The 59,128-nt window shown below is 47.1% G+C and overlaps 3 protein-coding genes across 5 annotated transcripts; 1 reads left to right on the forward strand and 2 right to left on the reverse strand.

Moving 5' to 3' along the window:
• Nucleotides 1–23,410: 23,410 nt before the first annotated feature.
• LOC136497443 (bifunctional adenosine 5'-phosphosulfate phosphorylase/adenylylsulfatase HINT4-like) lies at nt 23,411–26,277 on the reverse strand. Of its 2 annotated transcripts, none has more exons than XM_066493239.1 (6): nt 25,942–26,277; nt 25,795–25,841; nt 24,171–24,247; nt 23,981–24,047; nt 23,788–23,865; nt 23,411–23,713 (listed from the first exon to the last, which is right to left on the reverse strand). In XM_066493239.1, exons 1-6 carry the CDS (start codon nt 26,074–26,076, stop codon nt 23,611–23,613), a joined length of 507 nt encoding a protein of 168 aa, XP_066349336.1. In that variant the 5' UTR covers nt 26,077–26,277; the 3' UTR covers nt 23,411–23,610. The 2 variants fall into 2 exon arrangements, with proteins under 2 accessions (XP_066349336.1, XP_066349335.1); XM_066493238.1 differs by having other exon boundaries at nt 25,921–26,277.
• A 26,258-nt stretch (nt 26,278–52,535) lies between these two features.
• On the forward strand, nt 52,536–57,210 carry LOC136496739 (beta-fructofuranosidase 1-like). Of its 2 annotated transcripts, XM_066492496.1 has the most exons (7): nt 52,536–53,300; nt 53,449–53,457; nt 53,652–54,538; nt 55,804–55,965; nt 56,086–56,321; nt 56,452–56,539; nt 56,663–57,210. In XM_066492496.1, the coding sequence occupies exons 1-7, from the start codon at nt 52,853–52,855 to the stop codon at nt 56,864–56,866; spliced, it is 2,034 nt and encodes a 677-aa protein (XP_066348593.1). In that variant the 5' UTR covers nt 52,536–52,852; the 3' UTR covers nt 56,867–57,210. The 2 variants fall into 2 exon arrangements, with proteins under 2 accessions (XP_066348593.1, XP_066348594.1); XM_066492497.1 differs by lacking the exon at nt 53,449–53,457 and having other exon boundaries at nt 52,537–53,300.
• A 318-nt stretch (nt 57,211–57,528) lies between these two features.
• On the reverse strand, nt 57,529–58,168 carry LOC136495969 (protein LURP-one-related 15-like). The gene is made up of 2 exons (XM_066491734.1): nt 57,908–58,168; nt 57,529–57,822 (listed from the first exon to the last, which is right to left on the reverse strand). The coding sequence occupies exons 1-2, from the start codon at nt 58,166–58,168 to the stop codon at nt 57,529–57,531; spliced, it is 555 nt and encodes a 184-aa protein (XP_066347831.1).
• Between the last annotated feature and the right edge of the window lie 960 nt (nt 58,169–59,128).

Raw genomic sequence — 59,128 nt, forward strand, 5'->3', positions numbered from 1 at the left:
GGATTTTTCTGAAACACGTGGCTTCTATCTGAGTGGGCTTGTACGGATATGTCAGGTGCAGATTGCACCCAATTTTTTTTCCTAAACGGGGAGGATCAACCCACTGCGAGGAGCCATTGAACATGACGAGTAAGCCATTGTTTAGTTCGCGGAATTTGGAATTACTGTAGCACCTTCGTTTTTATTTGGCAAATAGTGTCCAAACGTTGACTAATTAGGCTTAAAACGTTCGTCTCGTAATTTTCCACCAAACTGTGCAATTAGTTTTTCTTTTCGTCTACATTTAATGCTCCATGTACGTGCCGTAAACATTCGATGTGACAGGTACTGTAGCAACTTTTTGTACTTTGGGGTCCAACTAAACAAGACGTAAAGAAAATGGCAAAGGCAAACAGACGTGACACTTCAAAGATTGTCAGACATTGCGTGCATGAAAACAACGAACGAATGCAACCGAAGTGCAGAACACACAATATTGGCCATCGTATTTGGATCGTATCATGATTTGGCTCTTGAATGGGACATGAAGCCTGCTATAGAAATGGCATTTTCCATGATAATTGATAAGAAACCCGAACCTGCACTGCACTCTTACAACTGTGGGAGTTGAAAAATCTTGGGTATTTCGCTGGAGTACTATGTGCTACTGCCTACTGGACACTTTGAAGTGCGACAGATGCAAAAATTGAAAAAACAGCACGCTTTTTGAAAGCATGCATTTTGCTTTGGAATAAAGCGAAGGCAAGAGGCACTCCATCATTTTGTATTTGTTTGCTTGCAATCATATAGGGATCAACCATTGTTCCATCACTTCACCATACAAAAGTATCATCATAACCTGGTTTCCTGCTTGCCTGCTGGTGGTGGAAGGTGGTGGAAGCGGGTACAGGCTGCCACATTATTTTCAGGGAAAGAACACCTCAGAATTGGCACATGGCATATTTTTTATTTTTTCTAACGAAATGGTTTGTAGTAGTCTAGTAGACAGTATATTAAGCAGTAATCATATGGCATCATGCCGCAATAATACACAATTCTGGCAGCCGGGCAACACAAGCCGTAGCAGGTACCAGGTAGCCTGTAGCCATAGACACTGTGGAACATCAGCAGTGGGACGATAGCAATTATGCGGGGCTTCTTTGGCAGGGCTCCGGCTTCTGCCCCTGTTCACCTGTCGGCCGTCCATAGGTCGACAGAGAGCTATTGTTCATCGGAGCTTTTTTTTTTCTCTCCTCCCTTCCTTTCTCATAGACACCGTCGGAGCCGGAGAAGCTCGTTTTTCGGGCTCCGCGGCTCCAGCCCCCTGGCACCTATCGGCTCGTGGGCGGCCGACAAGTGCGGGAGCCGGAGCCGCCGGAGCCCTGTCAAAGAGGCCCGCAATAAAAAAAAGAGCGTACCCAGTGCAAGGAGCTCTCGCTCTGTGTGTGGTATAAGGAATGGTGTCCGTTGTGCAATGTGAGAAGACCGCAACTCGAACCCAGAACTTTCCGGTCATTGATGGTAAGACTCTACCGCTTGCACCAGACTCACCTTTCCAATTATGCAATAAAAAGATATCTTAAATTGGGGCAAACAACTATTAGTGTTCGCCAAATATCGCTGCAGGAGTACAGATTTCCGTGCCTATCACCGTGGCCACAACGTATTTCCAATAATGCATTCAGATGGGAGGCCGAAGTGCACAGGCTGCATTTCTTTACAAGACCCGAGATTAATTGGAACAGTGATGGCTAACTGCCTAACGGGAAATCATATCATAATAGTGATGGCTAACTGAGAGCGGGCCCGGCCCTGTCAATTTATAGACCTGGAGCGAAGCTACAACGATGGGCCCTTTAATACACCTCTAATAATATAGTGACGTTTCTAATAAATGTCATGCATACTAATCATTCTTATGAAACTAGTTATACATCTTATCTTATCTTACCTTAAAATTTTCTTCTAACATTTACTGCTGTGAAGTCATTGATGATGGCCTCAATATCAATTTCATCCACAGCAACTATTGCCCACTCATCTAGATTTCTTATAGTGCTTGTATTTCTCTTAAAAATTATCAATAGATCCTCTCTGTGATTCTATCAAGCCCTCTATCATTCTCTTCTTTTTTCTTTTCTCATTTTATGCATGCTTTTTGGGCAACATGAGTTCACTGAAAATTTAGAAAAAGTAGTAAGTAATTAAAAAAATATGTCATACTAAATTCAACATGATTGCTGCACCATATGGGATTCATAAATCCCAAATCTAAAGAAGTAAAGAATAAAGATTGAGGATAAGAGCAAATATTGATTAGGGGGGCTTGGCCGCTTAGGGCCAGTTTCTTAATTCTTACCTCCGTATACGAAGACCAGGAAGCTAGGAACAGACGGAAGTGGATGTCGTCGGCCAGCGGCCCCTCGCACTCGAGATCACCAAGACGCATGGGATCGCTCGCTGCTCGCAGCCTCGCACGGGAGTCGGCGAGTCGCTCACTCGCGCAGGAAGGCGGAGTCGTGGCCGCGCGGCGGAAGGGCACGGGAACGCGGAAGGCGAGCAGAATCGACGCGGAGTCAGCTCGTATGCCTGGTTCAGCTGTTCCTATGGGCCATAGACAGAATACTACTTCTACTTGCATATTTGGGGCTAGGCCCCCTGGCCTCGAGGGCCCAGTGCGGTGGCCTAGCTCGAACCCCCCAGGGCCGGGCCTGACTGGGAGCAATCAAATGATAATAGCGGGACCTGCCTAACTGTGATGACGCAACAACATGCCATGAACCAAATCCAAGTGTAGGTTGCGTTCCTTTTTATATGATATAGAGGCTGTCAGAAACTCCGCCTACGGTGGGGCGTCTATGATGTCCCAGCATAGTAGGTTCCAAGTACTAGTAAAGGATGAGGGTTGTGTTAGGCGCGGTGAGCCAATGTAAAAACTTATCCATTTTTATGGAGATGAAACCCGAAAGAATCCCGTTGGAGCGTAACCTTCCTAGTGACGCACCATGTCGGAACCCGGGTATGGTGTTAAATTAGCAAGGGCTAGGTCATCACCCCCGTGACGTGTCGTGTCACGATCTAGGCACATTGTCAAGTGAGCAAGGGTCTTTACACCTACCTCGATGGGTGTGAAGGGTAAGAAAGCTAGTCGAGCCAACTATGATCCGTTTAAGTAGCTGAAATGTAGGGCCCCTTATGGTAAGTTAAGAGAGTTAGTGGACATGTAAATATCTTATGCGTCCAAGAGACTAAATGAAAGGGGTAGAAGATGAAGGAGGTGGATAATACCGGCTTCAAGGTCTGGTACACAGGGACAACTTTAAATAAAAATAGAGTAGAAGTTTTGATTAATAAGGACATCAAGGATGGTGTGGTGGAGGTGAGAAGGCAAGGGGATAGGATCATCTTAGTTAAACTTATCATTAGTGATATGGTCTTAAACATAATTAGTGCGTATGCCCCCAAGTAGGCCATGATGAGTGTGCTAAGCGGCTTTTCTGGGAAGACTTAGATCGCTTGGTTAGAGCTGTCCCTAGTAGCGAGAAGCTCTTTATAGGAGGTAATCTTAATGGCCATGTTGGTACATCAAGTGTACGTTTATGGGCGGTTATTGGGGGTTTTGGATATGGTAGTAGGAACCAGGAGGGAGAGGAAGTCTTAGACTTCGCCATAGCTTAGTGACCTTTAGTAGCGGCTAGTACTCTAGTCAAATCGACTTTGTTCTTACAAGGAGGGATACACGAACATGTGTGGACTGTAAGGTGATACCTGGAGAATGTGTGGTCGCTCAACACAAGCTGGTGGTGGCTGACTTCTGCTTTCTGGTGCAAGCTCGTGGGAACAAACAAGCTAGGGTTGCTAGAACAAAGTGGTGCAAATTAGAAGGGGATGCATCAAAGGTCTTTAAGGAAAAGGTCATTGAAGAGGGCCCTTGGAAGGATGAAGGCAATGCAAACAACATGTGGAAGAAGATGGTAACATGCATTCAAAAGGTTGCTTCAGAGGTGCTTGGAGTGACCAAAGAGAGCAGATGTGATTCGAAAGATGCTTGGTGGTGGAATGAAGATGTGCAAAAGGTTATTAAGGAAAAGGAGTGCTATAAGCACTTGTATCATGACAGGTGTGCAGACAACATAGAGAAGTACAAGGTGGCAAAGAAGATTACAAAACGAGCGGTGAGTGAGGCTAAGGGGTGGGCCTATAAGGACCTTTATCAATGTTTGAGTACGAAGAAAGGAGAGAAGGACATTTATAGGATGGCTAGGGCTCGCGATAGGAAGAGAAGGGACTTCAACCAAGTCAAGTGCATAAAAGATGAGAAGGAGCAGCTCTTGGTGAAGGATGATGAGATCAGACATAGATGGCAAGAGTATTTTGATAAATTATTTAATGGTGAGAACAAGAACACCACTGTTCAGCTGGACGACTCGTTTGATGACACTACAGGGACTTTGTGTGGAGGATTCAAAAATCGGAGGTTAGAGATGCCTTAAAAAGGATGAAAGGGGCAAAGCGATGGGCCCTGATAGTATGCCAATCAAGGTGTGAAGATGTATCAGGGATATAGCTATAGTATGGCTAACCAAGATGTTTAACAATATAACTTTCGATCGAACAAGATGCCTGAAGAGTGGAGAATAAGCATATTGGTACCAATCTATAAGAGCAAGGGAGATATCCAAAGTTGTACTAATTATCGGAGAATTAAGTTGATGAGCCACACTATGAAGTTATGGGAGAGAGTCATCGAGTAGCGCCTGCGAGGAATGATGTAGATATCAACAAACCAATTTGGTTTCATGTCCGGAAGGTCAACCACAGAAGCAATCTTCTTAATAAGACAAGTTATGGAGTGGTTTAGAGAGCAGAAGAAGGACCTCTACATGGTTTTTATTGACTTGAAGAAGGCTTATGACAAGATACCAAGAAATATTATGTGGTAGGCTTTGGATAAACTTAAAGTCCCTTCAAAGTATGTGACCCCCTTCAAGGACATATACAACAATGTAGTGACTAGTGTTCGAACAAACAATGGTAATACATATTACTTTTCGTTTAAAATTGGACTTCATCAAGGGTCATCCTTAAGCCCGTATCTCCTTGCCTTGGTGATGAGTGTCGGTGTTTCAAATAAACACCAACTAGTAAATTTATATTTGTTGCACGTTAGGCCCAGATAGTGTACTAAAGAACACAAGGTTTATACTGGTTCGGGCAGAATGTCCCTACGTCCAGTTTGCTACTGCTCGTATTATTAGCACTGAAAAAGGTTCATAGTAGGGGGTACAAATGGTCGAGAGAGGGATGGGTCCCAAGTCTCTAATGGAAAGGTCAAAAGGATGCCAAGAGCTCGGTTGCTGCTCAGCTGTGTGTTGTGTGATGTGTTGTGTGTGAAATCGATCCGTCCCCTTAGCGGGGTGTCCTGCCCTCCCTTTTATAGTCAAGGGAGAGCAGGGATTATAGATGGGAGAAATAGGAAAAAACTAGAGGTAGAGAAGGTCCTTTGAAAATGCTGGGTCTTCTTTTTCCCTTGAGCCTGCCCTGCTGACATGGCAAACGGTGCCACGGATAGCACATTCGTCGATCCTAATAGGGCCATGCTCTGGCTTCGTTCAACAAGTGGTCACATCTCATCCTACTCTGGTGGATAGTGCGGTGTGCTAGGGTGCCAAGCTGTGACCCAATGGGGAGTAGACGGGGAAGTGACCATACATTCGTTACTATAGATGTTGTGAGTTCCCTCATGGATTGTAGTGGTTGTCGTATGCTTGTGTTAGGGTCTACGTCCGAGGGCTGATGGCGGCGCCCACAACACTGTAAGGCAAAAGTCGGTGGCTACAACACTGTTTGGGCTCTGTCATGCCTGGCAATGCTTAAAGCGTCCGTCCCGTCATATCCTAATGGTACTTTCCCGCAGGTGTGTAGGCTATGGTCCTTGGTACTACGGTTGACCTGACTGTCTTGTCTTACCCTATGCTTGTCATTTATGAATGAGCAGGGTGTAGATGCCCGGGACATCGGGCGAAGCGAAGCCTGCCCTCTAACATCGGGCAAGGCAGAGTCTACCCTTGGACGTCAAGCGAGGTAGAGCCTGCCCTGGGACATCGGGCGAAGTAGAGCCTGCCCTCGGATGTTAGGCGAGGCAGAGCCTACCCTCAGACGTTGGGTGAGGCAGAGCCAGCCCTAGGACGTCGGGCGAAGCAGAGCCTGCCCTTGGACATTGGGCGAGGCGGAGCCTGCCCTAGGACATCGGGAATAGCGAATCCTACCCTCAAACATCGGGTAAGGCGGAGCCAGCCCTAGGACACCAGGCAAAGCAGAGCCTGCCCTTGGACATTGGGCGAGGCGGAGCCAGCCCTCAGACGTCGAGCGAGGTGAAGCCAGCCCCCAAACATCGAGCGAGGCAGAGCCAGCCCACAGTCATCAGGTGAGGCAGAACTGGTCCCTAGACGTCGGGTGAGGCGGAGCTAGCTTGCAGTCATCGGGCAAGGCAGAACCGGTCCTCAGACATTGGGCGAGGCGGAGCCTACCCTTGGACATCGAGCGAGGGAGAGCCAGCCCCCAGCCGTCGGGCGAGGTAGAGCTAGTCCTTGGACACTAGGCGAGGCGTAGCCTGCCCTCGGTCATCGGGCGAGGCGGAGGCCTACCCTCGGTGGTCGAGCGAGGCGGAGCCAACCCTTAGGGGTCGAGTGACATGTAGCTAATCTTTGGTCGCATAGGAAAGAAGTGTAGATGCGCTCTCGTCTATTCGGAAGCTTCAGAGTTTGATGGTTATTAGTTCCACCTCTTTGGGTACCCCAGTATTCGGTCTCCGATAGTAGCCCTGAGCCCTCGGGTGATTTAGATAGAATCACCTGGGGGTGTTTTGACTTGTTAGAGGGTGTGTGCGAGCGCACCCAACGGGTGTAGCCCTCAAGCCCCTGGGTGATTCAGATAGAATCACTTGGGGGTATTTTGATTCGCTAGAGGTTGCGCGCGAGCGCACCTGTCGGGTGTAGCCCCCGAGCCCCCGGGTGATTCGGATAGAATCGTCCAGAGAGTAATTCAGACCCTTCGCCGGTATGGCTATGAGATTTGGTGTTTTGACAACTGGATAGTTTAAAGGGAACCTTGGTATCCCATTCACGGGGATTTATCTAGTGTCAGCCCGGTCGTGTGGATTGAGACTCCCTTGAGGCTCGTGCGGCTGAGTTTTGGCCGCTTACGGGCCCATCCCTTGTTGGGACGACCGTCAAAACTATTGGGCTAGCCCTCAAACTCGTGGGCCCTGGCGGGCTAGAGAAATGCTTTTTGACCCGTATCACCTCTGTGGGAAAAGAGTCCTATTCCACCTAGGAAGGTGAAACGTCCGGTGTGACTTTGGTGGGAAAGGATAGGGATCACGGACGCATATCCTATGACGTGACGTGGTGGTGTATCATGGCAGACATGGAGATCTTGGTGGACGGTTGCCCTTCTCGTATCTATCGCCCCTATAAAACCAAGGGGTTTGCCCCCCGGGTTCCATACTTTATCTCCTCGCCTTTGCATCTCTAACCTCCACCGCCAATCGCCTGAGCCTCCCGCACCCACATCGCAGCTACCATCAAGCTTGCATCCAACCACCTCACCTAGTTGTTCAATGGAGCCATGGTGTAGATCTGATATCACCCTTCAGCGCCTGGAGGGCCTCGTTCACCATGGACTCCGTTGCCCATGGACCACCGTCGAAGAGTGGCGGCTGCCCGGCAATGAGGACACGCCGTCACTGCTCAAAGGGTATGTTGTATCCTTCGCTCACTTCCACGAGTAGGGATTCGCCATACCTGCCCACAAGTTTCTTCAGGGATTGTTGCACTACTATAAGGTGGAGCTACAACATCTTACCCCCAACAGAGTCCAACACATTGCGGCATTCGTTGCCCTGTGGGAGGGATTCCTAGGGATTAGTCCCCACTTCGACCTGTGGCGGTATTTCTTTACTATCACCCTCTTGAAGAAGCAGGAGAAGAGGCAAGAGCTAAGTGTGCCGGTGGGATGTGCCGGCATTCATCTCCACAACAACTAGGTAAACGAATATCCGTCGATGCATCTGTCGACCTCCAACAAGGGGTGGCATTCACTTTGGTTTTACGTCAAGGATGACACAGTCGCCCCCTTGCCAGCGTTCTCCAGGCACATTGTCGAAGATGTCCTAGAGCCATGGAAGTGGGGTGTGCTGGATAAAGACAAGAAGAAAATCTAGGACTATCTCATCGCCATCCGAATTCTAAAGGAGAGGGGCGTGAAGGGGTCAGGGATCATCGACGCCTATCACACATGAAGGGTGGGGCCGCTGATGATTCGTGCACTTCCCCTATATCTGATGGCACCTGGAGCGTCGCTCGAGGGGACGACAGTTGCTGACGGAGTGCTTCCCCCCTCTGAAGTGGCCTAGTGCATCAAGGAGGCGATGGAGCCCTTGAAGGACGGCACTGGCGTCATTCTTGATTTTGTGTATCTAGTGCCGGGACATCCCCTAATGCGGCTGGAACCAGGGTACATTGACTTCATAAGTTCTATTTCCCTATGCCACTTTTTATTTGAACTTTTGACCCCTTGGTGCTGACATTGGGATAGCGGGACCAGCCGAAGAGACTCCTCTTTACGGATAGCTCGGCTCCGCTGCCGAAGGACCCGCTCGTGGCGGCGGCAAATCACACCACGGCCGAGTGGTAGAATAAGACAAAGGGGTTCTATAGGAAAAAGAAGAAGAAGCAGAAACAACAAGCATGGGAGTGAGGAGAGGAGACAGATAGTGATGACAACGACGAGGAGGAGGAGGAATATGATGAGGTAGTCATCAACATTGAGTGGGGTGAACTACAAAGTGAGGACACGCTGATAGGCACCCACTCATCAATGTAGGGACCCTTCCTATTCTACACAAGGGAAGGTGAGGCCGTGAGGCCGGAGGAGGTGGTGGGTCGGACCATCAGCCCGTCCTTAGCACCATCAGGGGTGGGTGGATCTGCCGCCATGCTCGAGGTGCTAGCAGGAATGGGCAGACCCGTCGCCGCGCTTGTGGTTCCGAGAGAGGGGAGTGGCTCTGCCGCTGTGCCCCTAGATACAAGGGAGGTGCACCCCTTGGCCCGAGAGCAGGGGATAGGCGCAAAATGGTTCCGCCCCGATGAGGTGGAGTAGGGAACTAGGGGTTCATCCCCCAAACGTCTCCACCGCCCAACAACGCCGATGTAAGTTGCTGATTCCTCTATTTTTCTCTGTTTTTCATGGTGAATCATGCCTTTTGTTTCTTCTGCAGTGTCGGGAGATGGGTCAGATGGGGCACTTCCATAGCACTTATGCCCAAGAAGACCGTCGCCCTTTAGGCAAGGAGGGGGCCGCCGCCTGACATTGCTCCCATTTCGGGTGAGAGCGGAGCCAGCGTCATAGCCTCATTGGCTGGCCTAGCACTGCCCGCAGTGGTGCCCATGCCCTTGGTGGGTCAAGCTATCGGCGAAGTTGAGGAGGTGCCCTCGGAGGTCGCTGCTCAACCATCGATGAAAGTGATGCCGCCGCCGACATCGGGCCGAGCAGAGCTGTCGGCCGTACCTGTTGCCTTGACCATGGTAGGCATGGCACAGTTAGATGAGGTCCCACTGATGGAGGTGGAGGTTATGGTGGCTATGATGGATGGGTCATAGCTAGGAGCGGTGGTGGCAGCGTCCGAGGCAGCGTCATGTCCCGTGCTACCGGTGGCCCCAGAGACGACGTCCGTCGTGGGCAGGACTAAGGGGGTCATGGCCTAGGGACCCTTAAGCACCATGGCGGTTGCCAAGGAGACCAATAGGGAGTTATCCCTGGTCCTGCCATCAGAGGACCACCACCCGCCCATGCGGGATGAGCCCCCATTCCGGTGGGTGAGTCCATGGGACCAGTCATCGGAACTCTTCACGCTCGACGATGCCGTCGAGGGCATGGAGCGAGAGAAGCTCAGTGAGGGGTTCATGGCCACACTGGAAGCTCTGAACTAGGCCAGTGGCATCCTTCGAGACATAATTGTTCCCATCGGCCGGGTACTCACTTGGTCCTGCCTCTCGATCTATTTTTGTTTTCTGACCACCGTCCTTTTTTAGTCTCTTATAACTCGTAGCCAGGAGAAATCTTGGTTCCTTTGTGAACACAAGGAGGGTTGGGACCACCTCATTGATGAGGCGATGCTGCATAGGGACATGACCGCCTAGCTCTGACAGGGGGTGGCCGAGTTGACTCCCCTTGCCGCAGAGGTGGATGATCTTCGATGGTGGGAGGCCGAGGCCCACGGGGATGCGAAGCTCGCCGAGAAGTCTTTTAACGAGCTATCAGAGAGGGCACGATGGAATTCGGAGGAGGCCGCCAGAGTGCGGAAGGAATGGGATGAGTTGCTCTAGCGGGATGCTGAGACCCGTTAGGGGATCATCGACCTCCTGGACGAGGCAGAGAAGGAGCGGGATCTCAGGCTGGTAGCCGAGGAGAGGTCCACGGCCCTAGAGCAGAGGGCAAAACTAGACGTTGAGACGGTCACTCGGCTATGCAAGGAGTAGGACGAGCTACGCCATACCATGGAGAGGCTTTGCTCAGAGCACAGCACGACCTATGGGGAGCGCGACTGGGCCATCTGAGAGCATGACGATGCGCAATAGAGGAGTCGTTCCTTCCTAGCCAAGCTAGAGACTATGAAAGCCTAGAAGCTATAGGTCGAGGGTGCCGCTGTTAGACTGGCCACAGATCTCACCGAGGCGAGGACTCTTCTTCAGGCGGAGAGCAATGAGCTTGATATCCTGAAGGTTGCCCTTGGCATGGTCTGTGATGACCTGTAGGTGGTGCAGGCAGAGGGGACCAGCTCGCTCATGGCCTGTGCCGCAGATATCACGGCGTGGGTATGCCAGCTATAGAAGGAAGCTCTTCACTCTAGGATCACCCAAGCCTTCGTCGTCACCCGCTCGCATTACGATGACAACATCGATTTTGAGGCGATGAGCCTTGGCTTCATGCCTGGTTATTAACCCTTTGAGCTGGATGCCGTAGAAGCGACGGTGACTCCTTTTGTGGAAACCTTGGTGAGCAGAATTGAAGATATGGTTCTCCCCGAGAGGGGTAGTTAGTCGAATGAGTCCAATGGACATTTATCTATAATCTGTGGACAAGTGTCGGTTCTTTTGAAAATAGATTCACAACTTTGTTTCATTAAACAAATTCACAATTTCGTTTCATTTGATTGAACTTGCTTTCTTCCCCTTTTGTATTTAAAAAGGTGCTTATGCAATCTGACCCTTCTGTTCGTTAAGACTGTAGGGCTCTAGGTCTATAAGAGGGAAATTTCGATTATGCTAGTGAGCAAAGCTACCATAGCCATCGGGGCATGGGTTTTTTTGTAGTCCTACCATGCATGCTCGATTATTTGTTCCCACAAACTTTGGCGCTGACCTTAACGCGAGGAAGAGGTCTGACGCAGCGACTGTTTTGAAAAAAAGAAGTATTTATACCTTTTATCAGCCCCTGAGTGAGATCCGACCTCTTGCGATCGCTGGGGTCGGATGTTACTAGAGACCGAAGCGAGGGTAGTGAACTTACTCTGGTATTCACACGTACCCCTTACTTAGGATTTTAGCTATCGTTCTATGACCGTGCATTTGGTCTCATTGCAAGTCCGGCCTTCCCCAAGCCCCCACGTGGCGGGGATTCGGACAAGGGCCGGCTCATTTTTTTTATTGTTGCCGCATCCGTGGTTTTTGCAACTGGAGGGGTTGAGGCAACATCACTTGCCTTGATGGCTCGAGTGACGTGCTTGATGAGCTCGCTTACAGGGATGTTTGAATGGAATTTGGTCCCATCGTTTATGAAAGGGTCGGCATAGCCCTCGGGTGGCATTTTGTTGCTCCTTAACCCGTGTTCCAACATATTCCCTCTCAATGGGGATTCTATGGGCTTGGCTAGAGGCTGGATTGAACTAGAAGGTTGAGATGACCCTATCCGCCTCTATGCGGGTTGGGCGAAGGTCGCTGTGGCTCATCTGCGTTTTCTCCCCTAGCTCTTGTTCGACATGAGGCGGCCTCGAACCCTTTGTGGGCCAGCCTTCAAACCTCAATCTCTCAATCTAGGATCAAGCGGCTTAAGCCCCCGAGCCCCTTGGGGTCTGATAGGGGTCATTCGTGTTTCATGCATCACCCTATCCTCAGTTTCTACAACCGAAGGGGCTGAGCCAACGACACTTGCCTCAATGGCTTGAGTGTCATGCTCAATGAGCTCGCTAATGGGCACGTTCGTGTGGAATCCAGGTCCATCATTCGCTGACGGGGTCGACAGAGCCCTCATGTGGCATTCCACTACTTCTTAACCCACCTCCCGATAGATGCCTGAGCCGTTCGATAGGGTCAGGTGGCCCATTGGCCTCTCCTCGAAGGAGATTCTGTGGGTTTGGCTTGAGGTTAGAATCGAACGAGAAAGGTCGAGATGTCCCTGTCTGCTTCTGAGCGGGGTTGGGCAAGGCCACTAGGGCTCATCTCGGTTTTTCTCCCCTAGCTCTATTTGATGCAAGGCGACCTCGAGCCCTTCGTGGGCCGGCCTTTGAACCTCGGTCAGTTGCCGCTCATATCGAATGATTCGACTACCACTTCGTGACATGACGCAAAGCGTTTGTGATGCGGCAATCGCATATGCAATGCTTGAATATATGTACGATGTAATGGAAACAAAAGCGAGGGTCGGTGATGTTACCTTGGTGGCATGAGTGACCAGAAGTTCTTATCGGACATGTCTGTGTGAGGTTTTTGGTCAGACGTTTGCAACGGGGCCGGCGTAACCTATACGAACATCGCAATTTTTCATTTATGTCTCTCGGCAGCGATCTGAGCCGCTCGATTGACTTAGGCAGCCTAACAGCTTCTCCTTGAAGGAGATTCCACAGGCAGACCCCTCCGAACCCTTCTCGAGAAGGCAGATGCTAAAGCTTAGGGTGCGGGGAACTGTGAATTCGATTTCGCTAGCGAACAAAAACGTCGTAGCCGCTAGGGCATAGGGTCTAGCAGTTCATCTAGTTTTACTCAAAGTTTTACAGCCGCACACCGCGCCTCTAGTTTTTAAATGTAAGGAGGGATTAGGCAAAGAGAATGTCTATACAAGTAGACACTGTCGACAGCCTCCGAGCAATGTTCGTGCCCCTACCGTTGCAGGGGTCGGAGGCTCAGTAGTAAAATCGACACGCAAAGTAAGTAAACAAAGATGCTTATCTTTTGGCGGCCGTTCATTCGTCTTTCACCTAGGCCGTCCGATCGACCTAGGAGGCCCATTAGGCTCCCCTTGATGGAGGTTCTATTGTTGGGTCATTCTAGGTCCGGCCTGGGGAAGCGGAGAGTCGCCTGTATGCGAGTGCGCCTTGTTTCTCATGCCCGGCGTGCGGTAGTGGTGGGCCATGCCCATGCCATGTCCTATTTGGCTAGGCGTTGTTTCGTTGAGCAGAGCGCGTCCTGTCGGTCCAGATAGGTCCCCTCAAATTCCCGTCAACATCGATGTCCCATCTGCATCGAATAGGGGAAGGGAGAGGGTTTTTCGTCCCAACCTTTTGCCTTTCTTCAGCTACTGCATCTCCTCCTTCAATAGGGGGAGGGAGGGTCCCCATTCCTTCGCCTATTCTTGAGCTGCTATCTCTCCTCCTTTCTCCTTCTCGCTGAGTGCATTTGCATGTCACGGTGGTTCCTAAGTGAGAGAGGGTAATACGAGGGAGAGGATAACTCACAAATCCATTCATGAATCTGGAACGCAATGTCGAGCTAGAGGTCATCCAATGTAGATGAGATGGTGCTGTCCACCTTCACTGAGAAGGGGCCGCTTCTACCGAATGAGGAGGCGCACTGGAGGGTGTTGAGCGTCGTTGGCTTAGTCGTCGTTCGCGAGGCCTTCGTCGGGATGGAGCCGTACAGGGACCTCTTTTAGTGAATCTTCTCTAGGTGAGCCTTGTCAGTGGGGAAGCCACCTAGGACCGCATCGATGGGGGGCTTCACCCTTGTAGCCGTTCAGATCGGCCAGTTCATGAAATTTCATGAGATTTCAGAGACATCCATCAATCATGGCGGCCATTCTTCGGCGGGCAGCACCCCCCGTCTAGGTGTTGTTGTTAGGGTTGCGGCTGATCATAATGGCATAGTCCCTAGATGCCCTAGCGAAGACACCACGGTCATCGATGTGGTGCTCGATGTTGCAGACGATGGTGCCCTCAAGGATCCTGCGGAGCGGTTGGACGTTGCCGATGGAGAGCATGGCACGACAACTGTAGTAGTATTTAGAGTAGAACTGGTCAGAAAATGTAATTGTTTAAGTCGTGGGGGAGCCCCCGTGGGAACAATTTTTTGTATTGATGAATACATCAGTCCCTTTTCGTGATGAAATCACTTTATAAGCGATGAATTTGTGCAAAAATGAACAAGTTCTTAAATTTCGTTACGATAAACAGCTTTTCAGCTCTTCTCCCTCCTTTTGTAAAAGAGGTTTAGTGCCTTCCGACCCTTCCCATAGTTAAGGTCAAAAAAAGCTCGGAGTGCGGGCGAGCCAATTCTGATCACACCGGTGAGCAAGAAGACCGTAGCCGCTGGGGCATGGGTTTCCCATAGTTCTACCAGTTTGTTCCTAAAATCCTAGCCCTTAGGACTTATCATGAGAAAAGAGGGAAAACACAGAGGATGTTTGTAAGATAAACGTACTTATACTAGCCCCCGAGTGAGGTCCGACCCCTCGCACTTACAGGGGTTGGATGTCATGAAAGATCATGGATTTTGCTGACAAAACTAATAAGAGAAAGTATGCATTTATGTAGGGGTAAAAATGACGTAGCTACTCAATGTTCTAGGTGTTGGTGAAGACCTCATCGTCGATGGTTTTCAACTTGTAGGCGCCTAGCCAGAGTACTTTTGCGATGACGTACGGCCCCTCCTAGGGCGAGGAGAGCTTGTGGCAGTCCTTGTTGCTCTACACGAGGTGGAGAACCAGGTCCCCGACGTTGAAGGCTTAGTCCTGTATCGGTCGGCTGTGGTACCATCGCAACGCCAGCTGGTACTTGGCCGAGCGAAGGAGAGCAACGTCATGGGCTTCATCTAACTGATCCATGGTGTCTTTGTGGGATGCCTCGGCTCCCTAATCATCATATCCTCTGATCCTTAGTGCTCCATAGTCGAGGTCGGTTGGGAGGACAGCCTCGGAACCATAGACCATGAAGAAAGGCGTGTAGCTACTAGCTCGGCTGGGAGTTGTCCTTAGGCTCTAGAGCATCGTGGGAAGCTCGACGACCCAGCGTGCGTCAAATTTGTTCAACTAGTTCAAGTTCCTAGGCTTGAGGTCCTGTAGGAGCATGCCGTTTGCTCATTCGACCTGTCTGTTCGTCTGGGGTGCGCGACGGCGGCCCAATCGACCCTGATGTGGTTTTCATCATAGAATTGCAGGAACTTCTTGTCGGTGAACTGTGTACCATTGTCCGTAATGATGGAGTTCAGTACTCCAAAGCGATAGATGATGTCGAGTAAGAACAACACGGCTTGCTTGGATTTGATCACAGAGATCAGTCGAGCTTCGATCCATTTTGTGAACTTGTCTATGGTGACAAGCAAGTCAGTGTATCCTCTAGGTGTCTTCTTTAGAGGTCCAACTAGATCGAGCCCCTAGACCACGAAGGGCCACATGATAGGGATCGTCTAGAGTGCCTGGGCCAGGAGGTGAGTTTGCCAAGCATAGTACTGACACCCTTCGCTGGTGCGTATGATCTGCTCGGCGTCGGCTACTATAGTGGGCCAGTAGAAGCCCTATCGAAATGCATTCCAAACCAAGGTTCTAGGCGCGGCATGGTAACCACAGACCCCACTGTGGATATCGCTCAACAAATGCTTCCCCTGTTCGATGGGGATGCAGAGCTATAGGATCCCGGTGTGGCTTCATTTGTAGAGTTCACCCTCTACAAGAACGAAGGACTTGGCACAACATGCGAGCCGTCAAGCTTCTGTCTTATCCGTCGGTAGCATGTAATAGAGGAGGTAGTCGAGGTAGAGTATTCTCCAGTCAACCAGAGGGTCGGGCTCTATCGCTGGATCCTCTTCAAGCTCTATAACCTCGGGGCCGGACGAAGCCATTGGTTGGTTAGCCCCCGAGGCTAGATTGGGTGGACTGTCGTCGGCCCGTTCTGACCCCTCGTAGCGCACTACACACCGAGGGCTTGTGTTGGTCACTGGTGAAGACACCTGTTAGTATTGGCTCTCAGCCAGATGCCGCCTCACAAGCACATCGGCCGCCTTGTTGAGGTGTCTTGGGATGTGATTGAGTTTGAGGCCATCAAATTTGTCCACTAGCCGTCGAACTTCTTGGCAGTACGCAGCCATCTTGGCATCATGACAGCTCGACTCCTTCATGACTTGGTTGACAACCAGCTGGGAGTCACCTCGGATGTCGAGGCATCGGATGCCCAACTCGATGGCAATGTGCAGGCCATTGATGAGCGCTTCATACTCAGCCACATTATTGGATGAGGGGAAATGGAGATGAACCATGTACCTCATGCATATCCCGAGGGGTGATACGAAGACTAGTCCTACGCTAGCACCCTTCTTCATCAATGATCCGTCGAAGTACATCATCTAGTACTCTTGATCGATGACCGCCGGTGGTGTTTGGACCTCGATCTATTCCACGATGAAGTCAGCCAATACCTAGGACTTGATCACCGTTCGGGAGGCATACGTAATGCCCTAATCCATCAACTCGAGCACCCACTTCACGGTTCTTCCCATGGCATCCTAGCTTTGGACGACCTCATCGAGGGGGAATGATGTCACGACCGTCATCGGGTGTGACTCGAAGTAGTGGGATAGCTTCCTCTTGGTGATGAGGACGGCATATAGGAGCTTCTAGATTTGGGAGTAGTGGATCTTAGAGTCAGATAGTACCTCGGTGATGAAGTACATAGGGCGCAACACCTTGAGGGCGTGTCCCTCTTCTTCCCGCTCCACTACTAGGGTGGCGCTGACCACTTACGTGGTGGCCGCTATATATAGCAGAAGGGATTCTCCATTCATTGGAGGCACCAAGATCGAGGCCTTTGTTAGAAGCAATTTGACCATGTCAAGTGTCTCTTGGGCCTCGGATGTCCACTCGAAGCGGTCGGCTTTCTTCAGGAGGTGATAAAGGGGGATACCTCATTCGTCAAGGCACGAGATGAATCGGCTGAGTGCGGCGAGGCACCCTGTGACTCGCTGAACCCCCTTCATGTTCTGAATCAGGCACATCCTTGTGATGGCTGAGATTTTCTCTGAGTTGGCTTCGATGCCACGCTCAAAGACGATGAAGTCGAGCAGCATGCCCCTTAGGACCCTGAAAACACACTTTTTGGGATTGAGTTTGATGGCATTCGCTCGGAGTTTTGCAAAGGTCTGCTCAAGATCGGCAACGAGGTGGTCAACTCATTTGGACTTAACTACGATGTCGTCAATGTAGGCCTCAATGGTCCGCCTGTTGAGGTCTCCAAAGCATTTGAGCATACAGCGTTGGTACATAGCCCCAACGTTCTTTAAACCAAATGACATTGAAACGTAGCAGAACAATCCGAAGGGGGTGATGAAAGATGTCATGAGCTGGTCAGACTCTTTCATCATGATTTGATGGTACCCGAAGTACGTATCAAGGAAGGAGAGGGTTTCGCACCCCAGGGTAGAGTCGACTATTTGGTCTATGCATGGCAAAGGAAACGGCTCCTTTGGGCACGCCTTGTGGAGACCCATATAGTCTACACACATCTTCCATTTCCCACTCTTCTTTCTTACAAGAATAGGATTGGCCAACCACTCGGGGTGGTATACTTCCTTGATGAATCTAGCAGCCGATAGTTTTGCTATCTCTTCACCGATGGCCCTACGTTTCTCCTCGTTGAAGCGATGTAGGCATTGCTTCACTGGCTTGGAGCCTGGGTGGACCTTCAAGGTATGCTCGGTGACCTCCCTCGGAATGTCTGGCATATCTGAGGGTTTCCATGCAAAGATGTCTTTATTGTCGTGGAGGAAGTCGATGAGCATGCTTTCCTATTTAGAGAAAAGCGTGGTACCAATGCGTACCATTTTGCCCTCGACGCTCCTGGGGTCTACGAGGATTTCTTTAGAGCCCTCTGCCGACTCGAACGACCCAATCGACTTCTTGGTGTCGGGTGCTTCTTCGGTGACCTCCTCCTTGAGGGTGGTGAGCTCCTCGAAGGCGACGATTGCTGCAGCATGACGGCAGCACTCGACCTCGCTCTCATAGGTGTGCTAGAAGGAGGTGCCGATGGTGATGACCCCATGGGGGCCCGACATCTTTAGCTTGAGGTATGTATAGTTGGGGACGGACATGAACTTCACGTAGCATGGACGTCCCAGGATGGTGTGGAAGGTTTCGAGGACCCCAACCACCTCGAAGGTGAGGGTTTTAGTCCTGTAATTGAACTGATCTCCGAAGGTAACAGGCAGATCAATCTATCCGAGTGGCATGGCCTGCTTCCCGAGCATGATGCCGTGGAAAGGTGCTCGGGTTGGGCGGAGGCGTGTTCGATCGACACCCATCTCATCGAGCGTCTTGGCATACATGATGTTGAGGCCGCTGCCCCCATCCATCAGTACTTTGGTGAGTCATTTCGAGCCGACGATCGGGTAGACCACGAGCGGATATCTCCTCGGGTGTGGTATGCTATCCGGATGGTCGGTTCGATCGAAGGTCATGGTGGACTCCGACCACCAGAGGTGTGGCCAGTTCGGCCGTGTAGACCTCACGGCGTGTGACCTTCTAATGACGTTTGGAGTCATAGGCTACTAATCCTCCGAAGATCATAAGGCCACTGTCATAGCATCTACCACGACGAGGATGATAGCTATGGCGAGCTCCTTCTCTTGGGTCGCTGTAGGTGCATCTACGGGCATCAAGGGTGTTGCATATGTCACGGTTGTGGCCAAGGTCGCTGATGGTGTCTGGTGGACTGATGCGTCCCTAGCGGGGCATGCCAAGGTTGTGCACTGACTGGCATCGAGCTCGCATCATCGAGACAGCGAGCTCCCAGCTTGCTATGCCGCCACACACTCGAGTAGCGTGTGAATCTCGTGGTGGGCCTAATGATCCTTGGGCGTTGCGGCCTCTGGAAGGCCATGGAGCAAGGGCGTCGTGGCGGTGATGTTCTAGCTCCCCTGAGTGAAGCGAGGACGGGCTTCATCGTCGGCGATGATCCTCTAGTTTACATCGCAAGCCATGGCACGTGCGCGCCGACCGTCTCCGCGGCGTTCGATCTCTCGATCGAGCTCTGCGCACTCCTACACAAGCTAGATTCTAGCTTCCTTGATCTCTCGCTTTTGGGCTTTCAGCTGCTCCACCCCCGTGCGAGATGGGGCCGCTGTCTCCCCTTCGGTTTCATCACCAAGGTTCCCCATCGGGGTAGCCTCTCCCACAGGGATGCTTTTGACGTGTCCCTTGGGGGTACCCATCATGAAGCATTCCTGGGAGGGGTGATGGCTCCTGCAGGAGTCAGAGCTAGAGGATGACCCCGGCTCCTCTATGAGGAGGTTGCGGAGAGATTCCATGACGTGTTCGATTACCCCCATGAACTCGTTGTTCGCGGGTGGCAGAACCATGCATCGTGCCACAAGGTGGTTGACGGTTGCTGCAGCATTGCGGAGACCAAACAGAAGCGCTATCAGGGTGCTTCGTATGTGGTGTTCTAGAGAGAGGGACCCTCCTCCAAAAAACCACGTCGTGTCGTTGGCATCGAAAAGGGTATGGCGGTGCTGGTCCTCCCTGGACTACTGGGGTCCAAGGGAGACACCGAGCTGCCGCTCAAGCCTCTCATGGTCGAGGTCGATGGAGGGGAGAGATTGGATGGCCATGTGAGCCAATGCCAACTCTCCTCCCACTGTGATGATGAAGTCTAGGCTCCCGAAATGCACGTGTGCACTTGGGACCCAGCTGATGTCGTGGCTAGCCATCCATGGCCTGAAGTTTATCATCGGAACGCGCAAAGGTCCCCTACCTGGCGCGCCAACTGTCTGTGTTTCGAATAAACACCAACTAGTAAATTTATATTTGTTGCGCGTTAGGCCCGGATAGTGTACTAAAGGACACAAGGTTTATACTGGTTCGGGTTGAATATCCCTACGTCTAGTTTGCTGCTGCTCGTGTTATTAGCACCGAAAAAGTTTCGTAGTAGGGGGTATAAACGATCGAGAGAGAGACGGGTCCTAAGTCTCTGATGGAAAGATCTAAAGGATGCCAAGAGCTCAGTTGTTGCTCGGCTGTGTGTTGTATGATGTGTTGTGTGTGAAATCAATCCGTCCCCTTAGCGGGGTGTCCTACCCTCCCTTTTATAGTCAAGGGGGAGCAGGGATTACAGATGGGAGAAAGAGAAAAAAAACCAGAGGTGGTGAAGGTCCTTTGAAGGTGCTGGGACTTCTTTTTCCCTTGACCTACCCTACTAACATGGCAGACGGTGCTAGGGATAGCACATTCATCGATCCTGATAGGGCCGTGCTCTGGCTTCGTTCAGCAAGTGGTCATGTCTCATCCTACTTCTACGGATGGTGCGGTGTGCCAGGGTGCTGAGCCATGACCCAACAGGGAGCAGACGGGGAAGTGACCATACGTCCTTACTATAGATGATGTGAGTTCCCTCCTGGATTATAGTGGTTGTCATATGCTTATGTCAGGGTCCACGTCCAAGGGCTGATGGCGGTGCCCATGACACTATAAGGCAAAAGTCGGCGCCTACAACACTGTTTGGGCTCTGTCATGCCTAGAAGGACTTAAAGTGTCTATCCTGTCATATCCTGATGGTACTTTCCCACAAATGTGCAGGGTATGGTCCTCAGTACTATGGTTGACCTGAGTGTCTTGTCTTACCCTGTGCTTGTCATTTATGAAGGAGTAGGGTGTAGACGCCCGAGACGTCGGGCGAAGCGGAGCCTGCCCTTGGACGTTGGGCGAGGTGGAGTTTGCCCTCGGACGTCAGGCGAGGCGGAGCCTGCCCCGAGACGTCGGGCGAGGCGGAGCCTGCCCTCGGACATTAGGTAAGGTAGAGCCAGCCCCCAGACGTCGGGTGAGGCGGAGCCAGCCCCCAAATGTCAGGCGAGGCGGAGCCAGCCCTCAGCCATCGGGCGAGGCGAAGCCAGCCCTCAGCTGTCGGGCGAGGCGAAACTGGTCCTCGGACGTTGGGCGAGGCAGAGCCAGCCCTGATGAGGACATGACACCCATGCATATGACCATATGTTGGCGCATGGTATGGAGGGGTAGGAGGCCAGCAAGGGTGTCCAAGTCAAGATAGAGGTCCGAGGCTAATTCGGTTCGAATCCCCAAGGTGGAGGCCCAAAGCAACTCAAGTTCGAGTCTGCCTCGGCCTCCAGGACCAGTCTGCTTTAAACTGGTCACCCAGGACGCATCCGGATTCTGTTTTTGACGCTCCACATATGGTTGAAAAACTAATTTGATAAGGAAGCCAATACAAGTGGTCTCATATCAAAAGACTTTCAGAATGAACATGAATCATCGAAACAAGTCAGCGTCCAGAATCTAACAGGTGCTGCGACACCGTCTTTTGGTCCGTTGGACCATGTATCGTGTTTGGGCCCATTAGGGGGCGTGTCCAGAGGGGGTGACGCCCAAGACTCTATAAATAGCAGTCGTCGCTCTCCTTAGGGTTTGAGTTTTGTTTAGTTCTTGATTTCCTTGTGAAACAGACATTGTTTTGCTGCAAATTGTGCCGCCAAGACTGCTTGCTGTGAACCAGGGCCCCAGTTCTTGATCTTATTCACATGTGGCGATTAGTCTTTTCGAATAAAGACTTAAACTCCGTCTTGTTATCATAAGCCTCATATTTATTTGTAATTTCAGATTGCATTCATCCCGTTCTTGCTTGTGTTCTCGATTCGCTTGCAGGAAAGCCTTCTCGGTGAGGTCAATCGCGTTCGCATGGTTGATAAGCAACGGAGCAGTTGTGTAACGGTTGTGGGGGTTCGAATCAGTCTTGGCTCGAAGCCTAGATCGTGAACGTCGAGTCTTCACCAATCGATGCTATCATACCTTTCAGAAGATCGGGCCTAGTCTACATCAAGCCCCCAGCCATCGGGCGTGGCGGAGCCAATCCTTGGACGTCGGGCGACGCAGAGCCTACCCTCGGTCATCGAGCGAGGCGGAGGCCTGCCCTTGGGGGTCGAGAGAGGGGAGCCAACCCTTAGGGGTTGGGCGAGACGCAGCTAATCTTCGGTCGCATGGGAAAGAAGTGTAGATGCGCTCTCGTCTGTTCGGAAGCATCAGCGTTTGATGGTTATTAGTTCCACCTCTTTGGGTACCCTAGTATTTAGGCTCCGACAATGAGGTTACCAAGAACATACAAGGGGATAAACCTTAGTGTATGTTGTTCGCTGATGATGTAGTGTTAGTGGACGAAAGCCAGGTGGGAGTAAATAGGAAACTAGAGTTATGGCGGTAGACCCTTGAGTCTAAAGGTTTTAGATTGAGCAGAACTAAAACCGAATACATGAGATACGACTTTGGTGGAGCTACACAGGAGGAGGGAGATGTGATTTTGAAAGGTCAAGTAGTGCCTAAAAAGAATACCTTTCGGTATCTGGGATCGATGCTATAGAGGGATGGAGATATTGATGCGGACGTTAGAATCATAGCAGGGTGGATCAAGTGGCGACAAGCTTCTGGCATTCTCTGTGACAAGAGGGCACTACAAAAGCTAAAAGACAAGTTTTATAGAACAACGATTAGACCGGCTATGTTGTATGTAGCAGAATGTTGGCCTACAAAAATTCGACATGTTTAATAACTGAGTGTTGTAGAAATGCGTATGTTGCGATGAATTTGTGGTCACACAAGAATATACAAGTTCGAAATGATGATATACGTGATCACCTAGGGGTAGCATCAATTGAAGAAAAGCTTATCCAACATCAATTGAGGTGGTTTGATCATGTCCAAAGAACACTTCCTAACTTAACAACAAAGTTCTACCACACATTTATATGTTGCTCATTAGCATCTACTCCCTCCGTCCCAAAAAGAATGTCGTTTTTTACTTTCAGACATCTTGTTTGACCATCCGGCTTATTCAAATATTTTGTATAAATATCATCTATTTTGTTATGACTTATTTTATCATTAGAGATACTTTAATAATGATTTATTTATTTTATAATTTACATAAATTTTTTAAATAAGATGAATGATCAAACACGATGTCCTGAAAATAAAAAACGTCACTCTTTTTAGGATGGAGGGAGTAGATTCCATTTGACTGAGTTACAGTTCTTAAAACACAAAGGATAGTGTATGATTTCTTAACTAAAGTAATCAAGTAGTTCCTCGTGCATGTAGGGGGCGATGGACGCTTATTTAAATTTGAATACATAGCCATGGAATGAAAGCTCAGTGTAACTTCTAGAGTGGTTAGTTTCGTTTAGTTCAACATTATCAGATCTAGTCTTTGAGAAGTCCAAACAGTTACTACAATACACAACGGCCGCCAACTGATGATTACAAGCGAGGGAAGAGAGTAAATACTCACATAATGTACAAATAGTGATTGCCCATAAATAAGAGTACAAAATAATGCAAATAAGCAGGGTAGCAGGTATCAGTAAAATATCAATGCTAACTGTATACTTCTGCTTCTGGTTTTATTCTTTCCAATAGCTTTTCAGCCTCGATAAACCCCCCTAAAGGTCCCAGAGGGCTATATTTCACTTGCCTCCAACTGTCATATGAAGTGGCGCAAATGATTTTAGATGGCAATTAAAGCTCTGATTCAAAGTATCAGTCTTACTTTACCTGGGCATAAATGGCAGTGCCAGGCAATGAAGATGAAGGTGATCGACACTATTAAATGGGGGCTGATGGAACCCAAACCTACAATGCAGGCTACATATGTAAGAGAAATGACGGTAAGAATGTTGAACAAGTATCTTCGCCCTGTTCGCTTGGCTGATATACTCTCCCTGTTCCATATGGGCTTTTGAAATACCTGTGTTCCTCCGAATTGGGAGCATCTTGATTGAGCAAGTCTTTCCCCACCTTCACCATATGGCTGACTGAAAGACAACAATAGAAGAAATGCAACAGCTCACTCTTCAACTCTGGCTTGCACTACGATGCATAGTGAAATGCAACATCAAGCCAGGTCCATATGATGAAAGAAGCCAGAGAGTACCCACCTAACTGGTGATCATCTTTGGTTTTGTGGAGGCTATTTACAGTTGGTATATGATCAATGGGTATGACAAGATAGTGCCTACAAATATCGCACAGCATAATACATCACAAAACAAATATTCAGGCAAATAAATTGGGCATTTACAACAGTAGAAGTACAAGCTCTCAGAAAAATAATATAACAACGAAGGCTTATAGTCCCAAGCAAGTTGGGGTAGGCTGGAGATGAAGCTGAACAAGAAAAAAAAAGGATGAACAAAGCAGAATGAGGTACTAAAAGTAGTAATAATTAATCAATAATTTCTTCTGGCTGTGAATAGGAGAACCGAGCTCATGTTTAGCCCTATGAGTAAATCATGTGAAATTTCGCTCTAGCATGTCTAACGCTTATCAAAGACAAAGCTAGCAAGAACCACAAGAAGACTTCAATGTATCATGCTGTTTGCATCACCATCATGGCATCGTGTACTTCTCACAAATTATTATGTTTCAATTGTAAACCATGTCATTGCTACATGAAACTAGAACACTCAATTATAAAGATATACAGTATGTTGTCCTAGATACGTACTACATGAAACTAGAACACCCAATGATCCAATCATAAGATATATAGTATGTTGTCCCAGATACATAGTAAAATTTATGATACTTTCTTGTGCAAATGTTCCTTTCCTGACAACTTATTGCAAGGAAGTGTGAATGTGTGATGCTTCTGCTCATATGAATGCAGAAGTTCATATAGATGAACATGAGCCTGCGTATAGCACCTCAACACTACTACTAGTAGCCCTCCAATGTCCAAAGGAGCACTTATGAGTTAGTGTTTGACAGATTATCGTAACTCAAAGTGGCTACAGAATAAGTTATTTTGTAGCTAGCTACAGGCCTGTAGCTAGCTACAAAATAACTTATTCTGTAGCCACTTTGAGTTACGATAATTACTATGTTAATTTACGAGATTATAGTAACTCCTTACTAAGTGGTTTACTATAACGTTATGGTAAATATCCCCATGTGTTATAGTAATCCAACTATCGTAAATATGTATTGATATTATTGTAAATTAGTATATAAAATTATTGTAAATAGATGTGGCTACAGAATAACTTATTTTATACAGGGTAGTAGTTCTATATATATATATAGTAACAATATAAGTAACAATTAAGGTGAGACTGGTATAGATGGTCAGAAAAAAATGCCAGCTGATGTGTCTGTGAAAGTGAACGAAAACAATGGAGACATAATGTATAACAAAGGTAAAGTTCTGAGGTTAACCATGAATAGCTTCACTGCTTCAGGATCACATAGATACTTAGACGTTAGAAGAAATGACAAGCGTGGAAGGGCTTAAGGCAATGAATTAAGTGAACGATTACAGACACACGGAGAACGTAGCAGCCTAGCACACAGAAAAATAAGGTCCAATCGAATACTTCCACCATTCCCTACAACAACAACAACAACAACACACAAAAAAAAACGCATTGCTTGCAATGCTCGCCAGGTGTTCGACGAAATGAACCTACGCCTTACTTCATCCGACTGACTCGTAACACGACATCTAGACCTATCCAAGCAACAGAGAGCTATACAAACGAACAACGACTCCTCAGCAAGTACCTGAACGCCGACGGGTTGATGTCGCGGAACGCCACGACCTTGTCATCCTGCGCACAGGGAGGGGAAAAAAACAAAAGGGGATTTACATTTTCTGCAGCGAAAGAAGCACTAGATCGGAGGTGGTACATGGGGACAGCGGTACGGAACGGAGTAGAGGAGAGCGGTGCTGGAGGTGGGGGCGCGGCGGGCGATGTCGCAGAACACGCACCCGTCGACCATCGGCGCCCGCTCCGACATCCTCCTGGCCAAGCGGCTGCCCCCGAAGCAGAAGGTCTTCCTCATGGCGCAGCCCCCCGCGGGTTGGTTCGGGATTAGGAGCAGGTGGGAGTGGGACTCCGCCCGACGCGGGGTGGACTTGACCGGTTCAACAGCAACGCTCCCGGACGCGGCGGCCGGCTCGGGGTCCGGGATGCCGCCTCCTTGTCGGTCGTCGGAGTCGAAGGCTAGTTTAGGGCTTTAGGCTTCGCCACGTGTGTGATTCCGTGGCCCAGGAACTGCAGCCGGTTCGGCAGTTAGATATGGGCGTCCGTAGGCCCACTTAATGGTATTGGGTTGGGCTCAATGAACAGCCTCTTGAGGCCCTCTGAGGCTCTGACAACAGTAAGTATGCGTTGATTTTCCTTCTCATTTTGTGGTACTAGTATAATATAATGTATTGGTCAGCCGCATAAACATAAACTGTATATAACTGTTGAATGTTGATGAATATATACGGAGTAAATGTTAAGGATGGAGTGAGGAGTCTTCCTAGCATTACGTAGGATGTACTAGCAAATTTAATTTTTCACTTGTATCTAAGGAGGATTGAACAGGACTGTACCACTTGACACACGCAACGAAACTTAACAAGGCACGGTTCCATAGCGCGGGAGTTTCAGCAACCGTGAGCCACCACGAGTTGTCAAGAACTTGACGAGACCGGCAGGTCTGAACGTCCGGCGTGGAACGTGAGGAGGTCTGTACTGCACGGCTCCTTGTCGGTCCATACTTACGGCTCAGCCACACACATGCATGGAGGAGATATATATATATATATATATATATATATATATATATATATATATATATATATATATATATATATATATATATATATATAACTACTATCCTGTAGCTGGCTACAGAATAATTTATTCTGTAGCCACTTTGAGTTATGATAATTACTATGTTAATTTACGAGATTATAGTAACTCCTTACTAAGTGATTTAATATAATGTTATGGTAAATATCCTCATGTGTTATAGTAACCCAACTATCGTAAATATGTATTGACATTATGGTAAATTAGTATATAAAATTATAGTAAATGGAGGTGGCTACAGAATAACTTATTTTGTAGCCAGCTACTGAATAGCCTCTCCCTATATATATATATATATATATATATATATATATATATATATATATATATATATAGCTGACCATAGAATAACTTATTCTATGGCCACCTTAATTTACGATAAAGTTTGTACCAATTTACGATAATGACAATACATATTTACGATACATGGGTTACTATAATTCAAGATGAAACTTACCATAATGCTATAGTAAACCACTTATGAGGGAGTTACCATAATCTCGTAAATTAGTATAGTAATTATCATAACTCAAAGTGGCCACAGAATAACTTATTCTGCGGCCAGCTACAGAATAGTACGTCTCTCTCTCTCTCCTCTCTCTCTCTCTCTATATATATATATATATATATATATATATATATATATACATATATATATATATATATACATATATACACCACCATGTAGCTCTACAAAATAATTTATTCTGTAGCCACTTTGAGTTACGATAATTACTATGTTAATTTACGAGATTATAATAACTCTTTACTAAGTGGTTTACTATAATATTATGGTAAATATTCCCATGTGTTATAGTAACCCAACTATCATAAATATATATTGATATTATCGTAAATTAGTATATAAAATTATCGTAAATGGAGATGGCTACAGAATATCTTATTTTGTAACTGGCTACTGAATATACTATATATATATATATATATATATATATATATATATATATATATATATATAGTGCACGCCAGAAACGGCGGATTAGTACCTCCTTACCTCGTTGCTTGGCTTCGGATCACTTTTCGTGTGATGGTTGCCCACGCAGGCACTAGTAGAGAACAGACCTTTGATCCTCGGCCAAAATGGGCTCTAGTCCTGGAATTTTTTGCCCCCGGGACTAGAAATACCTTTAGTCCCGGTTGGTGGCTCCAACCGGGACTAAAGGTCCCTGCCCAACGGCTACTGCGCCAGACAGAGGTGGCAGGGACCTTTAGTCCCGGTTGGAGCCACCAACCGGGACTAAAGGTATACTTTTACTTCCGGTTTGTGGCTCCAACCGGGAGTAAAGGTCTACTCCCGGGTCGTGGCTGCGCCCGGGGTTGGAAAGTTACCTTTAGTCCCGATTGGATCTATCAACCGGGACTAAATGTTCTCCCTTTATAAATCGGCCGTCTCCTCCTTCCTCCCCGAGCCCGAGCTCAGCACATTTTGAAGCTCACTGCAGTAGTGTTCTTGCTTCCTCCCTCCCTCCATTGTTCCTCCATCCATTCTTCGATTCCTCCGTCGATTCTTCAGTTGTAAAGGTTACCAATCTCATACTCTCATTTTTTACCATTTTCTTATGCCATTTTATTCACTATATATATTTATGGTTCTTTATTGTGGTTTTTTTTTTCATTTGTAAGCAATTTGAGCTCAAAATCACTTTAAGCTTGCATATTTACATGAAAGAAGGTTAAAGTATATATAAATATAAAGTTAGAAAATAGTTAGAAAATTATAGCAAATCCTTACTAGTTGAACTTGCGGACCGTGTTCAGGTCGGCGAGGATGTTCTCTGCCGAGCGGTAACGGACGTCAAGGAGGAGCTTTGATTCTACGAGGGAGAGCGATAACGGTCGTGGAAGACCGTGTTCCCTTCCTCGTAGAATCGGAGCTCTTCCTTGACCAAGTACGGTGCCGTCCGGTGGAGAAATCCTCGCCGAGCTGATCACGTAAGCAAGGTCAACTAGTACGGATGGTTATTTATTCACATGTCCCGATATCGTCGTAGTAGTCTGTCAATCACCGTACCTAAACGTAGTATATATAAATAAAAACTTAGAAAATAGTTAGAAAATTATAGAAAATCCGTACTAGTTGAACTTGCGGACCGTGTTCAGCTCGGCAAGCATGTTCTCTGTCGAGCGGTAACGGACATCAAGGAGGAGCTTTGATTCTACGAGGGAGAGCGACAACGGTCGTGGGAGACCGTGTTCCCTTCCTCATAGAATCGGAGCTCTTCCTTGACCAAGTACGGTGCTGTCCGGTGGAGAAATGCTCGCCGAGATGATCACGTAAGCAAGGTCAACTAGTACGGATGGTTATTTATTCACACGTCCCGATATCATCGTAGTAGTCTGTTATGTGTGTACATTCCCATTCTTCTGTTAATTTGCGGAAATATCATATGAATTACTTACCTGCCGCAGTAAAAGATGAGAACACAATGACCATTAAAAATATCATTGTTTAGAGATCTAGATAATTTTATAGTTTGTTAATTTTATTTGTTTATAAAAGAAGAAATTTATAGTGTATTAAAAAATGAGTATAGAGAGTAGATGGCAACTGCTTCCGGGTCCTCGGCCTCTCATGGGTTTCCAAAGCGACTTAGGCCGGGCCTTCCTCTCATTCCATGCGGCAAGTGTCGTGATGAGATGAAGATTGTGATGGAGTACCGAGTGAAGAAGGAGGGTCCCAACAAGGATCGTATCTTCTACAAGTGTCCGGATCGCAATGTGAGTTATTTTATCGTATTTAATGATTATGGTTAGTTTATACCTATTTTCATGATGGTTGTGATTAAAGTTCTAGTTTTTTGTTTTAATTTCAGTGGGATGGCAGTGGACGATGTTCAGGCTTCTACTGGGAGGAAGAGTATGTTGAACTCGTGCAAAAATATCTTGCACAACAGGCAGATACGGCGGCTAATGAGGCAGTGATCCAGCCGAAGAAGCCCAAAGATGTTGCACAATCGGGGGATCTGTCTGTTTTAGTTGAGATTGGTCGCGAAATCCTTGTGCTCCTGAAATGTATTTTGGCTTTAGTTCTTTTAGTGGTAGTTGGGATTGTCTACATTGTAGCGATGCTTTCATAAATTTGTATCTTTTGTGGTGGCACGCATGTTGTATAAATAATTAATTATGATCTAGGTTTTAATATGATATTTATGTCATGTAATGCAGATGAGCCGTCATTGGATGTATAATGCTGATCGCCGCTCACAAGAGTTCATTGACGGCGTGCATTCTTTATTACGTGCGGCCGAGACAAACAAACGCGACGGTTTCATGTGCTGCCCATGTGCCATATGTAAGAATACGGTGGAATATCCTTGCTCAAGGACTCTTCATTCACACTTGTTCAAGTCGGGTTTCATGCCAAACTATATTTGTTGGACAAAGCACGGAGAAACCGGTGTTGTAATGGAAGAAGATGAAGAAGAACAATGGGACGACAATGATATTATTCCTGATGGTGCGTGCTTCAATGATACTGCAATGGGAGAAGCTGAAGAAGAGGTAGCCGCAGAAGATGAGCCGGCTGATGATCTTTGTCAGGTCATTCGTGATGCACAAAGAGAATGTGAAAGTGAAAAGGAGAAGATCAAGTTCGAGCGGATGCTAGAAGATCACAAGAAATTGTTGTACCCAACTTGTGATGCAGGGCAGAAAAAGTTGGGAACCACACTAGAATTGCTGCAATGGAAGGCAAAGAATGGTGTATCTGACAAGGGATTTGGAGAGTTACTAAAAATCCAAAAGAAGATGCTTCCGAAGTACAATGAATTGCCCGCCACTACCTACGAAGCAAAACAAGTTGTCTGTCCTATGGGGCTAGAAATAGAGAAGATACATGCATGTCCTAATGACTGCATCCTATACCGTGGCAAAGAGTACGAGAAATTGGATACATGCCCGGTATGCCATGCGTCGCGGTATAAGATCAGGCGAGATGACCCTGGTGATGTTGAGGGCGAACGTCCACGTAAGAAAATCCCTGCCAAGGTTATGTGGTATGCTCCTATAATACCACGCTTGAAACGTCTGTTCAGAAACAAAGAACATGCAAAATTGTTACGATGGCACAAAGAAGACCGTAAGGTAGACAATATGTTGAGACACCCTGCTGATGGGTCCCAGTGGAGAGCAATCGATAGAGAATTCCCGGAGTTTGCAAATGACGCAAGAAACTTAAGGTTTGCTTTAAGTACAGATGGTATCAATCCTTTTGGAGAGCAGAACAGTAGTCATAGCACTTGGCCTGTTACTCTAAGTATCTACAACATTCCTCCTTGGTTATGCATGAAGCGGAAGTTCATTATGATGCCTGTGCTCATCCAAGGCCCGAAGCAACCTGGCAATGACATCGATGTGTACCTGAGACCACTTATTGATGAACTTCTCATTTTGTGGAATAAAGAAGGTGTACGTGTGTGGGATGAGTACAAACAGGAACACTTTGATCTGCGAGCATTGTTGTTCGTAACAATCCATGATTGGCCTGCTCTAAGTAATCTTTCAGGACAGTCAAACAAGGGATATAATGCATGCACACACTACTTCGGTGATATTAGAGGTGTATTCTTGAAAAAATGTCGAAAGGTCGTGTACCTTGGCCATCGTCGATTTCTTCCTGCAAATCACCCCGTAAGAAAGAAAGGTAAGCATTTTAAAGGGAAAGCAGACCACCTGACCAAGCCTCGCAACCGAACCGGTGAGGATGTACTCGATATGGTCAATGATGTGAAAGTCGTCTTTGGAAAAGGACATGGAAGCCAACCTATTCCGAAAGACGCTAACGGTCACGCACCCATGTGGAAGAAAAAGTCCATATTTTGGGACCTACCCTATTGGCAAGTCCTGGAGGTCCGTAGCTCGATCGACGTGATGCACCTGACGAAGAATCTTTGTGTGAACCTGCTAGGCTTTATGGGTGTGTATGGAAAGCCTAAGGACACATTTGAAGCACGACAGGACCTGCGTTGTTTGAGAGAAAGAGACAACCTGCATCCAGAGAAGACAGATGATGGACGCCATTACTTACGTCCTGCTAGCTACACTCTAAGCAAAGAGGAGAAGGAAATCATGTTTGAATGCTTAAACAACATCAAGGTACCATCTGGATTCTCCTCGAATATAAAGGGTATTATAAATGTGACAGAGAAGAAATTCTGTAACTTAAAGTCCCATGACTGTCACGTTCTCATGACGCAATTACTTCCAGTTGCATTAAGAGGAATTCTACCTCCAAATGTACGTCTAGCCACCGTAAAGCTATGTGCATTCCTCAATGCAATTTCTCAGAAGGCAATTGATCCAACTGATCTAGCTAAACTACAGAATGATGTGGTTCAATGTCTCGTCAGCTTTGAGTTAGTGTTCCCTCCTTCCTTCTTTGATATTATGACACACCTCCTAGTTCACCTAGTCAAGGAGATTTTCACTCTCGGTCCTGTGTTCCTACACAACATGTTCCCCTTAGAGAGATTCATGGGAGTCCTAAAGAAATATGTTCACAACCGTGCTCGCCCAGAAGGAAGCATCGCCAAGGGCTATGGAACAGAAGAGGTCATTGAGTTCTGTGTTGACTTTATTCCCGACCTTGACTCGATTGGTGTTCCTGAATCGAGACATGAGGGGAGACTAAGCGGAAAGGGGACACTAGGGAGGAAAACATATATTGGTACGGATGATGATTATTTCAATAAAGCGCACTACACAGTTCTACAGAATTCCTCTTTGGTAGATCCGTATATTGAGACACACAAGGATCTCTTACGATCCGAGTTTCCAGGCAAGACTGAAGCTTGGATTACGCATAAGCACATGGAAACTTTCGGCGGTTGGTTGCGAAAAAATGTCAAGGTGATGAGAGCATCCATGAGCAACTGTATTTATTGGCTATGCAACCATCATGGCATATCGTCACATACAAAGGGTACGAGATAAATGGGAACATATTCTACACAGTAGCCCAAGATAAAAGGAGTACCAACCAAAACAGTGGTGTCCGCATAGATGCCACAGACCCGAATGGGAATAAGCAGACATATTATGGACGCATAGATGAAATATGGGAACTAGAATATGCACCTACTTTGAAGATCCCATTGTTCAAGTGCCAATGGGTCAAGGTGACCGGAGGCGGAGTAACAGTAGACAACGAGTATGGAATGACAACAGTAGACCTTAGTAATATTGGGTACAAAGACGAACCATTCGTCCTTGCCAAGGATGTGAATCAGGTGTTCTATGTCAATGATATGTCTACCAAACCAAAAAGAGGGAAAAACGATAATGACTCAACCAAAGAGCCAAAGCGCCACATAGTTCTTTCAGGGAAAAGAGTCATCGTGGGAATTGAGGACAAGTCGGACATGTCAGAAGAATATGAAAAGGATGACCGAATTCCGCCCTTCAAAGTGAACAAAGACCCTAGCATCTTGGTAAATGATGAGGACACTCCATGGTTACGAAGCGATCATAACCAAGGGACATACGTAAAGAAGAAGTTCACTGCTGTGCCCACTTGATGATATAGTGATTTAATATAGTGTGTGTTTGAGATATTATGTAATAATTGTGAATTCAGATGTTTATTATGTCATATTTCAAATTAAATCAATGTTTGATTTGGTGGGATTTCTCTCTCAAAAAGGTAAATTAGGATACTGAGTGATGAAAAATTAAAATATTAACGTTAAAATGATGTGAAAACAAATTTCCTGTCCAAAACCAATAATTTTAATAATTTTAATTAAACACTACATTTTTGCATTAACGAAATAATAAATATTAGTTACATTATGTTTTATAATTCTAACAAAAAATAAAAAAAGTTAGGTTATCGATTTTTCCTATGTGCAATAAACAAAAATAAAATTCATATTTTTAACAAAATAATTTTATGCCTTTTATTTAATTTACTATGTATTTAATAAAAACTATTGCATTTCTATTGTATTTAACAAGACTATTGCTTAAAACAGGCGGGAAACGAAACTGCAGGCCACCTTTACTCCCGGGTGGGAAGCCCACCCGGGAGTAAAGGTGGGCTGCAGTTTCGTGGCCCGCCAAAAAAAGCCTTTACTCCCGGTGCGTGTTACCAACCGGGAGTAAAGGTATACCTTTACTCCCGGTTGGTAACACGCACCGGGAGTAAAGGCACCTTTACTCCCGGTTGGTAATACGCACCGGGAGTAAAGGGTTTTTACTCCCGGTTGGTGGCTGGCACCGGGAGTAATTCTCCTCTGCTATATAACCTCCAGCGCCTGGCAGATCGATCTGCTCGTCTTCTTCCTCGTCGAACACCGCCGCCCTCTTCTTCGACCTCGCGCCGCGTCCGTTCGCCTTCCGTGACACCGGCGCCGCCGTCTTCTTCCTCGTGCGGCCTCCACCGCGCGCGCCCGTGCCCCTCCTCCGCGCTTGCCCGTGGCCCTCCACCGCGCCCTCCTCCGCGCCCGAGGCCCTCCACCGCGCGTTGCCCCACCGCGCCGGCCCGAGGCCCTCCAGTACGTACACTGCCGAGCTTCGAGGTGATATATTCGTCGATCTCTTTGTACATTCGTCCGAGCCCTCCACTGCCGAGTTATAGATCACGTCGAAAACTACAACTTTGGTGTAAGCCATGTCAACGGTCGAGGTCGATTGAAAATTCCAAATTTTGAATCACAAAATCTATAGAAACTAAAAATGAATATTTGGAACTCTAAATGATTTTAAATAAAAACATATCTTAAGGCAAGTTTTGAATATTTGGAACTCTAAATGACAAGTATAATTAAGGATCGCCAATGAAATTACTTTAGAAATTAATTAGATCGATGTAAATCCATGGCTTGTATAATAAACACGCTATATATTATTTGGAAACAACGCTACGAACCATCCGCTAATGATCCAGCCCATCAACCGCCATATATTCATCACTATATGATATGCCATTATTTCAAGATGCAGTTTCAATAGAAGAATTTTTTCTATCTTCATAGATCAATGTTTGTTAACGAAATTTTATCCAAATATATTCATGTAGGGTCTTTTTTTTGAAGGATTTGTTGTAGGATATATAACGGTCAAATAGGAACTCAATTTTGATACCCAGTTTATAAACTAAGCGTTTTTTAGTTTATCAAAAATATCACATGTTTCTTCATTTGTGAACTTTGAATATACAGATATAATATATTAATGTTGCTAAAGTAATATGAGCATTACATATTTTTTTCCGGGAAGACTATCTTCAAACTTTATATCATAGCATCAGAGATCGCCTGTAGAAGAAGAAAATAAATTCTTATCATTTCGGAAATAGTAATGGTTATATGAGCAATAAGACACATATACTTACATTTCATAATGGCTTATACTTATATTATTAACATAGAATTTTCTCATATGATGAATGACTACATGGTTGATCACATGGTACATAGGATCACAACATCACGCACCGACACCGCCCCGGCCCGCCTCACGTCGTCGTCGTCGTCAGCACGCCGGCCCGCCTCACGTCATCGTCGTCAGCACACCGGCCACCGCGCCGACACGTATATATACGTCATTTGTATTCATATGCATTTCGTCCATGCGTTTCTATGTATACGGCGGAGCACCGCCGCCCTCGTTCACCCATGTGTACAGACATATATACGGCGGAGTGGAGCACCGCCACTCTTGTCACACCGCCCTTTCTCGTGCCCTAATTCGCCCTAGTACCGACGTAGTTCGTCCTAGTGTGGCGAATTGCGTCCGTGATCGAGGGGCAAGATTTAATAATGCATATTGTTTGTAGATTTTACGCATGTAATAAGCAAAGATTTGACGTACTATATATTGGTTTTGTTTTTTGAAGCTAGATGGCCGACCCGAGAAATATGGATGAGGAGGAGTTGATGATGAATTTGATCAACACTGGCACTCAAGTTGCCGGCGATGATGGTGCTAAAAATAACGTGCAAGAGGATGTAGATGACGGGAGTCAGTACTTAGCTCTTGAACAAAATGAGCAACAACATATTGGCCAAGTATATATTTTTTATTATTAGCTATATATATATATTATCATATGTCTTATGTGTGCTCATGACATTAAAAATAATGTTTATGTTTTGTAGCCCTCTGGATCGACATCAACAACTACAACGAAGAGTAAAAATGTTCGAGGTCCCAAAAAGCCATTGGAGGGTCGCTTCATCATCTCGGAGTTCAATGTGGATACAGGAGAACCGGGGGGGGGGGCGAATAAAATGAAATTTGTGCACCACTGTGGTTACCTTGTACGGGACCGGCTCCCGATTAGTACCCGTGAATGGAAGAAGAAGACTAATGCTCCTCATATCAGTTTTGTCTCCGATCGTGACAAGGCGTTAATTTGGAATGATGTCTTGGTACATTTCACGCTCCAAACAGATGATTATGATGATATAATAGATGGTGATGAATTGAAGGAGCGAGTTAGGGATTGGGCAATGAAGAAGATGGCCACCCAGTTTCAGACTTGGAAGAAACACCTATACACGACGTATGTCAAGAAGAACATAGCACCAGATTTTACTGTCCCAGGCCCGATCTCAAAGCAGAGGCCCTATTGGGATGAGTTTGTACAGTACAAGACTTCAGAAGAGGGTGTGAGTCGGGTGATAAAGAACCAACATAATGCCCAACAGAAGACATACCACCATACCTTGGGATCAGGTGGCTACCCGACTGCCATTAAGAAGTGGAACAAAATGGAAGCAGACCTTCTTGCCAAGGGTATCAGACCAGAATCACTCGAGTGGGGAGAACGTGCAAAGAATTGGTTTTTCGCTCATGGGGGAACACTAGACCAGGAGACAGGGAAGTGCGTTTATGGCGCAAGACTGCAAGAAGCAGCAGAAAGATTGTTTTATGCTCAGAGAGCTGCTGCTAGTGGTGCGTTCAGGCCCAACAGAGAGAAGGATGAGCTGACATACGCCATCGGGACTATTGAACATGGTGGCCGAACTAGAGGCAAAGGAAGTGTCTCGTGGGAGCATGGATTCCCTCAGGACAGACCTTCCTACAGAAGTCGCCAGAGAAAGAAGGAAGAAGAGGCACACCGGCTCCAGAGGTTGGAGGAAGCGGTGCGTGAAGCACAGGAGCGGGGAAAAAACCTTGAAGCGAGAATGCAGGAGGAAATCAAAAGGCAAGTGCAAATAGCAGTGAGTGCAAGCAAGCAGGCATCAGAGCCAGGAATCAACATTAGCCAATCTGTTCAGTTGAAAAGCAGCTGCGCTTCCACGGAGATACCAAATCAAGGGGACACAGGACTGCGCTTCCCTGTGGATGACGTCACTGAACCTTGTACAACGTGTGAGCTACACATTCCGAAGGAGAATTCCACAATCAAGGTGGCTATCGGTCTTGTTAATCCTATCGACCGAACCAAGACACCAAGGATTCATGGGAATATAATCCAAGAAGGATATGCCACCATCTCGGTAGATAAAGCTGAAAAAGGTTTTAGTGATTTGCCTCTTGACATTCCTGGAGGTGATGGCGAGAAGACTCTAGGAGAAGCGGAGAAGACATTCATTCTATGGCGCAAGCGCTACATCATCATTCCAGGGATGTCGGCTCCACCTCCTTCTGAACTACCTCACCATAGGTACGTGCGGATGAAAACACTACATCATTAATTTGTATTGGCTTAAATAATTAACAATCTGCTCATAATAATATGTCATTCCTTTTTTTGTAGCAGATCCTCCCCCAACCTAAATCCAATTGTTCAATCGCCAGATCATCATAGTGCTCTGTACGATGACATTGTGTTGGAAGACGAGGCTGCATCCACACCCTCTCCAAGGAGGTCTCCAACGCCACAGCCGCCACCTCCAAGGAGGTCTCCAACGCCGCTGCCAACACCTCCAAGGAGGTCTCCAACGCCGCTGCCAACACCTCCAAGGAGGTCTCCAACGCCTCCCCCGCCCCTGCCTACCAAGAAGCCTAGCAAGAGGCCAGCCCCTCAAACGAAGAATCAGTCCCCGCCTGCAAAGAAAGCCACTGTGAAACCAAGGGCTATTCCCAAAATAATATCTGAAGAGAAGGAAGAAGGAACTGATGCATATAAAAAAGACATGTCTAGATTCTATGACAAACTTAAAATGAATCAAGAAGCAAGGAGAAACCCAGAGAAACCGTACTTCTTCGTAGCTCCGGATATTTTAAGAAAAAAGGTGACTTCTTACCAGCATCAACAGCGGGAATCTCGTAAGCCGTCCAAATCAACGTTATCAGACTATGACCGCACTCTCACCAAGTCAATTGAGGCGGCACAGAAAAAGAAGCGGGCAGGGAAAGGAGTTGCCCAACTCGGACAACAAGCGCACCAATCAATCCCCCCGCTAGTTGTTGGTAATGAATATGGTTCGAATTTAGGATTAATGCATCAGGCAAACATACCTCCGGATGTCGATTTGGATCACCTTGGTGAATTTCTTGATGAGACTGGTCTCGACCTTTACCAGATGTTTGGTGATGGAAACATTGAGAGTGCGGCGGAGGTTGATATTTGGAAGAAAAAATTTGTACTAGGCCAGAGTCTATACAACCCTCAAGCCTTATCTGATCTGGGGACGCAAATGTACCTGCTAAACAAGTGGTACATGCAGGCGTCTACCAGTGGAGACTTCTGCGTTGGTGTCAGAATTAGAGACGAACATTGGTTCCGTGGCGATGATGTTATGTATGTTGACTTTGCAGAATTTCATCAACTATGCCACCTTACCTCTCTGGACAAAGTTATCATTAGCTGCTATTGCCTGTAAGTAATAATTCTTTCGATCTATTATTAAACTCATCATATGTGTGTATATGCATATAAATTATCCTAACAAGTACTATATATATGCAGATTTACAATGACAGAGCTCAGAAAGGAAGGCTGCAATGAAATTGGTTTTGTTGATCCCCATATAGTATTCAAAGACCCAATTACTCCAATGACTAATTGGAAGTCTGAGTCAGAGAGTAACCTCATGAACTTCTTAGTGAACCAACGCCACAAGAAGGATATACTCTTTCCCTATAACTTCAAGTGAGTGTTAATCATGTCGATCATAGCCTTAATGGCTCATATGTTGATTCTAGTTAATTAATGAGTGTTATGCGTTATATCCTATAAACACATGCAGCAATCACTGGATATTGATGGACATCGATCTGGTGAAAAGTCACTTGATAATCTATGACTCGATGAGAAAACCACAACAAGACTACCAAGATATGATAGATATTATCCAGAGGTAATTTCGGGATCTCTAGCAACTATATATACACACAAACATGATGATTAACTATATCTGATGACGTGGCAAATTTTTTATTGGGCAGTGTTTGGAAAACCTTTATTGAGAAGCAACACATGAAAAAATGCAAAGCGCCACTGAATGTAATCCCATTGAAAGTAAGTCCCCTGAATCGCATCATCTTTATTAATTAAACATATAGCTTTCACCGGATCACCAGATTGGATGACAAATCTTTTTCTCGTAAAGTGGTGTCTGAGGCAGGAACAGGGGAACAACTACTGTGGTTACTATGTTTGCAAGTTTATCAAGGTGCTCTCCCAAAGAACTCCTACAGAGAGACTCAAAGTACGTTAAAAATACACTATATATTCATTTAATTATTATTATTGATTGTGTTACTATGTCTTTATATATATATGTACATATATTAATTTATTTTCCTTTAATTCAAACCTGTAGACTCGATGGTTGGAGGAAAAGGTCATACGGCAAGACCAAATCAAAGCAATTCAAGAGTCTATAGCCGGATTTTTTAATGAGCAGGTCATCGATTCCAAGGGCGAGTTCTACTTCGACCCAACACTGCCATTGAAGCCAAGCTAGAGGATGAGAAGAAACTTGTTATGTCACAACAACTATAATGCAATCTTTTGTAATATATGCACATGAAATAATATAATGTAAAATACACATATGCATGCATGCATGTAAATATATATATGATGCATGCATATATATATATATATATATATATATATATATATATATATATATATATATATATATATATATTTCTATGCTTGAATTGTGTGATTTAATACGTTCATTGTGCTTGAACCGAAACATACTATATGCGCATATAAATGTATAATTAGCAGCGTACAATACGACTTCGAAAACCTATTTTGAAAAGAAAACAAAAAAATGAAAAGAAAAGAAAAAAGAAAAAAACCTTTAGTCCCGGTTCGTATTACCAACCGGGACTAAAGGTGCCGGCCATCGTGGCATGTCAGGAGGCACCTTTAGTCCCGGTTGGTGTTACCCACCGGGACTAAAGGTCCTCCTTTAGTCCCGGTTCCTGACCCGGGACTAAAGGACCCCCCTTTAGTCCCGGATGCTTGCTCCCGGGTGGGGAACCGGGACTAGAGGGGGTTCACCACCGGGAGTAAAGCTCGGTTCTCTACCAGTGAGGACGATCTAAGGTTTTATCTCACTTTTCTATATATTGTCCGGTGCCTATCCTTGAACTTTTGGGAGTTGGGACATGTGACATGCAGTCCACGACCTTGTTAGACTTTCCGCCTCGTGCAACTCGATCATAACCTGCAGACTTGACCAAGGTTGCAGACGTCCACGCGTCGCCATGGGCGGCGGTTGATTGGAGGTGGTATTCACAGAGACCACGGTTCCTTCTTGAGCTTAGCTTGTTCGTGCATGGCCACGTAGATTTCTTGCGCACGCCATGTTGCACATGTTTGGAGCACCAAAATGTTTGAATTCTTGGGATCATGTATAAAATAGAGTACATTTGTGCAGACAATTCAGATGACCATGGCGAGTACGTACAGTACCGTTTAATCTTAGAAGAAAGCTCCTCGTCGAGCACAAGTACACAAGTTAAACTTGTTTACGTACTCCATAACATTTGTCATCGGCGCACGAACCTTCGTCGGTTGATCGAAAAATCCACCGGCCACATATATAATCACAGCGTTTTGTCAACACAATCGTCGTCGTCCCTTTCGCGGAACAGTGCCGCCTGGTTCGCACGATCAAGGCAAACAGCGTAATCGGCCGGGCGCGCGGCTTGCAGAAAGTTCGGTGGCCACTGCCCACCCGGCCGACGAGACTACCGCCCACCGGCAGGGTGGTCGCGTCGCCGAACGCCCGGATCGGAGGAGACCGCGGTATTGAAAATGTTGGGTCGTTGCTGTACTCGACTGCACATCATCCTATGCATCCATCAGCCCGTCGCCCCATCACGTCCCTGTCGACGTATTAAAGTTCCTGTTCGTTTCGAGCGCTTGGCCGGGAAGGTCTCCACGTAGCAAGAAATACACTTGGCCATACCAAATTAATTGTCCAATTTTTTACAATTTGACTTTTTTTAAAAAAAAAATACATTTGAACCTTGAGAGACTTAAACTCATCTTTGGATCCCTGAGTTACGCTAGCTCGATGATCCAGACTCTCGGTCGACCGGCTGATCTTTTTTTTAATGATCTGGTTAGCCTTCTAAGCTTCTTCATTTCAATCTCCAGCGCTGACGAAGAACTCTAACAAATGAACGCTAGCAGAATTGTCGCTCCATCCCACGACACGACGACCGCACGGCTGAATGTCTGCAAGCTTCTACGCCAGCTCTTACACAAGCAAGTGTCCGACGTTTAAATTATCAGCAAATTATACGCAGTAGCCATTAGCTAAGCACAACTGCACAAGCATGCACAATTGTATACGTACGTATATAGCCCGGCCTAAAAAAGTCGTAAACGGGTTTAGAGCACGTTCTCGAGTTGCTTGATCTGCACCGATTAGCCAAACGGGCACATAAACGACGTCTCTTTTATTTTATTTTATTTTCTTTTCTTTTGCTTTGGAGTGGAGCACAAACTCGACGAGATGGTAGTATGTAGGAAGCACGATGTATGCGCGCTTGCCAGCTGAGGGACACAACTGGTAATACTATTTTTTTAAAAAAAAAATATCGGGCCTGGACACTCTCTAAGAAATATATTTATAATACAATATATATACTACGGAAAGAAACCTTCAGCAGAAGACACTCCAATTGTCTTCAGAAAATAATGGACCATTTTTTAGTCAAATAACGGAGCTAGCAATCGATCGTTTTCAATGGTTTGTCACGCGCAGCTTGCTATTTAATTGTGTAAATATAGTCATCGTGCGCAACATGTGGAGCTATACACAGATCAATAAATGAAATAGAGAGCACATGGTAAGCGGTAGCTATCAGAAAAGAGTTTTCCCCATATACGCTTAGCTAGAAATTCAGAGTTGCTAGTCGTCCATCTAATTAATTAGATTGATATACCTCATAGTTTCTCTTGCATGATAGCTATATCTTTGCCTTAGCTACATGAGAGTACGGTGGTGCGCATGATTATTTGCGTGTGCAACGTTGTGACCATGAGCTAAATAGAAATTCTAATTTACCCATTGAAATTTTGTCATGGTTAAGTTTTGTAAGATGAAAGTTAAATTCTCAAAGTTGAATTTCTATGTGTCTATTGAAGTAAAGAACTTAGACCTCGTTTGGTGCGGCTCTCGCACCGGATCCGCATGCGGCTCTGGCACCAGAGCGGGCACAACCCCACCAAACGAGGACACACGGAGGAACACTTCTTCACTGGGATGTGTGGAGCCGGAGCCGTTTTGGTGCCCAGACCGGAGCGCAAAAAATTGGCTCCCCCCAAGCGCTGCCAATCGTGCCCATCGTTTAGCAATGGTGTACATTTTTGTTGGGCGCGCGGGGGTACTAAATATTTTAAAACTAGTGTAGACCCCTTGTTGAAAGTTTACATATAAGTTGTGTGGGGAATTATATGGCAGAATCGTCCGAAATAGCACGCTTCCGGAGACGTTCGTCTTCTACCAGACACTAAGCACCCCGAAAGTTAGCTACATCGGACGGTTCCGTCCAGCACACCTCAAGGGAGAACTCGAACAATCCACAATTTTTATCCAGGATCTAATAATGAGAACGAATTTGCAATACTTAGTCCATTTCATACAACAAGACTTCTCAGAAATACATTATTACAATACCAAGTTTAGAGTGTGGAATTTAAATAGTGGAATTGAAATAAACATCTAACAATAAGATACAATGATCTGTTTATGCCCACCAGAAGAATCCTCCACACAACAACCACTCCTCAAGCTGCACCTGCAACAGGAGTAAATAAACCCTAAGTACACAATGTACTCGCAAGACTTACCCGACTAGTAGGAATAATTTTCTGACTCTTAAGGATATGATAAGCTTTATGGTTTGCTGGGTTTCTTTTTTGCAAAAAGTATTCCTAGTAGTGAATTCTTATGTATGTGTATTATTAGCAGTCATGATTAGTTCATTAGCTAACTATAAGTAAAATGGACCTTAGGCCCATTTACTTTGGATTTTAGTGTTTGATGACCAATACAACCAAATTGAACTAATGAATTTACAAGTGATTGTTTTTGTAGTTCAATAGGATGCAAGACGTGACTCGGACAAAGGCGATGTGATGATCCGATGATCGACACTTCAAGCAAGACCTTATGAGTACAAGAGAAGACCGAAGATATCAAGTAAAGTCCAAGCATGAAGATAGGAACCAAGCCATATGCAAGATCGCAAGGAAACGAGCTCACATAGGTGACCGGACGCTGGAAGAAAGTGACTAGACGCTCCAATCAGTGGCTCGGCAACAGCTGGCGTCAGCAGCAGCGACCGGACGCTGAACAAGTGAATCGGCTGGACGCACCGATGGCACTATTCATCAGTCCGGCAACACACTCAGCAAGTGACCGGATGCTGGCGGCAAACCGACCAGACGCAGGACAACAGCGTCTGATCGAGTACAAAGTGGTTCTAGAGCGGCGAACTTGCGGCCAGACGCGTCCGGTGGCATGTGACCGAACGCTGCCAGCGTCTGATCAATTGATCATAGCTCTAACGGTCGGGATGACCGAACGCGTCCAGTCAGGACGTTATCAGCGTCCGGTCAGTAGCAGAAAAGCAGGATTTTGTCTCCGACGGCTACTTTCTTAGTGGGGGTTATAAATAGACCCCAACCGGCTATTTGAGAAGTGTGGGCTGAGGAAACATATCAAGGGTGTTGATACACCATTTTAGTGATCTCCACATGCATAGTGCTTAGTGATTCATCAGGTGATTAGCGTAGGTGCTTTGCGAAATGCTTAGATTGATTAAACCACTGCGCTTGCTCTAGGTTTAGGCCTAGCGTTTAGTGAGGTTTGCATACCTCTTACCACTCGGTGCTTGCGAGCATCATTGCTGTACATCGGAGGAGCTTGTAGTCTTGCAAGATCATACCAACCGCGTTTATGGTGTAGCCGCCACCGTGTACCGGAGGGAACAAGTCCCATGGTGTTTCGCCCGGAAGCTTGATAGTGAAGACGGCAGGGAGCATCCGGGAGAGGCTTGCTAGAAGGCACGTCGGAGACCCACTTACGCGTGGGGAAGGCCCAAGGCTATCCACAGAGTTACCCGACTGGGAGCTTGGCCCTTGCGAGGGATTCTTTGCGAGGGGCTCCAACAAAGACTAGGGAGAAGCTTACGCGCTTCTCGATTCCTCGATAAAAATACCAGAGTCGTCGATGAGAGTTTGCATATCTCTATCTTGCTTTTTAGCTTCCGCATTTACATTGATTGTATTACTTCTTTTGCGGTAGAGATAGCAACACACTAGCAAAACCGTAGTTGCACATTTAGATAGTTTATCTTTCGCATAGGTTTTGCTAGGGTTAGAAAAAGAGGTCATTACTTAGAGTTAAAATTTTAAGTTGCCTAATTCACCCCCTCTTAGGCGTCACGGTCTCCTTCAATTGGTATCAGAGCCGGTTGGCTCAATTTGGACCTTTGGCTTAACCGCCGTTGAGCCGACGCTATTTAGAGTGGTTGGGATGGATACCTCTAGGCCTTCACACTTTGATGGCACTAACTTCCCTTATTATAGATCTAGAATGGCTTGCTACCTTGAGGTGGTTGATTTGGGAATTTAAAGAGTCACTCGTGATGGAATGAAACCCATTAAGAATCCCGATAAACCCACAAAGTGTGATGAAAAGGAAATTCATTTCAATGCTAGAGCTAAGAATTGCTTGTTTGAATCTTTTAGCATGGATGTATTTAACCAAGTCTTCACTTATAATACGACACATGAAATATGGTTAAAACTCCAAGAGCTCCATGATGGCACATCTAATGTCCGTGATCAAAAGTATTGTCTAGCTAAGAAAAATTATGATTCCTTTATAATGAATAATGATGAGCTTGTTTATGATATGTATTCTCGTTTGAGTCTAATTATCAATGAGCTCCATTCAATAGGACTAACAAAGCTAGATGATGCATACATCATGAGGAAGATCATCTTCATGCTACCTCAAAAGAAATATGTAAGCATCATCACCATCCTTCACAACATGGAGGACTTGAGCACCATGACCCCGGCCATAGTCATTGGCAAGATAGTGGCATTTGAAATGTCACGCAAGATAGGTCAAGAAGAAGCCTCTTCATCAAGCAAAGGCAAAGCTCTCGCTTGTGGCGAGAAAAGAAGATGAAGGGCAAGCAAGTTGAGACAAGCTCAAGCTCAAGCTCCTCAAGTGAAGATGAAGAAGAAGATGAGGATGATGATGATGATGATGAAGATTCAAGTGATGATGATCAATCTTCCTCCTCCACCTCCGACCTTGATGAAGAATCAATCAAACTAGTCAACAAGGTAGAGAAGATGATCCAAAAGCTCAATGTCAAGGGTGTGCCCATCCAAATCCAAGATCTCATTTTCTCAAATCAAAGAAATGAGCAAAGAAAGAGAGAATGCTATGGATGCGGCGAGTTGGGGCACTTTGTGGAAGTTTGTCCAAACAAGCCCACACCCAAGACAAAGAAGAAGGCATGCAAGAACCAAGTCCTCACATCAATAAGGTCATAGGATGATTCTTCAAGTGAAAAAGAACACCATCATAAGAGGCAAGGGTGCAAGCACTCATCATGAAGCTCTTCTCGTGTGTGCCTTATGGCACGAGGTAACAAAAGCTCATCCTCTAGTAAGAGTGATAGTGATGATGAAATGCCTTTTTATGAAGAAATTGTGCAACAAAATCTTAATTATGCTAAAGTTTACACTAGTCAACAAAAGAAGCTCGAAAAAATAAAAGAAAAGCTAGATAGTTCACAAGAAGCATACAAAACTTTGCTTGAACAATATGAGAACTTTGCTAATCTAAATGTTGAACTATCTACTAAAATTGAGCGACTTGAGGCTAGTGCAACAACAAATGCATGCACAATCAATGATGAGCAACTTGTAAAGCAAAATGCAAAATTAAAAAAAAAGTTAGCTAGCTCACAAGATGCTTATAAAAGTTTGCTTGCTAAAATGGAAACCATGTGCAAACATTGTGATGAGCTAACTAACAAAGTTGCTAGTCTTGAAGCCGTTAGTTTAGCCCCCACCAAGGCATCTAAAAAGAAAAGTTCTATCTTTAACATGTCTAAAAAGGATGCCTCTACTTCTTGTAACGATTTATATTTAGACTCACCCTTGTGCAACCAAGTTTGTGTTGAGAAAGTTGTTGTAGATACATGCACATAAGAGGTTGCAAAGGAGAATGAGCAACTCAAGCAAGAAGTAGCTCACCTCACCAAGGACTTGACTCAAGTGAGAGGCAAGACGAAGCAAGCCCAACTTCATCAAGATAACACCGTCAAGGGAGTGAAGACGCTTGATGAAGGACAAACCATGGTTTGCTATGTGTGCCACAAGTAAGATCACAAGTCCTATGAGTGCAAGGTGAAGAATGGGGGAGGAGCAAACAAGAAAGAGAAAAAGCAAACAAGCAAGCTCTCCAATACCTACACCAACAAGGTGGACAAGAAGGCCTCCACACCTTATCTTTTGAAGAAGAAGAAAAATGACAAGGTGGTGGCCATCAAGGTGAACAAGCAAGCCAACAATGGGGTCAAACGCTTTTGGATGCCAAAGGAGATCATTTCAAACATGAAGAGCACCAAGAAGGTTTGGATCCCAAAAGAAAAGTAAGAAGTCCAATGGACTTCGAGGAATTTGGAGACTTGGCAAAGTATGGGTGCATTTCATGGGGTGCATCATGATGAACAAAATCATTCCCAAGTGGGTTGTGAATACTATGGACCCAAATTCCCTTTCCCATGTTAGATAACTAGATTCAATTTCCTTCAAATCGTATTAGATTTAAATTTTCCTACAATTGGTATCTTTTAGCATCTAGTTACTCTTTGTGCCTAGGTTTGCATTTGCATGCATATATCTTTTGTCATGCATACACTAGGTATATCATATGGTAGGCTTGCTCGGTTTCTTTCTTATTCTTTGGAGCAATCCTATATGGTTTAAAATTATTTAAAAGCACGACACATAACTTGTCTTTTAATTGTTCATCTAATATGTGCCAAAGTCTAAATTGTAGATAATCTCTCCCGAATATCGCCTTCAAAAATGACTCTCATGTTTATGTGATGTCATCTTTCATGTGGTATTTTTTATTCTAAAATCAATATGCATGTTTCCTACAAGTATTTTATACTTGTGTGCATAAATTTAGGGGGAGGTTACTCTACAAGTTGGATGCTTTGAGACTAACATCTTTTCAAGCTTATCATGTGTGGTACTCTCGTTACAAGGAAAATAGAGTCCCCAGAGTTAAGCATCATACTTCAAATATCCACCACCTATTGCAAGTGGTAGAAATCAAATTGGTTTCCACATGTGGTATTTCTAAACAGATATCATCATGTGATTTCATTTTGATATTTATATGCTTTCTCCATGCATTATATAGATTAAATTCCCTTGAGCAAAAATTTGCCAATTATGCATATGCTTTGTCTTCTATCATATGTATGCATATATTTAGGGAGAGCTTAATCTATATAATGTGAGAGTCAAATTTTGTGACCTATTCCACTCTACACACAAATGATCATAAAGTTTGACCCTCCTTTGTGCTACTAATGTCTCCCTTTTCTGTGTTTGATTCCAAAGGGAGAGAATTTAGAGGACCAAAAGCAAGCATGAATAAGTAGGACCAAAAGCTAGATCATTTACAAGTGGTAATGGTCTGAGAAAGGGAGGATAGTGGATTATGGATTAGCCTATGTAATGAGAATTTGTAGGAAGCAAGGCTCAAATCCATAATACCACAAGGGGATATTTGCAAGGGCAAGATAAGTTTTTATATAGTCTTACAAGTAGTATATTTTAGCATCATATAATTTTGCCCCTTGCATTGCATCCTAGCAAGTAGGTAGTTTTCAAATTTCAAAATTCTATTATTTGCTTGCTTTGGTCGTGTTGTCATCAATCACCAAAAAGGGAGAGATTGTAAGGAAAATGGACCTTAGGCCCATTAACTTTGGATTTTGGTGTTTGATGACCAACACAACTAAATTAGACTAATGAATTTGCAAGTGGTTGTTTTTATAGTTCAATAGGATGCAAGACGTGACTTGGACAAATGCGATGTGATGATCCAATGATCAACACCTCAAGCAAGACCTTAGGAGCACAAGAGAAGACCCAAGATATCAAGCAAAGTCCAAGCATAAAGATAGGAACCAAGCTGTACGCAAGATCGTGAAGAAACAAGCTCACAGAGGTGACCGGATGCTGAAAAAAAGTGATTGGACGCTCCGATCAGTGGCTCGGCAACAGCAGGCGTCAGCAGCAGCAACCGGACGCTGAACAAGTGAATCGACCGGGCACACCGATGGCACTGTTGATCAATCCGGCAACACACTCAGCAAGTGACCGGGCACTGGCGGCAAACCGACCGGACGTAGGACAGCAACGTCCGATCGAGTATAGAGAGGTTCTAGAGCGGCGAACTTGCGACTGGATGCATCCGGTGGCATGTGACCGGACGCTGCCAACCAGACCCTGGCAGCGTCCGATCAGTTGATGGCAGCGTCTGGTAGCATGTGACTAACACTTATTATTTTGGCAACAACAACTCTTAAAATAAGAATACACATGCTAAGCTACTAAGCTAGCTATAATGGCTAAGATACTAAGCTAATTATTATCTCTACCAAATAGATTTCAAGCTCACCCTACAAGTGCTTAACTTTTATAAACCAATATCATGCCATTATTCCTTTAGCCTTAATGGATATTTAGCTACCATATTAAGTAGTTTATTCTAGGGCTACAAAAATAACAGTGAGCGCCTAATAATACAACGAAGGTACAATAAAAATTTCAGGATTAAACCTATCATAGATTTGCCACAACAATACCTACAAATATTATCATAATAATTTTAAATGCTTTCAATTGATTTAATATATCTCAGCATCATCACTGATAAGCATAAACTAATCACACCAATAGATAGATCACATTTTTAGGGACCTAACAAATTGGTTTCATATTTTTTGGACATTCGTACGAATTTATATTAAATATACAAATCTAACTCAGAATTGAAATAGAAAAGCTTTACTAATTCGGCTAGAAAAAGAAAAAGACCAAAACAGCCCAACGCGACCCAACTCGGGCTTGGCCCGCGCGCGAAGACGGCCCACGCGGGGAGCCCACAGGTGCACTGATGCTTTTGCAGAAAAGCCCTTGGCTTTTGGAGAAACAACCCGCGGTCCACGATACTATTCCTAAAGACAACATTTATGCACAAAGGCCCTTGCACTCTCTTCTCTTTACAACAGCATGGTCCCCGGCCTCCCCCGCGCGCTCCGGCGCGGCAAGCGGTGGCACTGGCGATAGCATCGGCCACCCGAGACCCATGGTAACCTAGATAAGAGGTCGAATCTCACCAAGGGGTCGACGCGAGGCGATGGGCGGCGGTTGCACGAGCCGGGACACCGTAGAAGGACCTCTCCACGACGGCGGGCACCCTGCGACAATGGCGATAGTGTTCTGGTGAACCGCAGCAATAACAAGGCAGTAGGGATAGCGGGTGAGGAACGACAACTCACCAGTGACCTAACCGAGGAGCCAGCTCGACCGGAGACGACCCGAGCAAGGCTAGCCACGTGCACGCTGTGAGGTGAACGACGGAATGTAAAGGCACGGCCGCGTCAGCGGCGAGGAGGCGGTACTAGAGCTACGACTAGCGTGCGCGCAACGAAGAAGGGTTCTAGGCAGGGCTAGTGGTGTGATCAATTCGACGTAAGATGGTGAGGTTGAAGTTGGCCATGGTGAGGCGGGCTGGGCCTTAATGGCGCAGCGGCGGGAGCAAAGCTCCAAAATTAGAGCTCGGCCTAGCCGTAATCAAGGCGGGGTGGGGGCGGTTGGCAAGAGGACGTAAAGGCGAAGACGCAGGCACGAGGAATTGATGAGAGGTGCTCGCTCTCTGGCTCACCGTGACTGTGACTCGACGACGGCGAAAAGCAGAGGGAGAAAGTGAGAAATAGGGCACGACAGGTGGGCTCGGTTCGTCCTCGCGTTAGCGGGACGCGAGCGGTTGTGGCTGAGGGACCTACGTCCAAGCACGAGGGGACGAGCACGAGCGTCCGCTACCGGCCATGTGCCGTGCGCCGCAGCGCTATTAATAGTGTGACGACGGCGTGCACGGTCACGTGCGGACGGCACCCAACTGGGCCAGGGAGGGGGCAGCGCGATGCAGCGAGCAGACGTGAGTACGGGAGTGACACGACGACAGCGGTAGCGTGGCCACGGCGGCACTAATGGCGGCAGCGCGAGGCTGGGCAGTAGGGCTCGGAGGCGGTCCAACCGACCCAGCGTGGCGGCGCAGGGTGACCGCGTGAGACGCGACTATGTGCACGACGTGGGCAGGCTGCGTGGTTACCGTGCGCACGGCACCAACCAACCCGAAACAGGTGATGCGCACAAATTTTAAAGCGCCCAACATGACTAAACGGCTGCTCCAGGAGCCAAACCATCTTCACCATGCTCAAGATAGCATATGAGACTAAATAGAGCTATAACACTATACCACCCCTTAACTCAATCTCTCAAAATAATTTGCTAAACATAGCAATGTCTAGTTGTTGACTGACTTGAGAATTTTCTAAGTTTTTTAGCTGGATTTGTTTTCAAGTTCCATTTCTACACTATTAGAAATACTAGTTAGTAACATTATTTTTCTACAGCAAGTATTTTATTGTCATCTACAAAGTTTGCACTTCAAACTTTTTTTAAGTATCACACACATGTTCTATAGCATTTTTGCTTAATAAAAATTGGTTTTAAACCCTACTTGTTATGCATGAACTATCGAGTCAACTTTCGTTTAGCGTTTTTATTGATCGTTTTGAGTTATAGAAATTGATCTACACACTTTATCATATGTATTAACACATAAACATGATGCTCATGACATGTTTTAATAAATGATTTAGGATGTAACTCCGAGGGTGTTATAAATTAAATGGCAGGTGAAGTTGTGGCATCCGCTCTGTGGTTGGATCTGCTTGTTGTTCACTAACGTGTTCTATTCCATCGTAGTAATCTCCATGTGCTACTTCAGTTAATAGCTCGCAAACATTTTAGTTGCTTGTAATGACAATTTACCACCAACGTCGTCGGTTAGTAGTACGTGGCACACTCATTGTGGTGGCTTCATAAAATATCATTGCCATAACCATCCTAACAAAATATAAGCTGAACCGTTCTTTCTGAACTTCACATGTCTTTGGATGGATTAGGGTGAAAAACTAATTAATTTTCTAGCCCGATACGTATTGACTGAGGTGGATTGAATTGCAGCCAAATAAACCCTTATATGGTTTCGTATCCGGTACTTGGTTGCAGAAAATTGTCGCCCGTGTATCATGGAAATGCCTCTCTTTCTTGCTAGTTGTGGAACCTGAGGTTAAAGGGTAAATCTCAAAGCATTATAAAAATACTAATATCATTGTGTGGTAATCGCTTATCACTTTGTGTCACAATTTATTTTTTTCCCGACTAATCAATCGGTGTTCGCATAGGTAGCATTTGTAAAAAAATGTTGTGTGTGGGATATCAGTAAATGTATTTTTGTCCACGCCGACGAGTTTGCCTACACATTCACTTTATTTTATGTGTATACTATTGGTGAAAATGAATTTTTGTATTGTTCATGAGTAAAATATAAGATAATTGCTATATTTAAGATGCCTAAATTTTTAAATTCTTAGGCAACAAATCTTACACAATTAAGTCGTACAATTAAAAGAACAACTCACATGAGATAATTTACAATTTATTTATGGCTAGACAATAATAAATTAAATGTCGGCTGAACAACAACAAAAAATAACGTATTTCTTATATACTGATTGGCTTGGTGAATGTCTCTCTTGAAATTTGAGTATATGATTGCTGAACTTGGGACGTCTCTTGTGCAAAACTGATTGGCTTGGTGAATGTCTATCTTGAAATTTGAAATAGACTTTGGGCACTAAGTTTTGAATTCTCACTACAAGGGCGCCAATTTTCTATGGGGGTTTCATTGATTCTACTATGACCCACATGAATCGGGGCGTGGTCTTGCTGACTCGGCCTCCTATCCACCTGGACGGCCAATGGCATCCCCCCCCCCCCCCCCCCCCCCCCCCCCCCCCCCACCACCACAAATCCGCTGCTGCTTCGACGCAGAAGGGTCCCGCGCGGTTTCTTTTTTCTCCTTGCCCGATTCGTCCGGTAGCCGCACTTGGCTTCCAAACAATAGGCGAAAGATGATTGCCAAACTGCTTCTGTTCTGTCCTTCCAAATAAAGCTGCTTGGCTATAAATACTGCTCGCTTGGCACCAGCTCCGCTGCTCCAACGTTCACCTCTCTCCGTGTCTCTCTCGTTCATACTTCCTTTCCATATGAACAAGGCCATGGCAGCCACAGGATAAGAGTGCTGTGCCTCCGAGTGCATGTGCCTCGATCTCGTATACCATTACTCGAACCCTAGCTAGATAGCAAGAAAGCCTGGTGTTTACGGTCGCAGCCAGCCATGATCCCGGCCGTTGCTGATCCGGCGACGTTGGACGGGGGCGCGCGCACGCCGTTGCTCCCGGAGACCGACCCTCGGAGTCGGAGGCGTGCTGCCCACGCCGGCGCAGGGCAGAAGCGGCCGCCGCCGCCGGCGACGACGACCGTTCTCCCCGCCGTCGTCTCCGCCGTGCTCCTGCTCGTCCTCGTGGCGGTCACCGTCCTCGCGTCGCAGCACGTCGACGACGGGCAGGGTGGGGGCGTCGCCGTCGTTCCCGCGGGCGGCGGCGGCCATGCCGTCGTGGAGGTGGCCGCCTCCCGTGGCGTGGCCGATGGCGTGTCGGAGAAGTCCACGGCCCCGCTCCTCGGCGCCGCCGGCGGCGCGGTCGAGGAGTTCTCCTGGACCAACGCGATGCTGGCGTGGCAGCGCACGGCGTTCCATTTCCAGCCCCCCAAGAACTGGATGAACGGTTAGTTAGACCCGTCGCCATCTATCGCTGATCATGCGATCGTTTTTTTTTCTCGATCTGGCTCTAACTTCGTTCCGCGTTCCTGTCACGGACGCCTCGTGCACATGGCGATGCCCGATCCGCCATCTTCCTCGACCGGCTTCTCCAGATCCGAACGGTAAGTTGTTGCCTCCAGTCGATCGATCGATCGATCACGTGTGAACTCGGCATGCTTTTCTGCGTGGCTCCTAGCATTCCACGGGTCGCATTAATGCACGATATGATCGTATCGGTAGAGAGATTACATATCCCATCAGCTAGCTTTCGCGTATTGATGGCGTGATGAAGCGTGACATTTTTGCATGCACGCAGGTCCGCTGTATCACAAGGGCTGGTACCACCTCTTCTACCAGTGGAACCCGGACTCCGCGGTGTGGGGCAACATCACCTGGGGCCACGCCGTGTCGCGCGACCTCCTCCACTGGCTGCACCTACCGCTGGCCATGGTGCCGGATCACCCGTACGATGCCAACGGCGTGTGGTCCGGGTCCGCCACGCGCCTCCCGGACGGCAGTATCGTCATGCTCTACACGGGCTCCACGGCGGAGTCGGTGCAGGTGCAGAACCTCGCGGAGCCCGCCGACCCGTCCGACCCGCTGCTGCGGGAGTGGGTCAAGTCGGACGCCAACCCGGTGCTGGTGCCGCCGCCGGGCATCGGGGCGACGGACTTCCGCGACCCGACGACGGCGTGGCGGGCGCCCAACGACACGACGGCGTGGCGGGTCGCCATCGGGTCCAAGGACCGCGACCACGCGGGCCTGGCGCTGGTGTACCGGACGGAGGACTTCGTGCGGTACGACCCGGCGCCCGCGCTGATGCACGTCGTCCCGAGCACCGGCATGTGGGAGTGCGTCGACTTCTACCCGGTGGCTGCGGGCGGCAGCGCCGCGGCGGCCGACGGGGACGGGCTGGAGACGTCCGCGGCGCCCGGGCCCGGGGTGAAGCACGTGGTCAAGGCCAGCCTCGACGACGACAAGCACGACTACTACGCCATCGGCACCTACGACCCGGCGACGGACACGTGGACCCCCGACGACGCGGAGAACGACGTCGGGATCGGCCTGCGGTACGACTACGGTAAGTACTACGCGTCCAAGACCTTCTACGACCCCGTGCTTCGCCGGCGGGTGCTCTGGGGGTGGGTCGGCGAGACCGACAGCGAGCGCGCGGACATCCTCAAGGGCTGGGCATCCGTGCAGGTACGTTTCGTTCGTTCCTTTTGAGGCTGGGCTGGGCTGGCAACATTTGGATTTGACATCCGGATCATTAATGGTCAGATTATATATCTGGGTTGGTTTTGTGATGGGCGATGGTGTCACGTAACGTAACTCGATAGTAATGTAGATGGGCAACGGGGGTTGCGTATAAACGATAGTTCTGCTACCATGAACTCTGGCAGCCGATTGAAGGAGACAACGGTAGGGTTTGTCAACCTGTCTTTTTTCTTTGTTTTTTTTAAGAAGAAAATCTCAACCAGACATAAGGAAATTAGGATCGTCATCCAACAAAGCTGGAAATCACACAGAGCACAAAGAACCATCTAGACGAGCGTGGCTTGATCCATGCAAGCACTAGCTAGGACTCTGCAAGCTGTGCTGTTCCTGTACTGTACATATACCGTCCACACGATTGTGATCTGAAAATTGTTCAAGCACAGAGGCTCCGCTCCTCACACCTGTACATGTCCCTGTACGGGCCGTCGTGGTCTCCCATGATCCCGTCCCGTCCCCTCCCCTCCACGCCCGCAGCACACTGTACAAATGTTCACCACTGCACGTGAGGCACGCAGCTTTCCTATCCACCAACTGTTCTACTAGAGCCTAAGTAGAACAGTACAGGAACAGCAACACTTTTGCACGGTCGTTTTATTCGAAAAACGAGTTGCACGACCCGAACTCTTTTAATCCTTCCAGCCATCTCGCAAGCAACCGCCCAGACAAATCAGGGCCCAACGAAGATTTCCTGGCTCGCAATTGACACACGCGAGAACACGAACGCGACCGTGACTTGTCTCCGATTGGCTGAGCGCGAGAGATGCATGGCGAGAATTGGCTTGCTGCCCCAGCGTCTTACTGCTATTGCATAGGGGGCGCAGTAGCTTTGCGTTTTACTTGACGCCAAAGGATGCTGTGATCGTGAATTATTCTATATATTCTATATGGATTATCGAGTTCTATATTATATACATATCGATTATCGAGTTCGTTGCTCGTGAGTTTGGTTACTAATATAATTGATCTAAAATAATAATCGATCGACACAGTGCGCCATATATCTGTACGTACGTCTCGAAAAGGGGGGATTCGTTAGTATAATAAATCTACTGCTATTATTGCTTTCTTTAGTAATGCTCTCTTCTTGGAGTTGGTCAGTTGTCACGTTTACAGATTCTGGTTAGCGGTCTCTTTTCTGAGCGTTTAGTTTTCTGCGAGCCGTGAATTTTTGCCATGCCGTGCACGTGCAGTCAATCCCCAGGACGGTCCTCCTGGACACGAAGACGGGCAGCAACCTGCTCCAGTGGCCGGTGGTGGAGGTGGAGAACCTCCGGATGAGCGGCAGGAGCTTCGGCGGCATCGCGCTGGACCGCGGATCGGTCGTGCCCCTCGACGTCGGCAAGGCGACACAGGTAATGACGCCGCCACGGGCACCTGACGCAGCAGCAGCGAACGAACTCGCGCGCTGCACGCAGCCTGACTTATTAATTTCTCTAGCTGATGATCGGTGCGTATCGTGTGCGTGCGTGCAGTTGGACATCGAGGCCGTGTTCGAGGTGGACGCGTCGGCCGTGGAGGGCGTGACGGAGGCCGACGTGACGTTCAACTGCAGCACCAGCGCCGGCGCGGCGGGCCGGGGCCTGCTCGGCCCGTTCGGCCTTCTCGTGCTGGCGGACGAGGACTTGTCCGAGCAGACCGCCGTGTACTTCTACCTGGTCAAGGGCACGGACGGCAGCCTCCAAACTTTCTTCTGCCAAGACGAGCTCAGGTATGTATCACTGTGTATCTTATGACCATGAATGCGCATTTTTTAGCTATAGGCTGTGAAAAGCTTCTTGGGCAAGGTAAGTTGCTTGACAGATGCTTACCGTACTTTGTTAATTTTCTGTTTCCACTAGGGCATCCAAGGCGAACGATCTGGTTAAGAGAGTATACGGAAGCTTGGTCCCTGTGCTCGATGGGGAGAATCTTTCAGTGAGAATACTGGTAAGTTTTTACAGAGTGCTAAATGTTAAGCCAATGTATATACCTCTGTGTTGACCAGGTGTACTTTTAACTAGCTCGTTCTTCGCACTGCATGCTCATTGCTTCTGATGCACACACACACAGGTTGACCACTCCATCGTGGAGAGCTTTGCTCAAGGCGGAAGGACGTGCATCACGTCGCGCGTGTACCCTACACGAGCCATCTACGACTCCGCCCGCGTGTTCCTCTTCAACAATGCCACAAATGTGCACGTCAAAGCAAAATCCGTCAAGATCTGGCAGCTGAACTCCGCTTACATCCGGCCGTATCCAGCGAGTTCTCTATGAGTGAAGTGACAGGCAAACAATTGCATCCTTGCATGACAAAGTCATTTGTAGAGTAGTGATTGTTTAATTTATTTGCTGCCTTTTCTTATCCTTTTTTCGTGAAACTAAATGGTACACAAAGTAGCAGAATGAAGCCCTATAGGGGAACACATTAACTTGTGTGTAGGAGTTTCCGAGTCTCCTCGTACAATCTCATCTGTGTGTTAGAACGCATGGTAGGCGCAAATATTCACTTGAATTCTTACATGATATGTCAGTGTTTTTGGCAGTTTTTTTAAAGGATAAGAGGCAGAGTGTAATTTTTGGGACCACTGTTTATTGAATGAATGATGCGCAAAAATATATGTACTATTGTTTCTACTAGTGTACCGACTAATAATCTCTAAACTAAACAACAGTCATCTAGGTCTGGGGAGGAGGTTCTATAAAGACTATAAAGGGAGTTGTTATATTCAGGTGCCTAAAATATGGCATTTTTCGGACAACGATTATAATAATTAGATTAAGGCCTAACAGTCAGGTCTGTCGTTAGTCGAAATGTCAACGGTGAATTATCTATCGGGGGTTACTGTCCCATCCCCGTCCCCGCGGGGGCAAATTTCCCCCGTCAACGTCCCCTTGAAGGCCCATGGGGAGCACTTCTTTCCCATCCCCGTCCCCGCTCAGGGATTTAATCCCCGCGGGGATCCCCATGCTTTCCTTCGCCGCAGCCGTTGGTCCGGCCCTCCGTCGTGGTAGTCGGAGTCGCTGAGGAAGACGGCGCAGGCGCCGTCGTGGTAGCTGCCGGTGATCCTGAAGTCGTAGGCCTGCTCGACGTCGTTGCTGGCGAGGAAGACGCTGACCTTGGTGGACCCCCGCAGCTGGATCACGGTCGGCTTCACCACGGTGAACATGAGGTCCCGCCGGCGGGTGCTGTCACCCCAGAACACCTTCCACCGTGTGTTCAGCATCAGCGCCTGTGTTCCAAGCAGCCGCGCCCGCGCGTCAGGACAGGAGGACATGAGGAAAAAGATCGAGCGATAGATGAGGAAAGAAGGAAACCGATTCTTGGATGGTGAGGATGGGTCGGCGGTCGGCGTTGACGTGGACATAGCGCCGGCGCAGGCTGAAGACCATGCCGTCGACGCGCAGCACGAGGGCGCCCGTGGCCGCGTCCGTGACGGCGAAGTCGCTGCCGGACATGCTCAGCGCCTTGGCCACGGCCAGCGTCGTCGCGTCCTCCGCGCAGAACCGCGCGTCCACCACCGCCAGCGTCAGCCCTGCCAGCGTCGGCACCACAGCGTCATCCATCTCCATATCCATCGCCGCCGTGGCGCGGGCAGGCACGGGCTAGGGAGGGCCGGACCGACGGCTGCGGCGAAGGAAAGCAGGGGCGAGTGCAGGAGTGGAAGGCGACAGCGGCGGCTGGGGGGACGTGGGAGGGGATTGGGAATTTGGGAACGAATGGAAAGGATAAGGTTAGGGTTGCAAATTGCCTTATATATGTACATAGGAATTGAGCCTTCTCAGATGGGCCTTAAACATTTTGGGTCCCCACGGGGAACAGGGCCGGGGGCATGTATACCATCCCCGCCCCCGTCATACCCAATGGGGATGATTTTCCCCATTTAATTCCCTATGGGGAGAAAATTTGTACCATCCCCGTCCCCTTTTGGGTGAATTCCCCGCGGAGAATCGGGGAACGGGGCCCCGTTGACATCTTTCTCGTCAGTAGTAGTTGCAATATGTAAACGGCGATAACATGTTGGTCAAATACTCGGTAAAATCGAGATTTCCACCCAACTTAATTGTTTTGAGGTGAAGATTATGTTGACTGCCTAGAGTGCTTTTTGTTCCCCTTCTGCCAGGAAGTGCTGGGCCTCGTAGTCGTGGTAACTTTTCTTGATGGGACCAGCCCTGGAGATCAACTTTACATACAAAAGGGCCTAAGCTGCAAAAACTTTGACGGCCCATAAACGTGGCCCATAGATTGGCTAACGGCCCAGTGTAGTTTGAAAAGTCCATCTAAATGCGCTCTAAAAAATTCCTCACATCTTTGGATGTTGTCATTTTAAAAATCTCAGTATCAAGAAACTTTACAACATGTTCGGCTGGCCAACTACTGGCTGATCTGAACCTACTGCTGGTCAATCAGCTGATTTGAATCAACCCACCACCAGCCAGCCAAGCATCAGCTGAAGCATCCATTTGAAACTACTCTGTTCAAATCAAATACTGGCGCCAATCAACCACACCAATTCAAAGTTGGCGCCAAGTAACACA

This window comes from Miscanthus floridulus, chromosome 12 (genome assembly GCF_019320115.1).
Source record: "Miscanthus floridulus cultivar M001 chromosome 12, ASM1932011v1, whole genome shotgun sequence".
NCBI classification, from domain to species: Eukaryota; Viridiplantae; Streptophyta; class Magnoliopsida; order Poales; family Poaceae; genus Miscanthus; species Miscanthus floridulus.

Coding starts and splice junctions, on each gene's coding strand:
- LOC136497443 (XM_066493238.1), bottom strand. CDS start 26,076: ATGAGGAAGACCTTCTGCTTCGGGGGCAGCCGCTTGGCCAGGAGGATG. Junction 25,842..25,920: donor TTCCGTACCGCTGTCCCCAT/GTACCACCTCCG, acceptor CCCTGTGCGCAG/GATGACAAGGTCGTGGCGTT. Junction 23,866..23,980: donor CCCAATTCGGAGGAACACAG/GTATTTCAAAAG, acceptor CCTGCATTGTAG/GTTTGGGTTCCATCAGCCCC.
- LOC136496739 (XM_066492496.1), top strand. CDS start 52,853: ATGATCCCGGCCGTTGCTGATCCGGCGACGTTGGACGGGGGCGCGCGC. Junction 54,539..55,803: donor AGGGCTGGGCATCCGTGCAG/GTACGTTTCGTT, acceptor GTGCACGTGCAG/TCAATCCCCAGGACGGTCCT. Junction 56,322..56,451: donor TTCTGCCAAGACGAGCTCAG/GTATGTATCACT, acceptor TGTTTCCACTAG/GGCATCCAAGGCGAACGATC.
- LOC136495969 (XM_066491734.1), bottom strand. CDS start 58,168: ATGGATATGGAGATGGATGACGCTGTGGTGCCGACGCTGGCAGGGCTG. Junction 57,823..57,907: donor TCCTCACCATCCAAGAATCG/GTTTCCTTCTTT, acceptor CTTGGAACACAG/GCGCTGATGCTGAACACACG.